Here is a 72,089-nt window from a genome sequence, read left to right on the forward strand (position 1 = left end):
GTTATGAAAGGGAGTAGGAGAGATACAGGATTTGGAAGAAAAGAGGCAGGGGGAGGAACTGACGTAAATACAATGCTCATGTGCTCATGTACAAAATTCTCAAAATAATGAATTAAAAAGTTAAAACTATTCTCCTGAACACACCTCCACACAGAACACAAAAGAGAGGACAGGGCCAAGGCAAAACAGAACAACATAATTTCGCTCAATTTGGGCCTTTAGTATAGAGAGGCTATACCAAAGATTTTGAAGAGGGGAAGGAAGGAAAGAAGAGAGGAAGGGAGAAAGGAAAAAAAGAAAGGAAATCTGGGTGAACAAGAATAAAGCTTTTCTTTAAAAAGCAAAGTGTGGAGCCAGTGGTGTGTCCCTCTGGCTTCTTGCTAAGCAGTCAGATCCCTATGGAGAGAGGTTGGAGTCACCTGTACTAGAACTCATCAATCCTCCACCACAGAAACTGTTTCTAGACACCTCAAAAAAGTCTATAACAAATGTTATGACATATTCACATACAAAATATGAGTAAAGGCAAATGCATCAGTAATGTGGGATTCCTCTCTGTATTCTGTGAATGCCATTGGTTAGTAAAGAAGCTGTTTGGGCTTATGACAGGGCAGAATAGAGCTAAGCAGGAAAACTAAACTGAATGCTGGGAAAAAGAAGGCAGAGTCAGGAAGATGCCATGTAGCCTCCACAGGAGACAAACGCCTCCACAGGAGCTTGCTGAAACTTTGCAGGTAGGCCATGACCTTATGGTGATGCACAGATTAATGAATATGGGTTAGTTTAGGATATAAGAGCTAGCTAGCACTTAAGCTATTGGCCAAACAGTATTGCAAATAACATAGTTTTTGTGTGAGGAAATAGAAGCTGGAATGTTGCCTGGTAAGCCATAACCTCGTGGCAATACACAGATTAATAGAAATGGGTTGATTTAAGATATAAGAGCTAGCTATCAATACTCTTAAATGATCAGCTAAGCAGTGATTTAATTAATATAGTTTCTGAGTGATTATTTCAGGTCTAGGTAGTTAGGATACAAACAAGCAGCCTCCGCCAACAAATCAGTCTTTTCCAAACCTCAGTTTCCAAAGGCTTTCTTCACAGGGCTGTTAATATTTCACTCCATGTTGCCAAACAAAACAAACTTTCAGCAATGGCACCAAAGAGGTTTGGTGTTGGGAAACACTCTCATCAGGGCTGAAGTCTGGTCTGGTAGGTAGCCTTTACTCTCCTGTTGTCTCCTTACCCTGTCACACCCCAGGACATGCAAATGGATAGATCACCACTTACTAACTAAAGTTGAAAGACATTGTAAATACACACTTGCTATTTCTAATAATGGCAAGAATATTCATCTGTAGCTATTTATTATTATTATTATTATTATTATTATTATTATTATTATTATTATTACTATTTGTATGGTTTTCCCATCAATTAGGGAAGTAAATCAAGAGGCTCTGAAGAAATTTCAAGTGTCTATTTCTGAGGGAAGTGTGACAGCGCTATTGATTGGCTGTCACATTGCACTGCAGTTGGACTGGGCTTCCTTAACTGGCTAAGCTCTTTTTCTAATCTTTTAAATTTTCTGTATTATTATTACTAATTATTTTTATTGTTATTACTGTGTGGGTACATACATGTATATGTGGAGATCAAATTTCCCTACACAATGTTGGTCCCCAGATCAAACTGAGGTCATCTGGCTTGAGTGAAGTCTTGAGTGAATGTGTATTTTGACATGGGCATGGACTGCCAGGGACTCCAAGACCTACTGGCATATGATGAATTGGCAAAGCCGTTACCCATATGGGCCAGGCTCATGAGTGATGTCAAAGCTTTCCTATGTAGTGTTTATGAACAAACTGGTCAATGTGTGCTAAGACTAACAACTGCAATTTCGTTCTCTTGGATGTTTACATCCTGAGACTGCTCACTTATGGAGACCCTGCTACAGAAACTAGCTAATCCGACCTCCGGTGCAGTATATAATAAACACACTGAGGTTCCACGTTGCAGTTGTACAAGTTAGAGAACCCCATCTGATCCCAGCCTCACTCTATGTCTCTGTTCTTTTTTCATCCTCAGACAGGGTTCCAGGACCCAAACAGAATTAGTGAAACTATTTGGTGTTGTTTTTCTTTCCCTTAGCTGGGACCTCCTTTGTGCTGATGTGGCCTCTGGGAAATCCTGGTGAAGAATTAGATTTACTTGGCCTTATAAATAAAGGACATTGAGCCTTTAATTCGTGATCCTAGAGAAGCTAAATAAGAAGGTGAACCCAAAGAAAAACATAAGCATCCTACTGAATATTAAACTTCATCAGGCAATGAAAGGAGACAGAGACAGAGACCCACATTGGAGCACCGGACTGAAATCTCAAGGTCCAAATCAGGAGCAGGAGAGAACACGAGCAAGGAACTCAGGACCGCAAGGGGTGCACCCACACACTGAGACAATGGGAATGTTCTATCGGGAACTCCCCAAGGCCAGCTGGCCCGGGTCTGAAAAAGCATGGGATAAAACTAGACTCACAGAACATAGCGAACAATGAGGACTACTGAGAACTCAAGAACAATGGCAATGGGTTTTTGATCCTACTGCACGTACTGGCTTTGTGGGAGCCTAGGCAGTTTGTATGCTCACCTTACTAGACCTGGATGGAGGTGGGTGGTCCTTGGTCTTCGCACAGGGCAGGGAACCCTGATTGATCTTTGGGCTGACGAGGGAGGTGGACTTGATCGGGGAAGGGGGAGGGAAATGGGAGGCGGTGGCGGGGAGGAGGCAGAAATCTTCAATAAGAAAGAAAGAAAGAAAGAAAGAAAGAAAGAAAGAAAGAAAGAAAGAAAGAAAGAAAGAAAGAAAGAGTAAAATATAACATGACAGTTTTCAAAGAAAAAAAAAAGATTTACTTGGCCTTGCATACCCTAGGCATCAATGACTAAGCCTATGTTTATTATTTGCTTTCCTGAACAGACACATTTCTTAGAGAGAGACCATACTAAAACTTAAATTTTGTGAAACACGAGAAAATAAGGATCAGAAATTTTGTGGATGAGATTGATAGGAATATATATGGAAGACACACTGAGACAAAGAGAAGATGAAAGGGTAAATGAGCCACTGTATCTGTCTACACAGAGGGAAAAAAATAGAAGGCAGGGAATAGTTTTAGAACTCTGGCCCCAAGCAGTTAACTCCATCTGAGCTTTCTGCTGGGCAAAACTTGCCTTCAAGTCATAGTCTTCAAAATTTTAGTGGGCCTGCCTCTTCGGGAACAGGTTCTACAGATACAAAACCCTCTCCAGCACTTGCTGCCTCTCTTTGGAATGTGAGATACATTGAAAATTTGGTCTAGGATTAGATAATGTGATATCTACATTAGATAATGTGTCTAAAGGTTTCAGCCAACTGATGACATACAATTAATAAATACTAAAACACAAGATGGGGGTGGGGCAAATGGTACTTTCAGAGGTTTGGCTGGACATTCTAAGCCAACAGCTTTGGTGTACACGTTAAAAATGAGGCTTCCTGGGGCTGGAAAGACGGCTCGGTGCTCTTTCAGAGGACCTGGGCTTAGTTACCAGATGGTAGCTCACAACCATCTAAGACTTCAGTTCCAGGGGACCTGACAACTCTTTTCTGACCTCTGAGGGTTCCTGCATATACATGGTGCCCATAAACTCTGGCACACACATATATGTAAAATAAATATTTTTCAGCAACCCTTAGCATCGCCACTGTGAAGTTTGAAAGTTGGTTTTTAAAAAAATCCAGATAAATCCAGAGCAGGATTTGATAAATCCAGAATGATTATTGACTTCATTTCTTATCCTTTTAAAAAATATATTCCTTCCCACTTCCCTCCTATCTGGGTCCACTCCCTTTCTGTGTCTCATTAGAAACAAACAGGCTTCTAAGGAATAATAAAATAAAAGATAAGATAAAACAAAAACTTCACTCTTAATGGTCAATTTTGTGTATACATTTTGGGAATCGAATTGGGAGCCTTGGGCATGCTAAGCAACTTTCCTAACTCTTATTTAAAAGGTTAAAACTATGAAGGCCAGGTTTTGGTTTCATTCAGGCCCTTGAATACAGTTAATCTTAGAACTTGCAGATAGATTACTAATAGCCATATTACAAATGGATAAGCGTTTTCAAGTGCTTTATATTAAGTACTCTATAAATTCATATCCAGTGAGGTGGGCATATTGCCATCCTGCAATCTAGGTGAGTTATAAACACTAATTTGCCACAGGCCACAGGACATTCTAGAGTATTTCAACTCACATCTTTGTTTCTGAAGTTCTTCCTTGGACTCTTGATCCTGTTTCTTTATGACCTCATTTATTTTTCAGTATTTCTTCCAACTTCTAGGCTAGTTTAATTGTGAGGTATAATCTCCATAAGACAAAAAAAAAAAACATTGTTTTTGACTAGTTTGCCAAGGAAAAATTTAAAAGGACAAATCTATATCCATTTATATGAATTAAGGGATATAAATACCATAAATTTGTTAAATCACTCTGGACATTTCCAAATACACCTTAGGAGTTAGAAATTAAATCAAATGAACATTCATTTTAGCATGTTAATATGTTTTGGAATCAGTTTTAGGGCAAGTATTTTCCAAAAGTCTGAGAAAAAGTATATATACATATATATATATATATATATATATATATATATATATACACACACACACATGTGCCTCTGTATATGTCTACATATATGCATATGTATACATCTATTTATATATATATGGATTATGTATGTATGTATGTGTGTATGTATGTATAACAGGTTGACCTCGAACTCACAGAGGTTCTGCCTGCGTCTGCCTTCCAAGTGCTGGAATTAAAGGTATGCACCACCACTGCCCAGTCATGTTTTGATTTTTGAGACAAGGTTTCTCAGTGTAGGTTTGGCTGTTCTGGAACTTGTTCTGTAGACCAGGCTGCTCTTGAACTCAGAGATCTGCCCGCCTCTGCCGCCAACAGCTGGAATCAAAGGCATGCATCACCACTGCTAGGCCTTACCTGTCTATTTGTTTTTAAACTTAGTAAGAATATTTAACATGGTCTCCAGACACCTTAACACAATTTTGAGTGTATAGTAGAGTCCCAGTTAAGGTCAACTTGTTTCCAGTCTTTCTACTGAGGTTAAAGGTGTGCACCACCAACACCCCGCTTTTTTTCTGTATTTTAGTTTATGAAATTTGGGCAAATTTTGATGGTTCCAAGAATTAAATCCAGAGCCTTGTGCAGGATATGTAAGCAGTATACCACTAGCAGCCCAAATTGAGCAATCTTTAAGGACCCTCTTAACTCTAATATGAAATAACTACAAAGGATTTCAGTCAACTTTTTAGTATGCCAGTCAGTTTACCAGCATCCAAGTAGATGCCCTTTTAAGTCAGTTGTCTAGAACTGCCATAGGCCATTGAAGAGTGTTGTCACTGCTTAGAAGATACTTGTTTAAATTGCTTTTGGGAACATTTTTATGAGCACCAATAAAGTAATCCTATTTAGCTGGTTCACATGCTACCCAAGAATTACTTTCATCTCAATAGATTTTTAACACTTAAGCAAAACAGTCTAAAGGCAAGTGCAAACAAATCATTTCCAAATAATAGGTCAAGCAGTGTTTGGACTAAGTAAATGACTGTTGAGGAGAGGACTTGAAGATCATCATGTCTCATTCAATGTGAAGCACCAAGATAAACAGCTCCCATTGTAAGCAATGAGGCTTTTCAGTAGGAGCTGCCTAAGTAGATACTAACAAACCTTAAACAGATGTGCTATAATTATCTCCATTCAAACACATAGCTGAGAGCTCACTTATTTGAGTGGAATAGAGAAGGATATGGGGTGATCAAGGGCTCATCTAAATTTCCAGTTTCCTCAGGAAGTAACCATCTCTATCTTAAGCAGTTTTTGAAGAGTGGGTCCTGAAGTCTCTGAAATCCTGGTGAAGTCTCATCGGATGGCCTGACTGCTACAGCTATAGTAGGTAGTGACTACTGTATTGCCCAGTAGAGTTCTAGATTGAGAAGTAATTAAAGTGGGTAGATGCAAATGGCACCAAGTTTTAAAAGTTGACCTATGGCTATGCAGGCATACCTTGTCTGTTGACCCATATTACATCAGAACTAAATGTCTTATTGAAAAGCGTGCTCGCGCACGTGTGTGTGTGTGTGTGTGTGTGTGTGTGTGTGTGTGTGTGTAGCTCACGATGAGTTTTGAATACCTGGTAATGTAGGTCTATAATCAAAGCGACTTACAGGCTGAGGTAAGAGTATCACCAATTCATGGCCAGCCTGGGGAAGTTTCAACATTAAAACAAAAATACAGAAAGGTCTGGGGAGTCAAATTTAGCACTAGGGCGCTTGCCTAGCATGCATTGAGGTCCTGGGCTCCAACACAGTTTCTAACAAATAGAATCACCACACTAAAAGCCCTAGATAAGTAGTGAGCCAAAAGACTTATTGAATCAAAACTACACCGAGGAAGTGAGTTTGATTATCAGTGGAGGGCTCTGCAGGTGCCACTGCCAGCTCAAGGTGTGTAACAGCTAAAGTCCACCCACCTATCAGTGATGTGCTCAGAAAGAGCCATCTGAATGAAGGACTTAACGTTTCAGAGACGTTAGACTGGATGGAGGACAGACACTCCACAAGCCCACATGCATACCCACTCTGAGGACAAGGGAAGTCAGCCAAGGCAGCAGACACATCTACTTCAAATGTTAATCACCTCTTTCCATTGAACAAGATAAAAAAACCTTGGCCAAATAATGAACCAGTTGTAGTAGAATCCTCCACTCGAAAAATTGCCTGTATGACTGGACTAAGGTACTAGAATATTAGCATCCACCTTTTAAAACCCCAAAGATGAAAAAGCACAAATGATCACTTCATGCATTTTATTGATAGTCTATATTTTAAGTCTGCAGTATGACATTGTACATAGGGAAAAAGCTTCTTCCTAAAAGATAGCTATTAATAATCAAACCAGATTTAATGAATGACCTTTCAAGGTCTTGTTCTGCATTAAACAAGTTAAATTTTAGCAGGTGTAAAGCACTGTACAAAAAAGGGTACATTCTCAAAATTTAATACAGGGCTTCCCAACCAGGAGTTTGTTGGATCAGATACCGGAGAAGGGTGTTTCATTCAGATTTAAATGGTAAGAAAATGAGAAACCAGACAAAGCAAGCCAAGTAAATTCACTTCCCTTTGTGCTCCTCTGTTGCTTTCTGAAAATGGATCCCGGGTCAGGAAGCCCTGCTATGGCCATCACTTTAGTCTTTACACAGCATGCACACATGTGCTTTGTGTTCAAAGATTTAAGGTCTGCCCTTTTCAAAACCTTTCAGGTTCTTATGGGCTTCAGAGCTTTCCAGGATTGCTGCCCAGTTCCTTACAGGCACTCAAGTAAACATCTGTACCAAAGCAGCTTTTCCTGGCAGAAGACAGACATAGGTCCAAAACCAGGCAAACTGCGTACCTACTCCCACCGGGACACTCACAGGGCCCTATACCTTTAAAAGCAGCACCAGGAACAAATGGAGCCATCAAGAGGTAAAATGCAAACGCTGGACAGTTTTAACATATAAAAACCAATCTGTTAAAAATGTTAGTAACAGGGCACTGAACAGAGTTAAGGCTGGGCAGCTGGCCTGACTACACATTGGAACTGGAAACAATCAAGATGAGAAACAAGGCACAGTGGCATGGCAGGCTCACTTTCACTGCGCGTCTCTAGACAGCCGCTCATTCAAATGGCTACAGAGCAGCTGTGGGACTTTAGCACACAAATCCCTTCTGGGTGGGCTGACACACCTATAATCCCAACAATCAGGAGGATCACAAATTCCAGGCCAACCTGGGCTACAAAACGAGACCCTCTCAAAATACCAAAACAAAAAAGTCCCAAGCATCTCACCATACCTCTGAGATTTGAATCCAGACATCTACATGGACATGAAAACAATCATAAAATTGATACTTAGAAAAAAATTCCCGGTAGCAATTCTATTCTACGCTGTAGGCTTTCAGATCTAAGGTATGGTGACTTACAGAGGCCACTCACTTCCTGGAGTGTTGGAGAGTATTTAAAAACGTTCCAGTGAAGGGAAAGAAACCCTTATTTCAAAGTGCTGAGCTAGGTTTGGTGACAAGTACCTGTATTCCCAACATCCAAGAGGCAGAGGCACAAGGACTGCCACAAATTTGAGGCCAGTCTGGTCCAGAGAGTTCCAGACCAGCTAAGAGTGCACAGCACAATACCCTACATCAAAACACGGTAATTCAGAATGCTCAAAAAAAAAAAAAAAAAGGTAAAGGGGAGATATTGAGGTCACAGCTGTTTTTATTTGCTTACACTGTGACTTAGAAATACTCTTTCCTCAGACCTTGCCACGTGAAGCATGATACAGCAATGTACATTGAAAAAGTTTTCTGAAAAGAAACATTTAGTAGGTAACTCAATTACAACACTGTTACTGAGCATAAACATACTGAACTGTACTGAAGGGGAAAAGCAGACACCCTCACATGTGTGCTCTCCACCTGTTACAAAGGTACAGAGAGAATACTTTGGAGAGCAACAATCAGAACTGTCTTAAGACCCTAAGTGCTCTGTAAGTGTGGCTCCCAGGTTCTGCACACTGATGGTAAGAGTGTGACAGGGAAGCCAGTCAGGAAAAACATTTTTAAAAAAGTCAACTAAGGCAGATTACAAATGATTTCCTTTCACAAAAAAATTAAAAAAAGTCTCCTCCATCTGTTTAAAAAACAAGGTCAACTACAAGGTGCTACTGCATTCTAGCAAACAGTTAGAAATGGCCTTTAATAGTCATTTGCAACATTGAACTCTTTATCACGAGTATTTGGAGAACCGACTTAAAGTCATAGAAGCAGGTGGTTAAATACAAAATGTGCTAAATGTTAACCCTTCATAAATATAAGACATTGACAAAAACAGAGAATACTGGGCACAGAAATAAAGTTTTTCCAGGAGAAAAAAAAATGCTTAAGGTAACAGAGCTAAGCCTTATCCTACCTTGGATGGATTCTGATAATCATGTCCCTAAAGACTGAGTATCTCCTGGCACATTTCCTTATTAAATGGACAATCATCTGTTTTAACACTAGCGTGTGAGCCTCCTCCCTCTCCCCAATGCCACCTCAATTAACATAGTGGTACGACTATCATGTTCTTTTCAGGGAAAATGTTCCAATTTCCCAACACAGCTCTCTTCAGTGTTACTGCAAATAGCCTGCCTTTTTTTTTTTTTAACTTGTTCAACTTGGTTTTCAGCACTAATAAATCTCAACATTGTAAGCTGCATGGAATAAAAACAAAACACTGCAAACCTTCACACTAGTAAGCGGATTAAAAAAACATTTGAAATCTTTAAGGAAAAATCAGGCTTTAGTACTTTCCCCTATGCTTTGAACAATGGAATCTCCAACATTATTACTGCATGAAGTTCAAAGTAGGCCTTAAAGACAGAACCTTTCTGTAATAAAGAAAAAGTGCAAAGATACAAAATGAAATGTAAAGTCTTTTGTAAGAATAGGTGTTTGGACACTGGTGAGTAAAAAGACTTTCACTCTTTACACCTGACACCTATATGAACAACCTTATCTTTAACGTCTGCAACACTAGTAATATATAATAGTCATGGACTTGGTAAAATGAAAAAGCAACTCCCACTAAAAATACTTGTATTCGTTCTACAGAACCCAAGAGATAGGAATCCTATTCGAAAGGGTCCACATGCACGTCAAACATGTGCATTCTACTGAAGTCTAGAAATGGGAAGATTGATTTCCAGTGTCTCTGAAGAGCTTCAACATCTGCATTCATAACTAGCATCCTGCTTAAGTTACCTCTGACTTCAGTACTTCGCAAACGAGTAATATGATTGGGGAGTTCAGGGAGGTGCCTGTTGTCAGTAACTTCATGTTTAGAATGTGCTGCAGCTGTTTTTGAGCTATAGAAAATGAACACCTCCAACATGGAACATTTTTATCAAGAGGAAAATGGATTTGTTTTTAGTTAATCAGAACTATTCTGCAGATCTGAAAACCATAGAAAGGTGACAAGGAGGCTCACAAATATAAAGGAATCCTGACTTTTACATGGACAGTTCTTTTAAAAAGATAAAAATGTATTACATAAGCGCCATAAACAGTGAAATCTGCTTATATTAAAAAAAATAAGTGAAGCTTTGTTTGGACATTATTTCCTTGCAAGAGCAGTACATATCCTTTGTAAACAACTACCATATTTACAATTTCATTTCCTTGACACTTAGGTAGGACTGAAAGCCAGAGGAAAACATGAAAGAATGAACTTTGAAATAATCTGTACTGCTAAGGTGGTATCAGTGAGGGTAAGCAGATTTGGGTAAAACAGTTTCTAGAATTCCGGACTAATCTGGGCAGTTAGCTCATTTGGTGAAAGGCCAGGGATGTGCCCGTTCAATCCAACTTCTCTTCTGGCCTGGCAGCTTTCTCCAGGGAACCAGCTAGGCTAATCTTAACCCCAATCAATCTCAAAAGAAAAACCAGGCAAGAGTACTGGGGGTTATCACAATCTAATCTTACCTCTAAAAAAGAACAGTAAAGTGCGTGTCCATAGATGTGAGCTGGACATCTTATCTTCAAATATGGGCAACACAACTAGAATTTGAATTTCAAATAACCCAACATGCCTCACTTTCAATAAAATATAATCTCTTAATTTATGAATGTCTTTTAAATGTGGCTTGTTAGATCTGCTAGATACAGCAATGAAGTATCGACAAGTGTGCACTAGTACCTTACATGAAATCTCGAAAACAAGCAAATCCGAGACTTTTCCAAAAGCACACTCATCTGTACCAACTGAAATCCCTACCTTAAAATTGGTTTAGAAATCTCTTTCCTCCACCTTTTGTTTTTTAGGAGCAGATTGTAAAAACATCAATTTAACTTATGCTAGGTGGTAGTGGTTTGTTTTTTAAAAAACCAAAGACAGCTCTGCCAAATTTGTTGATCTTCTGCTTCATCTATTCAAGAAGGATACTGGGTCAAGCTGCTGTGGCTATCACTGTAGGAAACCAGTTCAAGTCCTTATCACTGTCATGATGAAAATGTTCCATTCTCCAGAGCAGTGTTCTTACCCTCTATCACTTCCTGCCTAAATCCAAGTTAAAATTCATGATTTCCATTGGGTTTTAGTGCAGTTTGATTCTACATGGTCCTTTCCTTTCCATGTCACAGTAGCTGTTCTCAAATACATTAAATAGAGATATGTTCTGCTCTTGACATCTACACACTTACAAAAGCAGCTTCGTACTTTGTTTGGTGTGTTTGTTTTACTATGCTGGCTCACAAAAAGCAGTTCTCATTTCTAAGCATGGTACTTTACAATTTTGAATGCATTAATACAACAGTGCATTGGAAAAGTACTGAGCCTCTACAAAATAGCTTTACATTTTTAAACAAATGAATGTGATTTTTTTCACTTACACAAGCATAGGCTTTTTAATATTTCCACAAGATAAATATCTCAATTAAACTCTAAGTTCATTCTATTGTGTGCCACAGTGATGGGCTTAGGACAGTTAATACACGTAGAAGATCCTAACTGTTTAGTGTTATTTACACTGGTATGTCCATCATCACCTAATCTGGAAGGTGAACAAACAATATTCAGAATGTGACTGAATTTGTGTCAACAACTGGGAATGGTATAGTTTTAATTAATCACTTACAAAACATATAATGGAACTTAGTCTTGAGTGGGAATTTTCTTCATGCCCCTCTTATGGTCTGGGAAACCTAAAAAGAGGTCAAGATGATAAAGGAGCCACTGCTAAGGCAGACCTTATGGTAACAAAGGGAAAATGACAAGTGTACATGGGTAAATTATCAGTAACAGCTGAGCAATTATCTGGTATTGAAATCAAACACTGAAGTCCTAAAACGTTGCTTCTGTAATATTCTTTCTATCCTGAAAGAGAAACTAGAGAAAAGACATGACTCCCTCAGAAAGCAATGACTCAATTCAGGTTGACTTTATATTTAAGCACCACTTAAAAAGTGGACATAAAGCAGGTGATTTTCCGTTTGCCCATCACTATTCCAGCCACACAGCTTCCAGAGTTCTGTTCTCACTACACAACACTTTCTCTGTTCCCAGAAGATAAGACGGCCCTGCGACAAATAGGACAGGTGGAATTCTCCGATAACCAGCGGTCGATGCAGTGGACGTGGTACTCATGGGAGCAAGGTAGCTTACGAAGTTTGTTGCCTTCCGTATATTCCGTAATGCAAACACTACATGTCTTCAATGCATCATTTTCACCAAAACTTCTCATTGCCAAGTTATCAATCTGTTCTTTGGTGAGTCCTCTAGGTTGGTCATCATCATCCTCATTTAAGAGGAAAAACTGAGCCAGACTAAGGAATGGCAAAGTGCCACTCTCATCAAATATAACTGGGGCCCTATGTCGGCCCTCTCTCCTGGCACCTGGTGCGAGAATTCGGGTTCCTTCATTACTGCCTTCAAACATCTCTGAGCTACTTTCTGAACTTTCACCATTGGAACTGGAGCTGGAGCCGGAACCAGAGCTGTTACCACCAGAGCTCCCTCTTCCACTCCGTGTCTCTATTCTCTCCGTATTTCGAGTGGGAACTGAGATACTAGGCTCTGAGTCACTGTCACTGTACATAAAGTAACTCAGCTCACCAAAACCTGTCATTATCTGCCTTAACATGGTTTGAATTGCAACAGATGTAGTTTCACTCAATCCAGTATTTAAGATTCTACGAATGGGAATCCTGATAGTACTCACATAGGTTCTCACGCCTGCACGTTCAGAACGTGAGAAGGTGCGCCTAAAACCCCCACGTTCACTTTCATAAGTGACTGTGTTGTTTGGGGTCTGAGACCTTGACCGAGTTCTGCTAGCTATGCTATCTCTCTGCCGGTATTCTCCTGGACGAACTCTTCTGACTTGAAGATCAAGGACGATGGTTGGAGGTCTTTGACCAGATCCTGCACCTTCACCATTGGTACCCGTGTCTGAAGAACTTGCCCCTTGAGCGGCAGAATTTCTCGACCCAGAAGCTGCAAAAAGACCTCTACCTAGCAACTCGGGTCCACTTATCTGCTGTCTCAAAGTCACATGGTGACGGGTTCTAGAACTTCCTTCAAGCTCGTTTACTAAAGGGTGCTCAAAAGTCTGAGATGAGATGCTATGATGAGATCTTCGTGGAATTTCATTTGCTGGGTGCAGAGGAGACCTACTTCTTTCAGCTCTGGCTCTGGTTCTCCGGTGTTCTGGGCTCCGGCTTCTTGCCCTCCTCTGACCTCTGGTGGATGGCACTTCTGTTAATGCTACAGCAGAACTGCGTTCTGACCTAGATGGTCTGGCAGATGATGTCTCAGATGCTGAATTTTCCATTTGTCTTTGGCTGCTGCTGTCCATGTTTTCTACACTAAGACGTCTAGCAGATGGTTCATTTTCATTCTCTGAGGTTTGGCTTCCATTATTACGGTTAACATTTATCTCTAAACTAAATCTGAAATCACCACTGTTTGGATTAGTCCGGCTCACTGCCCTCCAGGACTGATTTCCTCTCTGACCACTTCTTGTTGTATTGCCAGTCTGTCTGACAGAGTTAAGCCAATCTATTATAGAGTCACCATTGGACATGTCATCTGAAGAGTCTCCACCTGTTTAAGACAAAGAAAGGGGAGGAGAGAAAGGAACTACAATAATTAGGACGATCATATAAATAACATTAAAGGACTTTGCAATTCTGAATGAATTTTACATTTATAGATCTTATATTGTATACAACACTGATTTCTAAGTGAAAAGCAAAAAAAAAAAGGTCACCACACCATGAGTCACAGCATTAGGAAGGTTGAGAAGTGCTGGTTTAGGAGAAGCTACGAGACTGTGAGAAGGCTACATGTTTTTTCTAGCCTACTGTCTAAACAAAATCAAACAACACAATTGCTAGCTGTGGGGGCTAGTGTTCATATTTTCGTTCCAATTATATTTCTACCAAATTCAGTCTCTATTACTTCATCTAGGGGCCTAGCTTAAGTGCCTTTGATAATATGAAGTTGCTTTAAAATACAAGAACTTTGTAGTCATAGTAAACCTATAAACAAGGCTAATGGTTTATAACTACTTGAATATTTGTCAATATCAAGATTTTAAAATACCACAAAAATGAAGATCATACGAAATGAATAGCCTGAACCTGGAGTAACAGTATACCTAGCAGTGTGTTTACGAACTAATATACCAGCACCAGCTCCTAGGTTACGGTCAATCTGTTTCCTGCGGAGAGGGAGGCACCAGTCCTGAGCTTAGAGCCAGCTTGCTTACTTAGCAGCAGCACTGACACTCTGAGCCAGTTAATGCTGGGAACTGTGGTGTGTTTTGTAGATCATCAGAATGGCTGGCAGTATAGCTGCCCTCTGCCTGCTAGATACTAAGAGCAAACCCTCACCAGTTGTGTCAATCAGTATCTGCAGTCATTGCTAATACCCCCATGTGGAACAAAATTACACCCAGTCGGAAGGCACTAGGGCAGGCAAAGCAGTTTCCTTTTTGCTGATGAAGCCATACATATAAACAAGGAACTAAGTAGTAGGAAATTTCAATGGATAAGGAAAGCCAAGGGGAGGAAATCTCATTTAAATAGACTACTTCTCACTGTGGCCCAATTAACACAAACAACCCAAAAGGTGAGGCAGAAAACAGCATGCTGACTTTCTCATTCATACATTAAGAAAATGCCACCTCTCTTTTTATGAACAGTTACTTATCACTAAATTAATTTGTGGCATTTCTGGATAACCTTTGGCTGACATTTACTATTATGAATCTCCTATCATTCCATCAACTGCCCACCTCCCAAAGCACAGTGTACCTCTATTTCCATCTGAGCTCTGTTGTGGCGGTGGGCCCTCTTTTATTTGCTGTAGTCTTCTGAGCAACTCCTCCTCAGTGCTTTCGCCTGAAAGTTAACAATGTTGGTCAAATTACAAATGGAGATCGATCTATAAGTCAGTTTCTGACTTTTTTCCACCCTCAGGACTTGTTTTGAAGGGTTTACCCAGGCTGTCTTCAAACTCAACAACCTCATGCCTCAGCGTCCTGTGCAGCTGGGATCACAGGCACATGCCACCAGGTCACCTCTGGCTTTGTTATCTGCACTTTCAATTGAGTGACTGACTTGCCAGTAACCACACCAGGTAACAGCAAAACCGTTCAGAATTGCAGTTAAGATTAATTCTAAAGTCTGGTACTGTTTGCTCAAAATGCTCCACGTAGTCTTGCTAATAAACCCATCCATAGGTTGGTGGAAATAGAAATAGGAAGGAAGACGTAGAGTGAGTTCTGACTAGGATCAAATGAGACCTTACCTGAGTGAAAGAGAGTGACTAAGGACAAAGTTGTCATTTTCCCCACGGCTAACTCTAGGGTTACAGTTGGGACACAGTCAGAGAATAAAGGATGACAAAATAAGATAAGTCTGTCCTAGAAACTAAAATCCTATTAGTTTATAACTGGATGCATGGCTTGCTAACTAAATTGTTCAGCTCAATTTTATTTAATCCATTTTACTAAAAATTTATATGATTGTTCCAATTATTAAAGAATGGAATCGGACAATAAATTGGACAGGCAGTAAATGCCATTCAGCATCTCTTTGTATTAATAATTTTTTTGTTAAAGAAACATATTATACAACAAGCTATTTCTTAAAAACCGAGCAACCTACATATATAACTTTCCTTAGATGTAGCTTACCTGGGGTGCCCAGCAAATTGTTGTCTCTCATAAGTCTATAGTCTTCTTCGCTCAGGTTATTTACAAATTGATAGAAAGCTTCTTCCCGATCCAATCGATCCATCTGACTTCTGCGCTGTGCTGCAGATTGGTCATTTCCTTTATCGTTAGAATCTGAGTTTTCCATCTTGATGAACAAGTGGAGAATTATCTGAAAGAGAAACTCTAACGTGAATGCCATGATGCATTCGACAGTCTTACTTACATGGAAATCTAAAATGCATATATAGAAGTGAGTTTTAAGAAAAACAAATGAAACATAATAGGAAATCTTGGAAAAGTACTAGGAAGACTAGGTCGGGAAGTCAGCAAACTACATGCTTGGGCCAAATTCAGCAATGTGGCCTTTTATCTTCTCTGTAATCTAAAACTGGTTTTTACATTGAAGTGCTAGGAACTAAACCCAGGACCTTGCCTGCATGCACTCCATCATGAGCATACAATTCCAATTCCTGGGTTTTAGTTATTTGAGTCAGGGAAAGCTCTGTGTGGTCCAGTTAACTCAAACATGGCTCTCCTGCCTGGGCCTCTTGAGTGCTGGACTTGCTTACAGAGGTGTGCCACAACGCATGGCCACATGCACAAGAATGTTTGTGATGTGTGAAAACTATGGAATACACACTTTGGGACTCATAGTCTTCCTGGAGCACAGCCACTCATCCACGCTTGTGTTGTAATGGCAGAACGGACAACTGTGACACACTGTAAGTGTTTTCCCCACTGCTGTGCACTGCTGCTCTGAGCGCTTTCAGTTACCTCAATGCAACTGTAACTGGATAGTATTTCAAATATGGCATGTGGATCATCCCATGACTTTTAAAAAATGTACAAGCACACTCACTGTGGCAACTGAAAAGTGTACTTTGAACACTGCACATAAAGGCACAGCAAAAGATACCTAATATTCACCAGATTAGATGACCAAGGCCACACTTAGGCAGATACTATGAATGCACTAAAGTAGTACAAAATTAGACTAAAATACGTGTCAAAATACTCCCAGTACAAGAAACCTATGCTCTACAAATTAGAAAACTCAAGTTGAAGGATTTCATCTAAAACATTTCTTCATAAAAAATTTACACACTGGAATATTAATCAGCTGTTAAAAATGAAATTATGGAATTTACAGGTCAATGGATGGATCTAGAAAAATTCATCCTGAGGTAACCCAGACTCCAAGAAAAATAGGGTTTTCTCTCATAGTCACATATTATTATCTTTTAAGCCATCAATAGACATGTTACAATCCATATAACCAGAGGCTAGGTGTCAAGTAAGGGACTTTGGGGGAGGGTTTTGCTTGCTGTTTGTTTTCTAAGGCGGGTAGAGTTGGGTGAGTGGACATCTAGGAGGAGTTGGGGGAGGGGAAACCATGGGTAATATACTGTATGAAAAAGTTTCAATAAAAAAATTTGAAAATGAGGATTTAAACCAAGTTTCCAAATGGCTTATTTTCTCCTGAGCAAAAAAAGCTATTTTATCAATGGTAATCTTGTTTAAGGGCAGAAATGTATACAAAGGAAATAAACTCGTTAGTATTAGCCTTTTGGTCAATTATAGTCCTATATAACGTTGAAGGTACTGGACATGCTGTCACTGACCACACAAGGAATAGAGTGGCTAGTGATGGGTTAACAAATACAACTGACAGCATACAAGTGTTCCTTTCCCTGGGCAAGTGTTGATTATTCAAGTATAAAGTAGCTGGACAACTAGTCCCATGAACAGTCTACATGAAACAACAAATGAGAACATAGCCCAGTAATTTAGCATAACTTAAAGCAGCCCTGCCAAGATGATTTATAAATGAAATAATAAAAATATATGTGGAGTAAGAAAAAACCTGGTAGAAGTATTTACAAAGTTAGGTAAAAATGCAAGATGTTTATACAGTTTTTGGGTACCCATTTTATTTTCTTCAAAAAGTACTCTGAAGAAAATATTAGAACCCATCATACTACTGAACCAATAGTGTCAATGTAAACCTCATTCTTGTGGCTTTAATCATTTTTAGTTGTATGAAGATTTTTTTGTCAAAAATCTTTTTTTGTTGTTGTTGAGACAGGGTTTCACTATGTAGCCTTGGCAGGCCTAGAACTCACTTTGTAGACCAATGTGGTCTCAAACTCAGAGATCTGTCTGCGTCTGCCTGAGTGCTATCATAAATTTCCCACTTTGTTTTAAAGATAGGGTCTTGCAGCCTAAGCCTTAAACTCATGGCAAACCTGTTTCATATGAGCCACAGGCCACATGCAGCATTTTAATGGCTTAACAATGGTTAGATTTTATTGTGATTTGTAGGACTTGGGTAAAAGATCAATTTTTTTCTTAACGAGAACCTCAAATACTACCTTCAAACCATAAATGGCTTGAGGAATTAAGTTTGGCTGGTAACTAGCAGAGAATGTGCCTTAATGAATAACAAGACAATGCTGAACTTAAAATCACTGCAATAGTAGGGAACACTGGCATCACAGGCTATCAAAGATATGAGAGTTCCATTATAACCTCTGAGTTCCAACTACAGTTCCAAAAGTGCAAAATGAACTTCCTCAGCTTAAACTTCGCACTAGGGCTGGAGCAACAGCTCAGCTGTTAAGAGCATTTGCTGCTTTAGCAGAGGACTCAGATTTGATTCTGAGCACCAACATGACAGCTCACAACCATCTGGAGCTCCATCTCTATGGGGATCTGACACTCTTTTCTTGGCCCTGCAGGTACTAATCACTTGGTACACATAATACATGCATGCAGGCAAAACCACCTATACACATAAAAAATAAAAATTCACACAGTGTATAGCTGAGGACCTTTTATCTACCCTTCAAGGGGAAATAGCCATCCTATGTAATAATATACTAAAAGGTACACTTGGGAACTGAATCTCTAAGAGCAGAATATGCAAATTAAAACCAAGCCTGTGGACTGGTAAAAAGACTGGTAAATGCAAGTGAAATGGCATTTTCAAAGATGAAACATGCACAACCCCTGCCCACAAATCCACAAATGACACACAAATGAAGACATGTAAAAATCTCATTTCAAGCTACCCACAGTGAACAAACATTTGTGAATGGTCAGTAAGGCATACTAACTTTTAAACTTCTGAAAAAAAATAATTGCTTCCTAAAAGGAATGCCATTTTTCTCTAGGTGAACTTGCATTAGGTGATAATGTGCTCAAGTATTATTATTACATGGTGAATTTATTAGCAAAACCTTCACTAGCCCAGTCATGGTGGTACAAGCTTTCAATCCAGATTTCAACTCAGGAGACTGAGGCCAAAGAATGTTTTGGAATTTTTTACACAGGGTTACATGTAGCATAGGCTGGCTTCAAACTCAATCTTTCTGACTCCATGATCCAAGCACTGTGGAAACAACTGTGTGTGCTACCATGCCTGACTCTGAGAACAAAGGGTTTTGAATTTCTAGCTAGCCTAGGAAATAGAGTAAGATCTCATTTAAAAAATAAGAACAACAACAACAAAAAAAAAACCAAAACCAAACAACAACAACAAAACAAATGGAATTTGGACTTCTCTCTTTCACCTAAGGTTCACATGCTGAAATCCTAACCCTCAAGGTTATAGCATTAGGAAGTAATGATTAGCACACCCTTCTAAGAAAACCTTAAAGAATACCTTGACTTTTTCATCAATATCAATAAGAATACAGTGAGAGTCATGAAGTCAACCCTTACCAGACACCAAGCTGCCCAGGCCTTGAGTCTAACTTAATTCTTCTGCCTCCTGAACTCTCTTAAGACTTCTGTTGTCTATAGAATATGCAGCTTAGGGCATTCTATTATAGTAGCCCAAACCAACAAAGACAATATGAAAATTGAAATTTATAATTTATCCCTCCCGAAAAATGCAACAATGTACCAGAATCTTCATAAATCAGTCCAAAGGAACAAAATCCAAATCCTATTCCAGATTTTGAAAAAAGCACGAAGAGACCTGCTCCTGTCAACTTTTGCCCACTTACTTACCTATAGCTTAAACATAGCCACACCCACATCTCCATTCTGTTTTTGAGACAGGGTTTCTCTATGTAATAATCCTGGCTGTCCTGGAATTAGCTAGACCAGGCTGGCCTTGAACTCAGCCTCCTCTGCCTGCCTCTGCCTCCCCGAGTGGGCGTGCCATTATACCCAGATTATACTACTGTTCTTAAAACTACTCTTATTTTTGCTAAAGTCAATAAGATGAGCATGACAAGGAAAAAGAGGGTAAGGGAAGACTAGAAGTCAGAGTGAACAGTTATGGAAGTCACATGGGCCAAGTATGAACAAATGTAAAAAAACAACACAAGCTACCATTTTTCCCTACAAGTTACCTATAAGTTGGTATTGGTAATGGTAGCAGTGACTACTTTTTTAAAACACAGAAAAGCACAAAGGGAAAGAAAACAAAACCCTCAAGCCATAAATAATTTCCAAAAGAAACCATCACCAATGTTTAATTAACATTCTTAAAGTAGTCAATGTTCTGGACACTATAACAAGTTAGGACAAAATCTACTTGTGAAAAATCAGTAAACAATTCCCCAAATAACTGCCAGTTGAATAGGTTTTGAAAGTATAAATCTTCCAAAGAAGGCAAAAACATCTGGTAAGTTCTGATATTTGAAGGACATAAACCTAAGGTAAAACTCACACGCCAACGAAAGAACAGTGTGCCACAGTGTTAAGAATAGCACCAAGGAGATTAAACCTGGAAGAAGCAGAAACCTTTGGAAAAATGGGGAAGATATAAAAACCAGTATCTGAGCTCAGCGTGTTGGCACACACCTGGAATCCAGTACCTAAGAGGCCTCAGAGGCACATGGATCTCTGAGTTTGAGGCCAGCCTAGTTTACATAGGCCAGCCAGGGTGGCACAGGTGTGTACGATAAACTCTCAGTGAACAATAAGGATGGGCTAAAATAAAAATGATAAATGTCAAATATCAAAGGCAATAAGTCAAAATAAAGCACAACAAAAATGGAATCCCAGCACCAAGGAAGCAGTGACAGAAGCAAATGGATCTTTGTGAATTCAAGGCCAGTCTGGTCTATGGATAGTGAGTTTCAGGGTAGCACTGAGACTCTACTTTTAAAGAAAAAAGAAAAGGAGGAAGAGGGAACAGAAAGATGCCTTCGAATAGAAAGGTGTAACACTGAAGAGAATACAACCATGGTGTCAAACTAGAGCCAAGAGTTGACAAAAATAACATTTTAACAAAACTGCCCCCAAATGGAGATGTAATTAGCAGCTAAAGCAAGTAAACCGCCTGAATGTGTAGTCGTATCATGTGGAAGTTAAACAGAAGTTAAAACAGACTGAATTCAAAAGACCCTCTGAAATAAAATGTCTCCCCGTTCTGGGGCTAGTGTCATATTGAGCTATATATTCCAATGATACAAAATTCTACCACTTTCTTGGCAAGGCCTATGGGAGTAATGAGACCCTGCCTCAAAACAGACCAAAAAGAGCAGCTCCAAACTCCTTTTACTTCCATAATGACATGCTGTTCTACAGTTCCCTACACTCATCAAAACATATTTGGGTGATCTCTCCACATATTTCTGCAACATGCTTTTACTCCAAAACTGCAAGCAAACTAGGAATACCTTGCTAAACAGAACACAGTGTTTGCAAAAGTAGAGACTTCCATCAAAGAAAGTCTGTTCTTTGCAGTTATTTTGGGGACAGGGAGAAAAATATCTGATTTGATTCAGTCCCTACTACTGCCCCAACTCTCAATCCTTTTGGCTTTAAAGTGTGCATTGGTTAAGAGTAGAATAAGTGAAGAGATTTAGGCACTGGGAAGGCAAATCCATCCTGCAGGGGCAGTCACATGGGGGTTTATGACTGCAAGAAGGTCCCAGAGCCTGAGGTGACTGCTTACAATTTGAAAGAAAAGGAAATTCTGAATGCAAGCAGTGATCTCAATGGCTGGTAAAGCAATCTTACTCTCAAATACTCAATTAACCTGGCCTCATTTTAAGGCAGGAGTCTCGCACTAGCTGTGGTCCAAGATGAAGAACAGTAATAAGCGTAACTCACAAGTTCTACTGTTTGATGAGTGAAAGAAGAATATTTTAAAGGTGAAGGTGTATCAAAAATGTTAGGGAACTCTGATCCAAATACAAACTTTTCTCTACCTTAGTATGAAAATATCAGGAAGAAATGTTAAAAAAATGTTTTCAGACATATATGATAAAAGGAATTGTGATCATGTCCTTGTAATTGAACTTGTAATGGAGAAAAAGGGCTGGGGCATATTGCTCAAGGACAGAGTGCTTGCCTAGTATGTATGAAGCCCTAATTTCCTAAGATCAGTAGAAGGGACAAAAAGGCCACCCTGCATTCCTTCCACATCAGAGAAGATCTTTAATTTACCACCTCATTCTCAAGGTTTAATATTTATGACACAGATAATATACTTGTACTTATGATTAGCTTCAGACATTTTCAAACAATAATTTCCTCAAACGATTGATTACCAATAAACCGAGCAGTGGTAGTACACACTTTTAATCTCAGTACTCAGGAGGCAGAGACAGGCAGATCTCTGAGTTTGAGGCCAGCCTGGTCTACATAGCAAGTTCAAGACAGCGAGGACTACACAGAGAAACTCTGTTTCAACACCCCCCAACCAAAAAGATTACCAATACAAGCCTACTGTAGAGAAAAATCCAGTTCTTGGGCCGGAGAGATGGCTCAGTGGTTAAGAGCATTGCCTGCTCTTCCAAAGGTCCTGAGTTCAATTCCCGGCAACCACATGGTGGCTCACAACCATCTGTAATGAGGTCTGGTGCCCTCTTGTGGCTGCAGACACACGGACAGACAGAATATTGTATAAATAATAAATAAATATTTTAAAAAAATCCAGTTCTTCTTAAAACACTTAGCTCTCTACCATGGTTATAAAACTATATCTATATCTATATATATCTATATCTAAAGATCTTTTTAACAGTTCTACACTTTTTAACAGTTCTAACAATCCCATAAAGTAGGAAACCCTTCTCAGTTTCACAAGTATGAATCCTGGTAATGGAAGGAGTGAACTGTCAAAGCCCTGTGGACAATAAATGGTCAGCAATTAAATGCAGGTCTACTGATTCCAAAGTCAATCAATTTTTCACTAAATGACTACTCCCAGTATATCCTGGATTGTGTGCTTTAAAATACATCCTTTAAATTCCAATAGGCATGGCCACTGAGTCCCATGGGCTTTTTATACCAGTCCTTGTAGAAACACTTTTGAACATGAAAAAAACTTTTTTGCCGTGCTGAGGATTGAACACATGCAAGGCAAGCACACTACCACACTGAACTATATCCTCATCACTCTTGGAGACATTTTTGCTATTAACTTCCCACCTTTAGCCTCCAAAGTAGCTGGGATTGCAGGCCCATGTCATAAAGCCCATTAACAAAACAGTTTTCAAATGGTAATAACTCTTCCACTGAGTTATACTCTTGGCCTGCAAAACACCTTGCACTGGCACAAATAGCCAAATTTTCTATTTTCTGAACTGCTTTTGGAGGGGCCCGGGCTCCCTATGTAGCCTAGTCCCATGTCACCATGCTGGTTCTGTAATTTTCTTCAACAGTGCTAGGAATGAACTGTGCATATTAGGCAAACACTCTACCACTGAGCCATATAGCTCAGTTTGTATCGTAGTCATTTTGTCAGCTTTATTTTTGTCAACAAAGTATTAGTTCAATAATACTAACACCAAAAGGAAAAAAATACCTGTTTGTTCAACCATAGTCAAATATGGTGATGGACACCTTAATCCCAGCACTCAGGGTAGGCAGATCTTTGTGGACAGCCAGAGTTACATAGTGAAACTGTCTCAAAATAGTTTAAACCAGCTGGGCAATGGTGGTGCAAACCTATAATCTCAGCAATCAGAGACAAAGGCAGGAATATCTCTGTCAGTTAAAGACAGCCTGGTCTATAAATGAAGTGCCAGGACAGCCAGGGCTCTATTATATAGACAACCCCTGTCTCAAAAAACCAAATCAAAAGGCTAAAGCATGAGATAGGCTGATGGCAAAGGTCTGTAATCCTAGCCAATAGAAAGACTAAGGTAGGAGGATCACAAGTTCAAGGCCTATCTGTGCTACAGGGGAGCCTAGGCAATTTTATGAGATGTGATCTCAAATCACAAAATAAAAAGCACTTGCCTGGAATGCATAAGACTCCAGGTTCAAATTCTAGTTCCACCAAAAATAATATAGAAAATTAAATCAAATGATCTACTAGATTTGAAGTCAGGATAAAAAGGACCATCATATATGTAGATACCAAAAGTGTTAAGAGTTTTTCTTTGTAGAATTTAAACAGTTTAAAGTTCATTAAATTTGTAATAGATAAACGGATGGAAGTTTAGCTGTGTTGTTCTGTCATCTCTCACTTTTAAAAATATAAAGCATTTACAAAAACAAAAAACAACAAACAAAAAAACAGGGCACTAGGCATGGTGAAACAAACTTTTAATTCCAGCACTCGAGAGGTAGCAGTCAGAACTCTCAAGTTCCAGGCTAGACAGGGCTACACAGTGAGACCCTGTCTCAAAAACAACAACAAAAAGAAGACAAGGACAGAGGGACTAGAGAGATAGCTATATGATGTAGAGTACTTGTTACTCTTACAGAAGACCTGATTTGATTCCCAACACTACGTGGAAGCTCACTACCATCAGTAACTTTGGTTCCAGGGAATTGGACATCCTCCCCGGTCTAAATGGGCAACAGGCACACACACGATGCATATACATACATACATACATACATACATACATACATACATACATACATACATATATACATACATACAGATAAAGTACTCATACAAATAAAATAACCTAATTTAGAAAGAAACAGGACAGGGTTGTTTTATTGCATTTATTTATGGGAAGATACTGCTTACCAACTATATGATTCGTTGAAATGTTTCCAGAAGTAGACTAGTAGAATATACAGTGTATTCAGAACTATTGAGACAGCATAGCAATGAGCTTACAGATGACCCAGATAGTAACCAACACTTAGCTTTGCTTATAATTTCCTATCTTTACCTCTTGTAAAGGGCAGATGAAAAATCCAGAACGGATTCAGGAATGTCCCTTATGTCTAACCTCTTCGCAGGAAGAGTACTGACTTGCAGTTCACAATTCCGACTACAACTCTCTAAAAACAATTCAATCGAAAGAATATTAAGAACTATAAAGTAAATGACAGAAAACTCTGCTATGCTATCAATTTATAGGGTCAAGTTAGTGGGAAGCCAATATGATGACATTTCATCCCACTCAAGTAATTCAGACAATGAATTTCATCTTCAACCACCATTCCATGTTCTTTTATTACTTTACCTCATTATATCAGAATTTGTTCTCTATAAACTCAATTTTGAATTGCTTCTTTTAAAATAAAAAATATAGCCGGGCAGTGGTGGCACACACCTTTAATCCCAGCACTTGGGAGGCAGAGGCAGGTGGATCTCTGTGAGTTCGAGGCCAGCCTGGTCTACAAGAACTAATTCCAGGACAGGAACCAAAGCTACAGAGAAACCCTGTCTCGAAAAACCAAATAAATAAATAAATACATAAAATAAAATGAAAAATATTTTCCCTAAAACACCTAGAGGATTAGACAGGAAGAGTTTCATGAGGTTGTTATATAATTAGCTCCAGAACAACTTGGACTTCTAGATCTTGCCTCAAAAAAATCAATAATAAAACACAACCAAAAAAGACTGGCATATCACCTATATCAATCACTTAATTTTAGTTGAGCAAAACAACTTTAAGATGAAACATGATGACAACTAACCAGTGTTCCTACCCAGAAATCACTGAGGGCAGCCCTTTAACCCTGGTCTGACCCATACACTAAGAACTTTTTATACCTGTACTTAGTCTATCATTACACACAAGTATCTCTCTCCACCCAGAAAGAATCATTCTCATCAAATTCCTTTAGACTGTCACAGTTGCAAGGACAGTATAATCTGCAGATGTGCAGTTATTACCTTTAACCTAAACACAAACACAATGTGTTGCTGTCTACTACAGATATTTGTCCAATACATACTGGTGCTGTTATGATTAATGAAATTAAAATCTTAAAGCATTGTAATATGAGAAAATCTAGAGCAAAAATTCTGGTGGGAAACCCTATGTTCAAAAACATATCCATAATTGAGGAATCCATCTTTGAAAAAAAAACCTCAGTTAATTAGAGGGGTAGGATAAGTGGCTTTACATCCCCATTCAAAGCTGAGAAAAAAATAATGAAGGAAAAAACAGACAGGGAACTATTACTATCTTAACCTTACTTATCAAAACTTCAGAGTACTATATAAAGTGGGACATGAGGATTTAGAAATCTCTGCTATCCAAAAATGTTAAAGAACTACACTCACAAAAGAAAATGTCCTCATTCTGGCACTAACCCAAAAATGCTGCACCTCATTGGTCTGGTTTTGATTATTATTTGCTACCCACTCAATGGTAACTCAAACGAACAGGATGCTAGTCACTGAGGTATTCTATTTCCCAGTCCTATAGGATTCTGGAAAAAGTACATGTAACACAATTCTGTAAATGTAAATGGTCCACCTGACTTGCTCTTACTGGAAGCCTTACTACAATGTTTACTGAAAGATAGTGGCCAACATTTCTAAAGACTTCATTGAGCTATTTCTTTAAAAAGAGTATAGATTATAATTTTTTTTGAGACAAGGTCTCTCCCTATGTAGAATTGGTAGGTCTAGAACTCACTGTTTAGACCATGCGGGTCTCAAATTGTAGTGACCCTATGTCTGCCCCTGCCAATGCTAGTATTCCAGATGTGGGTCACCGTGACATACACTGATTTTATAAAGGATCTCTATCAACTTACACCAAGACCAGAAAAGTTGAAACAGAAACTATAACAAACCACCCAAATAATATGTAGATTCTGGACAACTCTCACCTGTTCCACTGAGGCAAACTATTTTTACGAGTTAATGACAGTTTTGGATGCAGAATAAGTTACAGATTACCACTTTTAACTTCCACTAGCTTTCTGATGCAACTGGATAGCAAACAGGTATTAAAAGTTTGGTGCCTTGGTGTTGGACAGACCTGAGATAAAATGAAGGCTCCACACACACTAATTTTTAACAAATCACTCAACTTTCTCAGAGTAGTTTGTTTCCTCTTTAAACTAGAATATCCTCATGAAGGCCTGACTGAGGATTATGAAATAAGACATGCCAAAGCCAGATCCTAGCACACACTCCTTCAAGAGAAGTTTGTTATAAATGTAGCCCAGGTACTATCCAGTAGAGTTTGCTTAGGACAATCCAAGCTTGCACCTATTTCCTAGGAATACTTATTAATAATGTTCTACTTACTTTGAAGTGTCCTGGTTAGTGTAAGCAATTATGAGGTTATCTTACAATGTTGATAACAGTGACAGAATTAATTCCAACTAGAGTAATGTATACCAATATGGCTTCTTGAATCTTGAAGGGGAAGAAAAATAAAATGGCAGATAAAATAACTCACATTCTATTGAGATTTCATTTAGCTACTCACCAAACATTTAAAAGCATGTTTTTATACCCAGGTATTTCCAACAATATCTTAAAGCAGCTTAATTTTTTCTTTTAGTGCTATAAACGTTTGGCTAATTTTAGATTACTTAATAAAACCCATACCTAAAGCATAGGTGATTTTCAGGTACCCTTTGAATTCACAGTAAAAAAGCACCCACCCTCATCGTGAAGAACCCATTCAACCACAGGGACTATAGAACCCAACAACATATATTTGCAAATACATTCTACGTATACATCATCAGGAGACGAAACAAAAAAAATTACCTGTCTGTTATGACATAGTACTGAAATCCAATAAGCTGGATTTTCAGTTTTCTTCACTCCGCTCTAGAAGAAAAAGAATTCATTAGTCTTCCTGTTAGAAGATCCACATTTTCTTTTTAATAAAACAAATTCTCAAAAAACACATATCATATGTATTTTGGTTACATGCATCATAATCCAAATTAATTCAATGTTAGTATTAGGGTATTTGGGTAACTAAGGAGGTCAGAGGGAAGCAGGAGTTAGATAAAACATTTTCTTTTAAAGGCCAAGAGGCAACCTACCTTTTACTATTAGCTTCTTTAAAACAGGCCTTTCCTTATCAGACTAGTCATTATTTTCAGATTCTAAAAGTCACTTTCAAGGACTTCTTTGGTACACTACACCAGCCTAAGGCAGAAACTATAGGAATAAAACCATCCGGACATCTTAGGCTAAAGAATGTTAGCGACCTTTTTCAGTAAGAGGAACTGCCGAAAAATAGCCCTCTAAAGGGTTGCTGGGGTTGGTCTTTCTACATAGTTAACCTGTATTTCAGAAACTGATTTGAGGAAAAGGCCGACCTGTAATTGTGCCTGCCTCTGCAGACGACTCTGATCTAATGGGAAGATGAGTAACTTTGTAATTATGAAGAATCAAAGAAATGATTAGCACTACATTTGTTATTTTTGGTCTTCAAGCATCTAAACGCACTGTGGTTAATTATGATTCAAGAAATGTAAGCAACTGATTTCTAGCAAAAAAAAAAAAAATATATCGTGAAGCCCGCCAGTAGTGCGTGAAAATCTGATATAAATCCTTTTGCCCCCAAAAGAAAAAAAAATGACCTTAATAACTAGGCTGCTAGGCCTCAGACTGCTCGACTAACCTGTGGAATAAGTATGGTGAAACTGTCCAGGGAAAGAACGTGGCTGTCTCCTCCATCTTGAAATTAATCAGCATAAGGGGAAAAGGGACTGAGTATTCAGGAAGCAGAAGCCCAACCGGTTAATACTAGTTACTAAGCTATGGCGTACGTGGCAGGTACCGCCCGCAGAAGCCGAGACCCTTAGGGGTTTTTCTGAGTGGGGGAGGGGTATGACTGCTGGCAGATCACACGGATATTAACTTGAAAATAATTTGGCTCAGTTCCCACACTTACCCAGGGAAAACAACCCGCAACGTCTTTTCCCTCCGTTTTTTTTTTCTTTCTAGATGAGGGGGGAAATCCTAGTAATGATCTAGCCAAGGATACAGCAGGGCTAAAGGAGCAAGGAAGCAAATCACATTTGTCCCCGATCCTCAGGGAAGATTGTCAACGTAGCCCCAGAGGACAACAAATTGCTAATGCCCTACAGAAAGGTTCAAAATGGGGCTTTGCGAATCCCAGGAACATCTGACGGCCCAAGAGTTCCTAACATCTGACTTAGAGCCCCTCCACCCCACTTCCCCAAACCGTAGCCCGATCCGCAACGCGGGGCGACGAAGGGGGGGGGGGAACTCGAGGAAAGAGAAGGACTGGAGACGCTTAGCTTCTCACGCCCGAGGCCCAAAGTCCAGGATGGCCTCTCGGGCCGGCGTTCCCAGCTTGGGAGAGAGGGCCGGGCCGCGAGTCCAGGGCCCGGGGAGGAAGTCCTCCCCACCTCCTTCCCCTTCTTCCACGAGCCGGCCGCCACCCGCCACCCAGCTAAAATGGCAGCGGCGACTACGCCACAGAGCCCCCCGGAGCCAAAAGCCCGGGGCCGGGGGCCGCGCGCGGGGTGTCTCGGCCGCAGCCGACCACTCGGGCCATTTTGAAGAGCCGCGGCGCCACTGTCTCGCACCAGCCCGACAGCCCGTTTCTTGGGGTACCCCATGCCTTCACTTACTCGGTGGTCCGGCCAGGAGCCAACTCGCTGAGCTCCGCCGCCTTCGCCGCCGCCGCTGCCACTGCCACAGTCTCTGGAGCGTCGCCGCGTCGTCGCCGCCCGCTCTCAAGCCCGCCTCCGAATGCCTGAGGGAGACCCGCCTCTAGCCTCTCAGCGCCCGTTCGGAGACGTAGCTCAAGCAGCCATTATCTTCCCCATTGTTACCTAGCTGTGACAGGAAACGACTGCCCACAACAGGAAGTGATGATGTCGCGTCCCGGCTTCACAGGCCCAGTCCCAGACTGCTAGCCAGCCAATCCCAGTTGATTCCTCGAAAAGCCTTAGTGGGCAGAGGCGGGGACCGGTAGACTACGACGAGGCGGGCGGCGGGTCGGGGGGGGGGGAGAGGGGGGAGGGGGGGTGTGCTGCTGTGACGCCCACCATGTGACAGGCCCCACCCTCCTTCGCCATTTTGAATTGTGGCGAGAAATTCGCATTCTGAGAATTGTGGGAACCTTTGCGTTCCCATTTTGAAAGCTGAAGAACGTCACATTCGGGCCGGCTGAAGCCTGTTTTTCAGAGAACAAGAATATGGTATCAGTGTAACTGCCATTGATCCACACAGCCCAGACTCCTGTAAACGGCAGCCAACATTTTATTCAACATATATTTAATGAGTGCCAACTGTAGATCAAGCATAATTGTCGATGTTGAGAAAGTTGAACCAAGCCGGGCGGTGGTGGCGCACGTCTTTAATCCCAGCACTCGGAAGGTAGAGGCAGGCGGATCTCTGTGAGTTCTAAGCTGGTCTACAAGAGCTAGTTCCAGGACAGGCGCCAAAGCTACAGAGAAACCCTGTCTCGAAAAGAAAAAAAGAAAGTTGAACCAAAAATAAGGTTGATATAGGCTAGAAATAAAAATTCTCAGTTCCTAAGCGATTTGGTAATCTAGAGTGAACAAAAATTTTAAATATGTTACGTGTTGCCCAATACTGGAGTTTAAAAGTGGGGGAGGGGGCGCACCGTAGGGACAAAAGTAAATTTGCAATGTTAAAAAGTGGCGAGGAAGGACGCTAAGGGTCTCTAACTTGAGTACTTTAAAAGGGGGCGGTGATTGTAAATGGATGGGAAAATCTGATAGCAGGGGAATTCTAAAAGGGGGCGGTGAAGGAAACCTTTCTTAGATGCTAATAAGGAAAGGAAGGATCGAAGGCTGAATGCAGCCTACAGCTTCCAATTCCTATTGAACAGTTAAAGGGGAAAAGAATCTTAAGGCAGTGTTTTAAGGATGTCTCTATGCCCCCATCCCCATTTTTCTGTTTTCTGTTAAAGCATAGATAGAGTAGCTTGTTTATTATTTTTTCCAAGGGATCTAACTTAGCCCAACTCAGGTATTTAAACTAATCCGGAAGCGGGGGTGAGGTGGGGGGGGGGGTTGGGGTGGTGGCAGCAGCCGCTGTGCCCGTCTCTAGTACCAGCGCTTGGGAGGCAGAGGCAGGCAGATCTCCGAGTTCGAGGCCAGCCTGGTCTACACATCGAGTTCCAGGACAGCCAGGGCTACACAAACACACAAACCAGGCTGGAATATTTTTCTTTGATATTTTTGTATTAATCATCTAGCCTCATCTTATCTCTCAGAGAAACCTGTGATCATCCTATTTAATCTAACAACTTCTCTTAAACTCTTTTCCTCACCATTTAAGAATGCAATAAAAACCCCAGAACTGAGGAGGCTGAAGCAGGAGAATTGCTGAGAGTTGGAGGCCATCCTAGGCTACATAGTGAATTCCAGATCAGTCTGAGTTAAAATGTAAGACATTTTTTAAAATGGAGAATCTCTCTATGAGGCCCAGGCTGACCTTAAATCTACAATCCAGCTTTTTCTTCCCAAGTACTCCCTGCTCCAAATTCATGGACGTCTTAAAGGACAGTTTGGTAAGTGTGTCAAAAGCCTCAGTATATCCGGAAATGACAGTGTCTGTTCGGTAAAGTGTGTCAAAAGCCTCAGTGTATCTGGACATGACTGTGTTTGTCAGGTATGCCTGTACCTAAACGAATAAAGCAGGATTGCAACAAATTCAAGGTCAGTCTGGGGCTACATAGTGTGTTCCAGGTCACCGTAGGCTAAAGTGAGACCCTGGGTTTCTTTTTTAATGCTAGTCATAGTGGATTTTTTAATCTTTAAATTACATTGTGCGCACGCGCGCACACATGCTTTTGCCCCACCCCCACCCGGTGCTGGGAACAGGCCTTAGGCAAACATTCTTCCACTAAGCTAGCCCAACTCCTAGAAAGAAGTTGGACATACATGGAAGTGTGATCATTATTAGTCATTTAACCATCTTAATCTCTTCCTATATTGTCTTAAACATTTTACAATATACATGTGTTAATAGGTTTTAGAAGGGGGAGAGGCATGTTCATTCAGAAGAAGTATCTAAATGTAAAAAGAGAAAAAAGTTCCTATCCATTTGTCCCTTCCACAATCCAAATACACATTTTGTCTTTGTTTCCTTCTTCTTGTTTTTCCCGAGCTTTTTCATAAGCATGAAGCTGCTTCAAGTATTTAGGAAATTATTCACTTTATTGTCAAACTTTGAATGCAGCCCGTGATGCCATTGAGTACACTCTGGAACCATCCAAAACAAACACTGAATACGTCTGTGTCCGCCTACTTGTTTGTCACAAGCAACACTGAAATGTTTCCTAAAAACCTCTTCTTGATTACATGGTCTTTAGGAAAGAGAAAAACATTTCCTTGTGTTCCTCTCGATGGTCTGCCGATCTCTACTCTGATCTATCGGTAGCTCTCGGCACACGCCTGGATTCTTGTAGTAGGACAGACGTCGAGCTGGTATCAGTGTAAAGAACATTGCGAAGGAGATTGGTGTGCCAATGGAAGTACTAAGAGAAGCTGCTATTTGTGCCTGAGATCTGAAAAGAAGGTACTTCAGGGAAATAAAGGAGGAACCCTGAGAGAGGAAACGGCCTTATTTAAATATCCTGGGGTGAGAAAATGGAGCCTGCGGTCCTGAAAGGCTAGATGATTTTTTCCAGCAAAGATTCGATTTTATTTTCTTTACAGCGCTCACACATTAGAATTTATCTGGTCCATTTGCTTGCTTATTGGTTTTATTTATATGTTTATAGTCTGTCAGTCTTCCACCTGGCTGGCTCCCACCCTTCTGAGAGTAAACATCGTGGGAACTGAAGCTTGGCTCCACCCCCTCACAGCAGTATCTCCGGAGCCTAAAATACTAACAGGCACTCAATATTTTTTTTTTTTAAATGAATCAACAGGTTAGTGTGTAGTTCTTGTTGCAGATTTAGGATCTAGCCTAATAACAATGAAAAATGTTAGGTCTTTAAAGGGAAGAGCAATAGAACAATACTATCTGATTCAAATTGTTTTTAAGGTCTTTATGGATGCTATGTGTTTGATTCTTATTTTGCCTTTTTAAAAATAATATTCAAATAAAGGTCTAACAGTTACAGTTGTTGTGTGTTTGTGACTTCATTTTTCCCTTTAGAAACAGTCACACCGTTTTAAAATGTAATAAGTAAATACTGTCTTTAAGGCATTCCAAAGGTTGTGTGGAAAAGACGGCTACAGAATATTTACTTGGGTCAGGACTGCCTCTAATGTCTTTTAAAATTCTTTTTGAGTAAGAATCATGTGCATCTTTGATGGGCACAGTATATGCCACCTTGCCACTCCACACACAGAGCACTCTGTAGGCCTCCTTCAGTCTCTGTCTCTGCCAGTGCTCCTGGTCAGGTTTCAGCTCAGGTGAGATCCCAGCAGGGAGAGTCACTCTCCCTGGCACGCCATCTTCACTTGGCATGTCATGCACTTGTTTTGCATTTGTAGATGGCATGTCCTCAGCGAGAATGCCTATTTCATGAGAACCAACACTGCCTCTTTTGTCTGCTTCTAGATTCCAGGTGCCTTGAAGATCCCTGACCCATAATAAATACTCTGTAACTATTTGAATAAACGAGTGAAAAAAAATCCATTGGTCAAAATAGTTTAACCAAAACCCATTGCCTATTTCTCAGTGCTTCCAGTTACCAGTTTGCTCCTGTAGTGGTTCACGGTGAAAATTAAGATATGAGCAAACTCTAAATGCCTTTTTTTCAGTTGTTCTGAGGAAGTGGCTAAAGATACACAGGTAAATATTCAATAATGATTTATTTAAATAGATTATTTATTCATTTATTTTGGCATTAAAGATCAAACCAAAGGCGTCTAAAGTCTTAAGAACACTAAGCAAGAATTCCACCACTGAACTACGTCCCTAAATCGCTAATTTGTTCATTTATTCCCTTGATTAAGTCATTCGTTCAATAAATTCTGTGAGCCAGTGCTATATGTTAGGCCTTGGGGCTTTGCATACAAACGTTGCCAGCTCTGTCCTGCTCACAGAGGAGAACAGAGGATTTGTGATTTGTTTGAGGATACAGAAGACATTAATATGATCAAAGTAATTTACATGTATGTATGAAAATGTAACAGTGATAAAACAAGAAAAGGTCAAAATACAGCACATTATTTTATACAATTAATACACTCTAATAAAACAGAACAAAAGCAAGATTCAAAAGCGAAGCACACTTGAGCACACAAAGCCTGTGGAGGGCATTTCAAGCCCCTAAAGCTTTAAAAATAGTTAACTTGTATGTAAGCCTCTTCCGTGGCACAGATTACAATTCCTTTTACTCTAACAACACAAAGGCCCGTTTTAGCTGGGACTCTAGGCACGTGCCTGTCAAGCGTCCTGTTTATACTGGCATTGTTATTGAAAACTGTTAGATCCTTGAGAACTATTATCTCCGCACAGTTCATTGTGCTGCATATTGTTTCTCTGGCAGACCCCTGTAACTTAATTAACTGAAGTTGTTATCCCCAGGAAAATAAATTCTAGAATAGGAAGTATTACTGCAAATGTTTGGCATACTGGAAAGAAAATGAGTTCTGGCTAATTGCATTAATATTAAAGGGATTTAGAGTAGATTTGTAGTCAAACCCCTCCCCCCAGCTGTTTTTGCAGCGATCTCAGGTTTTTCTTGACACTCTGCTATCTGGGAATTAAAAGGCAACTTGCCCTAGCAAAGCAGTAGGATGCGCCTTCAGTATCGAAACAGAAAAGTTCAGAGCCCGGTCACAAAGCACAAGACACTTTTGTATTTCATGCCAAAGCAACTAGAATGAAGCCTTTCTAGAACAAATTAAGAACAGGGTCATAGAGAGAGCACAGAGCTGTGGATTTAGAGAAGATGCGTTCTTGTTATCTCTGATTAGCAGCTCATTTCAATAAATAAATCCTCTTTTGTTTAAATTATTCTAACTGTGAAGAAGAAAATGTTTAAAACTGGGTCAAGTTAATTGTGGGCTATCATCTCTGAAGTCAAACACACCAAGTGTCTCTTTGGAGACAAGATACCCAGGTCTTTGCTTCTTATCTTCAGTCTCCCCAGTTAGCAAAAAATTACTATCCACCAAACCCCGCTTTCCACAGAGGTCTGTTGTAGGGCTTTCTACCCTGGCGACCCACACTGCCCTTCGTGCAGGCTCTATGGACTTTCTCTGGTGAACCGCATTCAAAAAAGTCACTCCTCCGCCTTCCAAGTCTCTTCAGAGAAGAAAGGCTCCTCCTTCCAGCACTTTGACCGGAAACTGCCAGTTCCCAAGTCTTCCCCTCCCCCAAGAACTCTAGGGAAAATCCCAAGGCCACACCAGGAGCTTAGACTCCCTACCCTCCCAGGGAGAGACAGAAAGGAAGCTTGTTTAGAAAATAACAAGTTCCATCCCCTACCCTATGATTCTCATTCAAATGCTTCAGATAGGAACTTGAGAAGTGTCAGGTTTTAAATGGTATGTTTATCAATGTAAATTACTTTGAGGGTTTTGTTGTTCTGTTTTGTTTTCCTCGGTTAGGGTCTCTAAGCAGTCCTGTCTGGCCTGGATCTTGCTTTTGTGGACCAGGCCGGCTTCAAACCTGCAGCTATGGATTCTCTTGTCTCTGCTTTCTGGATGCTGGGATTTTAGGTGGTCACCACCACTGCATGTTAGAAAGTTTCATTTTAAATACTGCTCCTGCCCCCAGCAAAGATTCAGAGCCGGACTATTTGCAGAGAAGCACTAGGAAGGCCTCCTTTACTTGAAACAATAGGAGCTGTCATTTATTAAATTATGCTGTACTTCATGATAAAATATAATGCCATTAAATGCTCTTAGAAGAAAATTTAATAACAAAATATTTATAAATACCTTATCCATTAAAATGAGATAATCCTATTTAAAACAATGTTTTTATGTATGCTTGGAGATTTTTATACAATGTATTTTAATCATGTTCTTTGCACTCTCCCAATTCCTGCCTGCCAGACCCTCCCTTACTGCCCCACCTTTCAACCTTCAGGCTTTCTCTGTGTCTTTAAAAAACAACAGTCAGGCAGCGGTGGCACATTCCTTTAATTCCAACACTTGGGAAGAAGAGACCGGTGGATCTCTGAGTTCAAGGCCAGCCTGGTCATGAGTTCCAGGACAGCCAGGGTTGCGCAGAGAAACCCCCATCTCAAAAAACCTACCAATCAACCATCCAATCAAACAAGCAAGCGAATCCATGGAGTGCAGTTTGTTTTGCCAACTATTTCTAGCTGTGAACCTGCTCTGAACTGTGGTTCATATATCAAGTGTCACTCCGCTGAGGAAAACTTTGCTCTGCAGCAATCAGCTGCCAGTAGTTTCTCAGCTAAGGGAGGGGCGTCATACCTACCTCCCTTCCTCGAAGCCGGGATTTTGTCTGGCTCGAGCTTGCGCAGCTCTTAAGCTTGCAGTCATAGCCACTTCCTGCATATGCCCTACTGTGTCTGTAAAACATTGATTCCTTGAAGTCGGCCAGTATTTCTGACTCTTACAATTTTTCTACCCTATCTTCTGCATAAATCCCTGAGCCTTGAGGGGAGGGATGTGATATAAACATTGAAATGGATCTATACAAAATGCTGCGGATGGAAGCTGCCAGACTCAGGCTGCAAGCAGGAAGGAATATCTGCCTGCCTCAGCGGGGGCGGGGAGGGAGTGGGCGTGGGCTTGTCTCTTAAAGAAACAGAACAGATCATTACAAATACCTCGTTTAGGACCAAGCATTCTGCCATCTTTTATGCTCTGCGTGTTTACCAGTTGAGAGTCTTTGTGTTAATTAGTGTCTAGTGCAGGAAGATGCTTCTCTGATTAGGGTTGATCTACATGATGAAGAGTCATTTTAATTCGATGCCAATTCAGCAGAATAACAGTAGAATAATAGTAGTAGGGTTTCCCCTAAGGACCATGACCTGCTGAGGAATATAATAATTACTTCTATCCTTTTTCTTGAGTTTTACTTTTTTCTTCCAAGGCAAGGTTTCTCTGTGTAGCCCTGGCTGCCCTGGAACTCACCTGTAAGACCAGGCTGAACTTGAACTCTCAGAGAACCTCTTGCCTTTGCTTCCCAAGTGCTGGTGTGCGCCACCACCGCCGCCTGATCTTCATATCTCATTTTCAGCTGGGTTATTTCTTTTCCTTTTTAAATAAATATGACTTTTTAAAAATAATTTATTTAACTTTATATTTATATGCATTGATTTGAAGGTGTCAGATCCCCTGGAACTGAAGTTGCAGACAGTTGTGAGCTGCCATGTGGGTGCTAGGAATTGAACCTAGGACCTCTGGAAGAGCAGTCAGTGCTCTTAACTGCTGAGCCATCTCTCTAGCCTCGGGTTATTTGTTGTTTTTTTTTTAATATTCAGGTTTTTTTCAGCTCTTTGTATATTCTAGATACAAACCTCCTGTCAGATGTATAGTTTGTTATGATTTGTCCCCATTCTGTAGGTTACCACTTTGCTTGAATGGTGGTGTCCTTTGCTGTACAGAAGCTTCATTAGGTCCTGAATTTTTTTTTTATTATTTTATGTTCATTGTTGTTTGGCCCGCATGTATGTCTGTGTGAGCAAGTCAGATCCACTGGAACTCGAGTTACACTTGTGAGCTGTCATGTGGATGCTTGGTAATTGAACCCAGGTCCTCTGGAAAAGCTGCCAATGCTCTTAACCATTGAGCCATTTCTCCAGCCCCAAGGTCCTGTTTATTAAATGTTGGTCTTAGTGCTTATGCTAGCAATGTCTTGTTCAGAAAGTCCTTTCCTGTGACAGTGATTTCAAGTGTATCCTTTTCTTCCTTCCTTTCTTTCTTTCTTTCTTTCTTTCTTTCTTTCTTTCTTTCTTTCTTTCTTTCTTTCAAAATCAGATTAAGAGTATTTATCAGGAGTTATGTTGAGGTCCTTGATTCGTTTGGATTTGTAACCAGGTTGAAAGAACCTAGTTTCAGCTGGGTGGTGGTGGCGCATGCCTTTAATCCCAGCACTTTGGAGGCAGAAACAGGCAGTTCTCTGTGAACTGTGAGTTCTAGGCCAGACTGGTCTACAGAGCAAGTTCCAGGACAGCCGGGACTTTTACACAGAGAAACCCTGTCTCAAAATCAAAAGCCCAAAACCAAACAAAACATGTCTGTAAACCCCTGCAACAAAAAATAAAGTTTCATTCTTCTACATGCAGCTATCCAGTTTGACCTGCACCATTTGTTCAAGATGCTGTTTTCTCTACAGTGTGCATTTTTGGCTTCTCTGTCAAAAATTAGGAGTCTGTAGGAGTGTAGAATTATGTCTGTGTCTTCAGTTCTGTTTCATTGAACAATGTGTCTATTTTTATGACAATACCATGATGATTTTATTTGACTTGCATATATCGAACCGTCTCTGAATCTCTGGGATGAAATCAACTTAACCACATGATATATTCTTAAATTTGGTATGTAATGCATCTATGTTCATAAAACGTATTGGTCTTTAATTTTCTTTCTTTCTTTTTTTCTTTCTTTCTTTTTTTTCAATTTCTTTCTTTCTTTTTTTTCTTTCTTTTTTACTGAGTCTTTGTTTGTTCAAGGCCAGTCTGGTCTACAGAGCAAGTTCCAGGACAGCCAAGTCTACACAGAGAAGCCCTATCTTGAAATTAAAAACAGAAAAGAAGAAAGGAAGGAAGAAAGAACAGATGTTCTTCAAACAAGCTTGCATTTATATGTGATTTAGTATTTTTCACTTGCAGCTTTCAATACCCTTTGTTTGTTCTTTGCATTTAATATTTTGATTGTTTGTCAAATGATATACATCCTTTCTAGTAATGTCTATTTGCTGTTCTGTATGTCTCTTGTACCTTGATAGGCACCTCTTTTTAGACACAGGAAATTTTCTATGATTTTGTTGAAAATATTTTCTGTGCCTTTGACTGGGTCTCTTCTTCTCCTTCTCATATACCTATTTTTCATAAATTTGGTTTTTAGTGTCATAGATTTCCTGGAGGTTTTGTTACTGGGTCTTTTTTAATTCAACATTTTCTTTTACTGAGCAATTTGTTTTTACCTTGTCTTCAAGGTCTGATTTTTCTCTCTTCTACTTAGTCCAGCATGTTGCTGAGATTTTCTTTTGATCTTGTTGTTTGACTTCCCAAATTGTTCGTTCATTCATTCGTTTCTTTCTTCCTTCCTTCCTTCCTTCCTTCCTTCCTTCCTTCCTTCCTTCCTTCCTTCCTTCCTTCCTCCCTCCCTCCCTCTTTCTCTTCTCTTTTCTTCCACTCCCTCTCTCTTTTCTTGAGACAGGATCTCCTGGAACTCACTATGTAGACTAGGCTGGCCTAGAACTCACAGAGATCCTTCTGCCTTTGTCTCCCAAGTATTAAGATTGAAGGTATGCACCTCTAGGCCTGAAATGTCCCATGTTCTTTTTCACTTTTATTTCATTTTTCCTCCCCCTCCACAAAATCTCTTTTTTTTTTTTGCATTCAATTTTTATATCTGGAATTGCTCTTTACTTTTTTATTTATTATTTCATTTAACTGTGCTTTCACCATCTTCATTTAGATATTTATTCATACCCTCCTTTGAAAATGTTCATAGTTGCTATTTTGAAGTCTTTGTCTTTACATCAGTGAAGTCCTTCTATTTGTGGGATATTGCAATATGGGTGCTGATTTCTGGAGGAGCCATATTATCTTAGCTGTTCACTGTCTTAGTTTCTTTTTGATTTCTATTATAAGACATCATGACCAAGACAACTTATAAAAGAAATCTTTTAAATAGGGCTTGCTTAGAGTTTCGGTAGATTAGTCTATGACCATCATGTCAGGGAGCATGGCAGTAAACAAGCAGGCCTGACTATGGAGAAGTAGATGAGTGCTTATATCTAATCCACTTGCACAAGGCCGAGAGAAGAGAAGGGGGGAAGATGGGGGGAGAGGAAAGCTAATTGAGAATGACATAGGCTTTTTAAATCTCAAAGCCTGCCCTCATTGATGGATCTCTTCATGCCTCCTAATCCTTCCCAAACAGTTCCACCAATTAAAACCAAGCATTCAAATATATGAGTCTATGGGGGCCATTCTTATTCAAACCACCACATTCATGGTGTGTGTGTGTGTGTGTGTGTGTGTTTATAAGATCTATGCATTTGGAGTTAGGATCATCTGTCGTGTTTCTTTGTATGAATATCTACTTTGCCATTTGTTTAATTGGTGTTTACATGTTTGTTGTTACTCCAGCTTGTTAGATTGAAGACCAGATTAATGATACTTGGGCCTAAGTCTTGGGGCTACATTGAGTTCTGGGTTCAGTCTCCAAGTGGTCTCAGATCAGAGTAGTACATAGGGTGGCTGATAGCTCCACAGGTGGGTGAGGAGTATACTGCCTTTGGAAATTTCTAACTGGGGTTCTGAGTCAGCTGCGCACTGTCTTAGGACCCAGCAGTATGTTGGGTACCTGAGAGTTAGGCAGACTGGTGGGGTAACTCTGGGAGCTCTTTCCTGGAACTCAGATTCAGATGCAGATTTTGTATTCTAAAGTGTGAGGGGTGGGGTGATTGACATTGACAGGGAGGGAATGTATTGGCTCTGTGAGTTCCCACCTAAAGTCACAGTTTGGACTCCAAGCAGTCCCAGATATGTATGGCGGATGGGATGCCTATCAGATGGGGGGATGAGTAGGGCACAGGTTCTGGAAATTTCTAACTGGAGTTCTGAGTTCAACTGTCCAAAACTGGGGGTCCAACAGAAGATGGATGTTTGACAGTCTGATGTTAGTGAACTGACTCTGAGAATTCCTACATGAAGTTCTGGTTTGGATTCTAGGTTTAGACTCCAAGACTAGGGTGTTCAGGGTGATGGCTAATAGGTGAGCAAGTGGGGAGGAGCACATTGTCTCTGAGCATCTCTGTCAAGAGCTCTGCATCAGAATTCACCTGATCTGAGGCCTAAGGGTGGGAGGGGTGTCTGACAGCTCAGTGAATTGAATTTGAGAAAATAATTTTTTAAAAATTATACACACACACAGCTACAATTCACTTTGGTTTTGTGTGTTTTAAATGATCATTTTTTGCTTATTTTATATATACTGATATTTTGTTTCCACCTATGTCTTTATATGCCTTGCCAGAAGAAAGTCTAAGATTTTTGGAACTGGAGTTACAGATGGTTGTTAGCCACCATGAGGGCGCTAGGAATCGAACCTGTGTCCTCTGGAAGAACAGTCAGTGCTCTTATAACTGCTGAACCATCTCTCCAGCCCCTCTTTGTTTGATTTTGAGACAGAGTTTCCCTGTGTAACCCTGGCTGACCTAGAACTCACTCTGGAGACCTGACTGGCCTCCAGCTCATAAAGACTACATGCTCTGTCTCCTAAATGCTAGAATTAAACACATGTGCTACCTGCTTTATTTGCCTTGCGTTAAGATGTTATGTAGCCACTGCTGGCCTCAAACTCATTATGTAGCTGAGGATAGCCTTGAAATCCTAAATTTCTGCCTCCAGTGCCTGAGTGTTCAGATTACAGATGTGCACCACCCTGCTGGGTTCCACCTGTTTTAAGTACATTTTTATAAACATTAGAAAGATGTGTCTTCAGGATGTATCGTTAAATGCTAATACATATTTCTAGGCACTGGCATTACAGGTGATTATTTTCTAAAGTTTTTACAAGAAATATTCACTACTTTTGCACTTGATTGAAAAAAATGTTACACAAGAGAAGCTGTTCTCTCCAGAGTAATCAAGTTTTGCTCATCATTCTATGCATCACAAATTATCCATTAGACTGTAACTATCATGTGGGCAGAAATTAGTTTTTTTTTTAATTTCCCCTGGTACTTCCTGCCACACAGTGTTCTGCATTCAATAAATGTTGACTAAGTCCACTCGTGCATACGCATACATATAAGCCTATGTACCTATGCGGGCACGCATATTTAAATATGCTGCCCTCTTTCTCATCAGTAATGAGAAAAAAGTAAAAAGCAGCTTTCTAAAAAGAGCTAATGGGCCTTTTGCCATATGTTGGGAAAAGAACGGTGCTCTCTACCCACCAAGGCTGAGTACAGAGTGACCACTAATGATTTCTGGTCACCGCAATCAAATTTGTCCATTTCTGCCCACGCAATTATTTTCTTTCACTGCTTTTGGTGAGATTAGGTGCAGCTCTCCAACAATTCTCCTAACTAGCCTGTCTGGACACATTATTGAAAATGTTTAAATGAAAAGCTATGTACCAAGACAAGTGGTAAATGGACTGTCTGTACCCACTCTGCCCTACTTGTTGCAGCCCCTGTTTAATCAGCTGAGATGACAAGGACCTTGTCCCGTTGAGAGGCAGGCGAGCCAGACGGGTTCACAGGTCTTCAGGCGCATCTCATTTGCTGCGCCTTCAGAATTCCGTGCTCTGCATCAAAACCGAGAGAAAAGTACAAAGTTTATACTTTGGGTTATCAGCAGGTGCCCAAGGGAGAATGAGTGTTCAAATCCCTCAAACCACTAAATTATTAAAAAACCCTTGAACGGGCTCTTTAGAATCAGACAGCAGGGCTGAAGGATTTACACATTTGATATCAGAAATAGGAGGACAGGATAAAGAGCCAATCTGAGCTCTTGATGATTTGATTTTTAAAAAAATATTTCCTGCTGTGTAAAGGAAGACATAGAACGTGGAGGACATTTTAAAGACAGATTATGGCTTATCCTTAATTATGGCTGCTGCAGGGCTAAGGAGATGTGTTGGAGCCTGATCATGACTCTGGCCTTCCCTCAGAGACCCAGCAGGCAACAGGGTAGGGTTTCTTTTGCTTCCTCAAAGTCACTGATGGGGAATTATTGATTCTGAAATCTCCTACAGGAAATTTTTACGCTGGAAAGTGGGGCGTTTAGAAATCTGAGCAGATCGACCAACTGTGAATTTATACAGCCTCATTATGTTAACCCATTGGAAGCTCTATCTGGGGACACACTAGCGCCACTGTCTTCTTACATATTTATTGGGCTGTCAAGATATAAAATGCCACTGTTAAAGTCAGAAGCACCATGCAGCGGACCGTGGCTTAAAATTCCCTCTGCTAATCACAGCAGAGTCCTGGCAGCAGTATCCCTACATTCAGCAAATAGTGAGGAGTAGGAACACTGGTGCGGCCTTAGGAGATGCTGCTTTCCTCTTTATTCTCAAATTATCCGGAATTTCACATTTGTAAATAACTAAAATCCTAGCCAATCATGTAAGATCTTACCTTGGGAGTGTGGTCCAAAAAAAAAAAAAAAAAGCAAACAAACAAAAAAAAAAACCTGTTCTATTTTGTGTATTGGGGGAAGAAGGTGCAAGAGGTGCTCTTGGGAGGAAGAAAGGGGATTGGCAAAGAGTAACGGGAAAGTTTAGGATTTATAAGCAATGCATTCACTTTCAAACATTTTCTGATCGAGAAAAAGTCAACGCCATTGTATGCTTATTCTCCCTGTTCTGTAGGCAAAGTGTGTACTCATAAACTTGACTCACTGCTAAAATCCCACCAACTTCTTTCTCCATCTTTGCATTGCATAGCCAGCACTAAATATACATTTCTTTATTAGAGGAATGAAAAACTGGATCTCAAATGATGGCGCTTTCTACTGCCTGTATGGTGGTTTGAAGGAGAATGGTCCCCATAGGCTCATATATTTGAATGCTAGGTCCCTAGATGATGAAACTGGTTTGGGAAAGATTAGAAAGTGTGGCCTTCTAGGAGAAGGTGTGTCACTGGGTATGGGCTTTGAGGTTTCAAGAGCTCACTCTTCCCCTACTCTCCTGTCCGTCCCTCTCCCCCTCTTCTTGCCTCAGGGTTGTGAATCAGGAAGTGAACTCTTAGCTCCAGCACCACATCTGCCTGCCTGAGGCCATGCTCCCTGCCATGAATCTTAACCTTCTGGAACCGAAAGCAAATCAAACCCCCATTTAAATGCTTTCTTTTCTTTTATTTTTTTTGTTGTTTTTTTGGTTTTTTGGTTTTTCGAGACAGGGTTTTTCTGTGGTTTTGGAGCCTGTCATGGAATTAGCTCTTGTAGACCAGGCTGGTCTCGAACTCACAGAGATCCGCCTGCCTCTGCCTCCCAAGTGCTAAATGCTTTCTTTTATAAGTTGCCTTGGTCATGGTGTCTTTTCATAGTAATAGAACATCAACTAGGAGAGTCTGCTAGTGTTAAACTGAGTATCAGTGAGACTTGCAAATGTACTTCTTAAAATGTACAGTCCGCTGCAGAGGGTGGATCCTGAACTGACCACTGAGTAGCCAAGCATTTTATCATAGGTATTATTGCTTGTACCTGATAATAAAAGTGGTAAATTATGAAGGGAGAAATCATTTTACTCTCCTGATCTAAGTAAAGCCTCAGACTAGGGGCTGGGAAGATGACTCAGAAGTTAAAAGGTCCTGAATTCAATTCCTGGCAACCACATAGATGGCCCACAAGGATATATGATGGTATCTGGTGCCCTCTTCTGGTAGGTAGGGATACATGCAGGTAGAACACTAAACAAAAATCTATAAATCTTAAAAAATCCAAAACCTTGGACTAAAATATATTCTGTGTGTGTGTGTGTGTGTGTGTGTGTGTGTGTACACAGTTTTAAGGAATCTCTTCTTTTCCTTCATCCTTGGGTTAGGAATTGAACTCATGAACTCATGGATCTCAGGCTTGCGACAAAGTGCTTGTATCTGTCATTTTGACAGCCCAGAAATTATATTACTTCTTATTTTGAATAATGTACTTGGTAGACCACATTCAGGATAATCACCCAGGGATTAAGTTGAATTTAGACTTGGCAGAGAGATGGAGATGCGATTTGGACCACAGATAAGAGTTGGCCTGGAAAAGTCACAATATTTTCTGTCCTTCAAGAACACATTTCCTCAATTATTTTTGCCAGAATTAAATAAACTTTCTTATATAATAACTTCTCTTCCTTTTTTCTTTCCCCTTCTCTTTCCTCACTTTCCTTTTTTGAGACAGTGTCTTGTTCTGTAGTCCAGGCTTATCTAGACCTATGTAGCCTAGGGTGGTCTTAAACTCAACAATCCTTCTGCTTCAGCCTCCCCAGTGCTAGGGGAAAGTATTACAGGCATGCGCCACCATACTTGACTTCTCACCTTCCTTCCTCCACTGCCTCTTTTGCTTCCTTCCTTGCCTGCCTCTCTTCTTTCCTTTTATCTTTCCTTTTGGGAATTGAACCCAGGGCTTTGTGTGCACATCAGGCAAGTGCTCTACCAATAAGGTACATCCCCAGTCATTCTAAACATTGTTCTAACATCTGAATTACAAAATATACAGGCAGAAGACTTATGGATTGTAGTCCAAGATTTACTAGGATATTATTGCAGATTGCAAACAATGATAGTTCTTTTTCTTTAAGATAAGAGAAGGTGGACAAAAATCACTAAAAAGAAAGGCATGGAGGCCGAACAGATGGCTCACAAGTTAAGAGCACATACTGCTCTAGCAGAGGCCCAGAGTTCAGTTTCTAGTACCCACTTCACGTGACTTACAAAGGCTTGTAACTTCAGTTTCAGTGAGACCCACCACTCTCTTCTGGACTACGTGGTCATTGCACTCATATGTGCAAACCATACTCACATACAACACATATAATTTAAATATAAAATCTTGGGCTGCAGAGATGGTTCAGTGATTAAGAGCACTGACCGCTTTTACATAGGTTCTGGCTTTGATTGTCAGCACCGGCATGGCAGCTCACAACTGCCTGTAACTTCAATTCCAGAAATCTGACATCCATGAGCACCAGGTACACATGTGGTGCATAGACTTGCATCACTCAGACAAAATACCCAAATACATAAAAGAAAAGAAATACACCTCAAAATATTAGGAATAACATCTTAAAAAATAAAGACATGCTGTTATCAAGTTTGACAGTGCTAGCTTTTTTTTTAGGACAGAAATTCTAGATGTTTCTATTTTTCTTTCTTTTTAAAGACAGTGTTTCTCTGTATAACAGCCCTGGCTGTCCTGGAACTCACTCTGTAGACCAGGCTGGCCTTGAACTCACAGAGATCCACCTATCTCTGCCTCCTGAGTGTTGGAATTAAAGGCACGGGCCACCACTGCCCAGCTAGTTGTTTTTCTTGTAACAGTCCAGCTTCTAAGTGAAGCCAGCTACTTTACTTACTTTTATTGCTTATCTCAAAGATTTTAATTTTTCTGAGACACGGTCTCGCTATGGAGCCCTAGTGGACATCAAACCCAATTTTGACTTAGCCTCCAGGATATTGAAATTGCAAGTGAATGTTACTGTGCCCGATGCATCTTTTATTTTGTGTGTGTATGTGTTTCAGTACATAAAATGTCATCATATTACACTTTTCATTCTTCCATCAGTGCTCTGCTTGAAAGCTGTTTATAGCAGACACACTATTTCTTCTTTTATTATTATTATTATTTTTTTTGAGACAGGGTTTCTCTGTGTAAGCCTTCACTATCCTGGAACTCACTCTGTAGACCAGGCTGGCCTTGAATGCACAGAGATCTGCCTGCCTCCACCTCTCAAGTGCTGAGATTAAAGGCACGTGCCACCACTGCCCGGCCAGCTATTTCTTTCTGCAGTATGGTAGTCCACACTTTGCATCTAGTGTCTTACATCTAGCTCCTTACCACCAGAAACCACACTGCAGTGAACATGGCCATATTGAACCCAATAGGAAGATTTTTTTTCCTTTTTAAACATTTTAGGTGTCATTTTGTAGTTCAAGAGGGCCACAAACAAACTCAACAGCCCTGAATGTCCTTCTCAGTTGTCAACATCACAGTCATGTGCCACTGTGTCAGGACAAGAATTTCCTTAGGAAACCAACTCAGGAACAAAACTGCTGAAACAGGGAGCTATGTATCAATTGAACTGAATGCTTCTGGTTAGTTGTCTGGAAGCTCCCACAAAAATTGCTTGCTTGGGGCTGCTTCCACTGAGGTCGCTGCCTTGGACCTGCTCTGGTTCAGGCCTGCTCCCTCAGAGGTTTCTGACTTGTGCCTGAACCTGCAGAAAACTCTGGTTTGGGCCTGCTCCCTCAGTGGTGGCTACCTTGTACCTACTCCTGTGGAGGTAATTGCCTTGGCCCTGCTCTGGTGGAGGTCACTTGCTCAAGCCTGCTCCTGTGGAGGCAGCTGCCTTAGGCTTGCTCTGGCTGACGTAGCTGCCTCAGGCCTGCTCTGGCCGGAAGTAGCTGGTTCAGGCCTGCTTGGGTAGAGGTCACTGCCTCAGGCCTGTTTCCACAAGGGCCTCCTCCCTTGGAGGTCCCTGATGGCGTGAGGTCCCACAGAGGTCTCTGGCTCCAGCCCGCTCCCTCAGCAGTTGCTTCCTTGTACCTGCTCCTGTGGAGGTCACTGGCTCAGATCTATTGCTTCAGAGGTCTCTGGTTTGGGCCTACTCCTTCAGTGATGGCTCCCTTGTTCCTGCTCCTGTAGAGCCATTGCCTCCTGCCTACTTCAGCAGATGTCCCTGGGTCAAGCCTGCTCCTGTGGAGGCCATTGCCTCCTGCCTACTTCAGCAGATGTCCCTGGATCAAGCCTGCTCCTGTGGAGGCCATTGCCTCCTGCCTACTTCAGCAGATGTCCCTGGGTCAAGCCTGCTCCTGTGGAGGCCATTGCCTCCTGCCTACTTCAGCAGATGTCCCTGGATCAAGCCTGCTCCTGTGGAGGCCATTGCCTCCTGCCTACTTCAGCAGATGTCCCTGGGTCAAGCCTGTTCCTGTGGAGGTCACTGCCTAGGGCCTGCCCTTGCTGAGATAGCTGGCTCAGGCCTGCTGAAGCAAAGGTTATTGCTCAGGCCTTTTCCGGCAGATGTCCTTGGATCTGGCCTGCTTCTTAGGTAATAGGTCCCCTGTCAATATTTTTTAATTTTTTTATTGATTTTTATTGAGTTCTACATTTTTCTCTGCTTCTCTACCTTCTTCTCCTCTCCCCTTCAGCCCTTTTCCCAGGTCTCCATGCTCCTAATATACTCAGGAGGTCTTGTCTTTTATTTATTTATTTAATTATTAAAGATTTCTGCCTCTTCCCCGCCACCACCTCCCATTTCCCCCCTCCCCCAATCAAGTCTTCCTCCCTCCTCAGCCCAAAGAACAATCAGGTTTCCCTGCCCTGTGGGAGGTCCAAGGACCACCCACATCCATCCAGGTCTATTAAGGTGAGCATCCAAACTACCTAGGTTCCCACAAAGCCATTATGTGCATTAGGATCAAAAACCCATTGCCAAATCTGTAGAAGAATGAAAATAGATCCATATCTATCACCATGCACAAAACTAAAGTCCAAATGGATTAAAGACCTCAATATCAGTCCAAACACACTGAACCTGATAGAAGAGAAAGTGGGAAGTACTCTACATCACATGGGCACGGGAGAACACTTCCTACGTATAACCCCAGCAGCACAAACACTAAGGACATCATTGAATAAATGGGACCTCCTGAGACCGAGAAGCTTCTGTAAAGCAAAGGACACTGTCACTAAGACAGAAAGGCAACCCACTGACTGGGAGAAGGTCTTGTCTTTTTCTACTTCCCATGTAGATTAGATCTATGTATGTCTCTCTTAGGGTCCTCATTGTTGTCTAGGTTCTCTGGGATTGTGATTTGTGGGCTGGTTTTCTTTGCTTTATGTTTAAAAACCACTTATGAGTAAGTGCATATGATAATTGTCTTTCTGGGTCTGGGTTACCTCACTCAAAATGATGTTTTCTAGCTACATCCATTTGCCTGCAAAATTCAAGAAGTTGTTATTTTTTGATGTATAGTACTCCACTGTGTAAATGTACCACATTTTTCTTATTCATTCTTTGGTCAAGGGCATTTAGGTTGTTTCCAGGTTCTAGCTATGACAAACAATGCTGCTATGAACATAGTTGAGCACATGTCCTTGTGGCACAGTTGAGCATCCTTTGGGTATATACCCAAAAGTGGTATTGTTGGGTCTTGATGAAGGTTGTTTCCTAATTTTCTGAGAAATCACCACACTGACATCCAAAGGGATTGTACCAGCTTGCATTCCCACCAGCAACACAGAAGTGTTCCCTTTACCCCACATCTTCACCAGCATAAGTTGTCGTCAGTGTTTTTGATCTTGGCCATTCTTACAAGTGTAAGATGGAATCTCAGAGTTGTTTTGATTTGCATTTCTCTGATGACCAAGGATGTTGAACATTTCCTTAAGTGTCTTTCCGCCATTTTAGATTCCTCTGTTGAGAGTTCTCTGCTTAAGTCTGTACTCCATTTTTTTTTATTGGATTATTTGTTCTTTTGATGACTAATTTCTTGAATTCTTTGTATATTTTAGAGATCAGACCTCTGTCTGATGTGGGATTAGTGAAGATCTTTTCCCATTCTGTAGGCTGTCGTTTTGTCTTGTTGACTGTGTCCTTTGCTTTACAGAAGCTTTTCAGTTTCAGGAGGTCCCATTTATTAATTGCTTCTCTCAGTCTCTGTGCTACTGGGGTTATATTTAGGAAGTGGTCTCCTGTACCAATGCATTCCAGTGTACTTTCCACTTTCTCTTCTACAAAGTTCAGTGTGGCTGGCTTTATGTTGAGGTCTTTGATCCATTTGGACTTGAGTTTTGTGCATGGTGATAGATATGGATCTATTTTCATTCTTCTACATGTTGATATCCAGTTATGCCAGCACCATTTGTTAAATATGCTTTCTTTTTTCCATTTGATATTTTTTGCTTCTTTGTCAAAAATCAGGTGTTCAAAGGAGTGTGGATTAATATCCGGGTCTTCAATTTGGTTCCATTGGTCATCCTGTCTGTTTTTATGCCAATAACAGGCTGTTTTCAGTACTGTAGCTCTGTAGTAGAGTTTGAAGTCAGGGATTGTGATACCTCCAGAAGTTCTTTTATTATACAGGATTGTTTTGGCTATCCTGGGTTTTTGCTTTTCCATATGGAGTTGAGTACCATTCTTTCGAGGTCAGTGAAGAATTTTTCTGGGATTTTGATAGGCATTGCATTGAATCTGTAGATTGCTTTCAGTAAGATTGCATTTTTACTATGTACCACTTTACTTAAAATTTTCTGATTTGTAACCAGCCTTCCCTGATTTATTATCCTTGAATTTTCTTAATGCTAAGGAGAATGGAACAACGGCAGCAGAGAGACATTGGATAATAGAAAAAAACTTCTGAATTAGATCTGTTGGTATATTTCAAGGATGTATTGACCTCAGAAACCTAGGACCAGGAAATGTGCTACGTTGGGTAAGGGGTTTTGCTCTTGTTTCTACAGGAGAAGAAAACCTATGGATACTTTCAAAATTAATCGAGATTCAGTTGAAAAGGAAAAACCTCTTGATAAAGAGAAATGACAGCTAATTCACAGAGTTGGCAATCTTACAGGTTGTAAGAAAACCTCATAAGGGTTGGGGCATGGTTCTGTTCTTGTCTTTGCAGGAAAATACCCATATTTGAAAAGTCATGAGACTTTGTGCACCTAGATGCCTAAAGAAGAAAAGATACCTATCCAGAAAGAATCACCAAGGAAAGAGAAACATGACTTATGATACCAATATCCTAGGTAGGATAAAATCTCACTACCTAAACATAACTCCCTACTTGTCAGTAAAATGGTAGTCACAACTCACTTAAAACTCAAAGCTGGCTTTGGAGTTGGATGGTGGCTCTCCTTCTCTAAACCTAAGCATGTTGTTAAAATTCAGAGTTTCTGTCTCATATCAGGAACTATCTGTTGTGAGACAGAAGGAAGATAAAATCTAGGGGCTAAGGTTACCAAAACTCTCTTTTCAAAAATTTTACTTCTCCCCAAACCTATTTTCATTTCTATAGTACCTTTCTTTGAACAAAAATGTCTATTGAAATTCAAACTTTCTGGTCTTCAGATTGAACTCCAATATCTGTCTCTGAGTTTTTATTATTTGTACTTCAAATGTAGAAGACTTTCACAGTCCCATTTCAATTCTGAACAGTTAGAAGTTTTTAGTTGCAACAATGTTATTGAGTCCATCTTGAAGGGCCAAAGACGCTTGAGTTCTTACATTTTGGATAAAGTTGCTTATAAGATATAATATAGACTATCACAAATTGAATTTACAATTGTCTTGCCCTAGTCTTCTAAGGGCTGATATTACAAGTGTATGACCTCATTCTTAGAATTTTAGTTGTTTTTTTTTTTTTTTACACAAAATCAATTCAATGGACAATTGATAATCTTTTCAATAATTGGTGATGGAATAAATGGATATCTGTATAGGAAAAAGGCATTTTGATCAATACCATATATTGTTTTTTAAAATTTTTAAAATGAGTTTTAATTTGAAAGAGTAGAATTCTTTTAAGAATATGAGTTCTGGCTGGGCGGTGGTGGTGCACGCCTTCAATCCCAGCACTCGGGAGGCAGAGGTAGGTGGATCTCTGTGAGTTCGAGACCAGCCTGGTCTACAAGAGCTAGTTCCAGGACAGGCACCAAAGCCACAGAGAAACCCTGTCTCGAAAAACCAAAAAAAAAAAAAAAAAAAAAAAAGAAAAGAAAAAAGAATATGAGTTCTGTTAAATATTTGGAATCACCATAATATCATGTTTATCAGAAGCCCACATTGCTTGTAAAAATAAATAAGGAACCTCAAATTGACTTTTAAATTATCTTTTGGGTGACTTCCCTGGAGCAAAGTCTAAGTTTTGAAGATCACTATGGGCAAGCAGGAGAATCAATACCACATATTGTAAACTTACAAAAATGAATTACTCAGTAACATAAATTAATAAGTAGGAGGCTTGAAATATAGTTCAGTGGTAGAACATTACCTAGTATGCATAAGGCCTTGAGTTTTCTCCCCACACTGTAAGAACAAAAATAAAACAAAATGGGATCTATACTTTCAGGAATATGGAACAAAAACTCAAGTTCTCTCTCCTTCCAGTTTGTTCCAATAAACTGCTGTATAGTATTCTTTAGCACATACTTCAATTTACTTATTTCATGATGTGTAAATATTCTTCTGATAAAGATGAAGAAGGTTGTATTTGGGATTAAGCAAAGGGCCTTGTGAACAGATGTGTGCCAGTATAACAAGTTCCAGAGATTACCTGTTTTGCTTGCACAAATGGATCAGTCAAATGTATATCTTCTGAGTTATTTGCTCTATAGGAAATTCCACTCCCTTGCATCTGTGTGTATGTTATAGCACAGGTGTTCATATATAATGAAGAGTAGGGTAGGGCCCACCTAAATCTAGATTCTGAGCTTTCCCATATGCAGCAAGTCATTCCCAGTCTCATTCCCTTCTAGGTTAGGGTGGACATTGCAGGTTCATGTCTACTACCTCAGAGGTCTCTAGTTTGGGCCTACTCCCTCAGTGGTGGCTCCCTTGTTCCTGCTCCTGTGGAGGCCATTGCCTCCTGCCTACTTCAGCAGATGTCCCTGGGTCAAGCCTGCTCCTGTGGAGGTCACTGCCTCGGGCCTGCCCTTGCTGAGATAGCTGGCTCAGGCCTGCTGAAGCAAAGGTTATTGCTTAGGCTCCATCTTCTTTCTGGAAACTTCAAAGATTATTGTAGGAAAAGGATCTGTAGGAAAATCTATTGTTCATTGTGGAAAACATAAACATAATTCATAGAGACATACACTCAATAAAGATTATAATATAGTCAAAATAGACATGGAGAAAATAAAATTTTTCCTAAAGTCTTCCTTCTGTCCCATACCAGATGGTACCCGATATGAGATAGAAACTCTGAATGGTCCTTTTAACAACACACTTGGATTTAGATAAGTAGAGAGCCATTGACCAACTCCAAACTCAGCTCTATATATTCATAAATATATATCTATATTTATATCTATCTATTTAAATGTATATGTATAATTACCTGAACTCATCACTCATATTCCTTTTTCTAGGTGATCCTTAGTGGATAGTTATTTTTCCTTCTGTCAGCATTCAAACATCCAGGGTCTCTTGAATTTTTGAAGATGTGTATTTTCCTGTAAAGATAAGAGCAGAACCCTACCCCAACCCTATATGCTTTCCTTACCACCTGTATGCTTGTCACCTTTGTGGATGAGCTGTCATTTCTCTTTTTCAAGAGGTTTCTTCTTTTCACAGTGAATATTTTTTAATTTTAATAGTATCCATAGCTTTTCTTCTCCTGTGGAAACAAGAGTGAAACCCCTTCCCCAACATAACACATCTCCTGGTTTCCATTGTGAGGTCAACACATCCTTGAAACACAGTGGTTGATTCAGTTCAGAAGTTTTTTCCATTTTCCAATGCCTCTCTGCTGCTGTCATTCCTTTCTCATTAGTGTTAAGGAAATTCAAGGTTAATAAAGGATTATGCAATTTATTTCTGGGGGTATTTTCCATCCCTTTCTGTTTGTTCAGCATAGCATTTATAGTATGATTTGACTTTTCTATAACTGCCTGACCTGTAGGATTATTTGATACACATGTAATGTGCTTTATATTGTAATAGGCAAAAGACCTTTTCAGTTTTTTAGATACATATGCTGGACCATTGTCTGTCTTTATTTGTGCAGGAATGCCCAGATGACCATAACTTCTAATAAATGTGTGTTACCGAATCAGGCTTTTCTGAGCTCAAGGCCCATTGGAAACCTGAGTACGTGTCTATGGTGTGGTGTAAATATTTTAATTTACCAAATTCTGCAAAGTGAAACACATTCATCTACCAGATTTCATTCCTTTGAGTACCCTTAGGGTTCCTCCCTGCAGCCAATGGTGTTTGGTTATAGAACGAGCAAGTAGGACATGTGTTTATTATCTCTTTAGGTTGTTGCCATGTAATAGAAAACTATTTAAACCTTTGCTATTGACATGATTTTTTTTTAATGAAATTCAGATGCCTGCTACATACTTCAAATGAATAATGGATCAATTTCTGCATTATTTTGTGCTAGAGGACCTGGCAGACCCATATGGGATTGGATGTGTGTTATGTTTATAGGACAAAGTCTATTCCTGATTATGTCTCACACCTGGATGAATAATGAAGTCAATTACATATCATCTGGTATAAATTCAGTGGTTTCAATATGCAAGACAACTCTTTCTGCATATTGTGACTCAGTAACTATATTAAGAGGTTCTTTAAAATCCCTTAGTACCATAAGAATAACATATAATTCTGGGCAGAATTATAAGGGCTTTGTTCCACCTTACTTAATTCTTCTGATTTGTAACCCGTCTTCTCTGATTTACTTGCATCAGTATAAAATGTATGGGCTCCAGTTATTGGTGCATCATGTACAATTCAGGGGAGAATCCAAGAAGTATGCTTTATAAGGTTAAGTCTATTGCTTTTGGGATAATTGCTATTAATTTTTCCCAAAAAATTAGCACAAGCCCTTTACCAGGGTTCATTGTCTTCCCACAACTTTTTTATTTCATCAGCAGTAAAAGGCACTGCAATCTTTTCTGGATCTATACCTGCTAATCGTCGAAGTCTCAATTTTCCTTTTATAATTAATTCAGAGACCTTTCTACATAAGTTTTAAATTTTTTACTTGGTTTATGTGGTAAAAAGATCCTATCTAAGATAATATCATCCCTCTGCATTAAAATTCCTATAGGAGAAATTCTGGAAGGCACTATGACTAGATCAAGATTTGTATTTACCCTATCCACATATGCCTCCTATAATTTCTCCTCAACAATCATCAATTCCTTTTCTGCTTCAGCTATTAATTCTCTGGGACTATTTAAGTCTTTATGACCATCTAAAGTTTTATACAGATGAACTATTAGGTCAGATGTTATCCTAACAGCCAGTCATAGACTGGAGATGTCCCCCAGTAATCTTTGAAAGTCATTAAGAGTCTGCAAGCAGTCTCTCCTAATCTGTGCCTTTTGTGTTCTAATTTTCTGCAAACTTATTCTGTAACCAAGGTAATTAATATAATCTCCTCTCTGAATCTTTTCAGGAGCAATTTATAATCCCCATTTAGGCAAAATGTTCTTTACTTCTTCAAAGTAAAGTATCTGTATTTGAATTAGATAACAAAGTATCTGTATTTGAATTAGATAACAAAATGTCATCCATGTAATTATAGACTATAGATTTAGGAAATTTCTTACATATTATTTCCAATGACTGATTGACAAAGTATTGGCACAGGGTGGGGCTATTGAACATTCCCTGTGGGAGGATAGTTTATTGATATCTCCTAGTAGGATGAGAATTATTATAAGTAGGCACTGTGAAGGCAAACTTTTTTCTATCCTTTTCTTTTTTTTTTTTTTTTACTTATTTATTTATTTTTATTCTTTTTTAATTAAAATTTCCACCTGCTCCACATTTCCCATTTCCCTCCCCTCCTCCCAAATATTGCCCTCCCCCCACTTCCCTCCCCCTATCCCCACTCCTCTTCTCCTCCCCCCACTCCATTCCCCCTCCCTCTCGATACTGAAGAGCAGTCCAAATTCCCTGCCCTGCGGGAAGACCAAGGTCCTTCTATCTACGTCCAGAAAGGTGAGCGTCCAAACAGGCTAAGCTCCCACAAAGCCAGTTCATGTATTAGGATCGAAACCTAGTGCCATTGTCCTTGGCTTCTCATCAGTCTTCATTGACCGCCATGCTCAGAGAGTCCGGAATCAACCCATGCTTATTCAGTCCCAGACCAGCTGGCCTTGGTGGGCTCCCAATAAATCAGTTCCACTGTCACAGTGGGTGGGTGCATCCCTCGTGGTCCTGATTTTTTGCTCATGTTCTCCCTCCTTCTGCTCCTCATTTGGACCTTAAGAGCTCAGACCGTTGCTCCAAATTGAGACTCTGTCTCTACCTCGATCCATCGCCAGATGAAGGTTCTAAGGTGATATGCAAGATATTCATCAGTATAGGATAGGGTCATTTCAGGTTCCCTCTCCTTAGTTGCCCAAGGTACCAGCTGGGGACATATTCCTGGACACCTGCGAACCCCTCAAGAGTCAAGTCTCTTGCCAACCCTAAGATGGCTCCCTTAGATAGGATATATACTTCACTGCTCCCGTATCCATCCTTCCTATATCCCAACCATCCCAATCCTCCGAGCTCCTCCCATCCTCCCCTTCTCATATTTCTCATCCCATTTCCCCTTTGCCCCATGCCACCTCACCCGCAAGTTCCCATTTTTTGCCCTGGAATCTTGTCTACTTCCCCCTCTCCATGCGGATGACTATATGATTTTCTTTGGGTTCACTTTCTTATTTAGCTTCTATAGGATCACACATTATATGCTTAATGTCTTTTATTTTATGGCTAGAAACCGATTATGAGTGAGTACATCCCATGTTCCTCTTTTTGAGTCTGGGATACCTCACTCAGGATAGTGTTTTCTATTTCCATCCATTTGCACGCAAAATTCGAGAAGTCATTGTTTTTTACTGCTGAGTAGTACTCTAATATGTATATATTCCACACTTTCTTCATCCATTCCTCCATTGAAGGGCATCTAGGTTGTTTCCAGGTTTTGGCTATTACAAACAATGCTGCTATGAACATAGTTGAACAGATACTTTTGTCATTTGATGTGGCATCTCTTGGGTATATTCCCAATAGTGGTATTACTGGATCTTGGGGTAGGTTGATCCCAAATTTCCTGAGAAATCGCCACACTGATTTCCAAAGTGGTTGCACAAGTTTGCATTCCCACCAGCAATGAATGAGTGTGCCTCTTTCTCCACAACCTCTCCAGCAAAGGCTATTATTGGTGTTCTTGATTTTAGCCATTCTGACAGGTGTAAGATGGTATCTCAAAGTTGTTTTAATTTGCATTTCCCTTATCGCTAAGGAGGTTGAGCATGACCTTAGGTGTCTTTTGGCCATTTGAATTTCTTCTGTTGAGAATTCTCTGTTCAGATCAGTGCCCCATTTTTTTTATTGGGTTCATTAGCATTTTAAAGTTTAGTTTCTTGAGTTCTTTATATATTTTGGTGATCAGACCTTTGTCTGTTGCAGGGTTGGTGAAGATCTTCTCCCAGTCAGTGGGTTGCCTTTTTGTCTTAGTGACAGTGTCCTTTGCTTTACAGAAGCTACTCAGTTTCAGGAGGTCCCATTTATTCAATGTTGCCCTTAATGTCTGTGCTGCTGGGGATAAACGTAGGAAGTGATCTCCTGTACCCATATGTTGTAGAGTACTTCCAACTTTTTCTTCTATCAGGTTCAGTGTGTTCAGACTAATATTGAGGTCTTTAATCCATTTGGACTTGAGTTTTGTGCATGGTGATAGATATGGATCTATTTTCATTCTTCTACACGTTGACAACCAGTTCTGCCAGCACCATTTGTTGAAGATGCTCTCTTTTTTCCATTGAATACTTTTAGCTCCTTTATCAAAAATTAGGTGTTCATAAGTTTGTGGGTTAAAATCAGGGTCTTCTACTCGGTTCCATTGGTCGACTTCTCTGTTTTTATGCCAATACCAAACTGTTTTCAATACTGAGGCTCTGTAATAGAGTTTGAGGTCAGGGATGGTAATGCCTCCAGACGATCCTTTATTATATAAGATTGTTTTGGCTATCCTGGGTTTTTTGTTTCTCCATATAAAGTTGATTATTGTCCTCTCAAGATCTGTGAAGAATTTTGATGGGATTTTGATGGGGATTGCATTGAATCTATAAATTGCCCTTGGTAGAATTGCCATTTTTACTATGTTGATCCTCCCTATCCAAGAGCAAGGGAGATCCTTCCATTTTCTGGTATCCTCCTCAATTTCTTTCTTCATTGACTTAAAGTTCTTGTCAAATAGATCCTTTACTTCCTTGGTTAGGGTTACCCCAAGATATTTTATGCTATTTGTGGCTATCGTGAAGGGTGATGCTTCTCTGATTTCCATCTCTGCTTCCTTATCCTTTGTGTATAGGAGGGCAACTGATTTTTTGGAATTGATCTTGTATCCTGCAACGCTACTAAAGGTGTTTATCAGCTGAAGGAGTTCTTTGCTGGAGTTTTTGGGGTCGCTTATGTACACTATCATATCGTCTGCAAATAATGAAAGTTTAACTTCTTCCTTTCCGATTTGAATCCCTTTGATCCCCTTATGTTGTCTTATTGCTATTGCTAGAATTTCAAGCACTATATTAAAGAGGTATGGAGAGAGTGGACAACCTTGTCGTGTTCCTGATTTTAGTGGAATAGCTTTGAGTTTCTCTCCATTTAATTTGATGTTAGCTGACGGCTTGCTATAAATAGCTTTTATTATAGTTAGGAACGACCCTTGTATTCCTAATCTCTCTAAGACCTTTATCATAAAGGGATGTTGAATTTTGTCAAATGCTTTTTCAGCATCTAATGAAATGATCATATGGTTTTTTTCTTTCAGTTTATTTATATGATGGATTACATTGATAGATTTTCGTATGTTGAACCAGCCCTGCATCTCTGGGATGAAGCCTACTTGATCATAATGGATAATTTTTCTGATGTGTTCTTGGATTCGGTTTGCCAGTATTTTATTGAGTATTTTTGCGTCGATGTTCATGAGTGAGATTGGCCTGTAGTTCTCTTTCTTGGTTGTGTCTTTGTGTGGTTTTGGTATCAGAGTAACTTCAGCTTCATAAAAGGAATTTGGCAATGACTTCTCTGTTTCAATATTGTGAAATACATTAAGGAGTATAGGTATTAGGTCTTCTTGGAAGTTCTGGTAGAATTCTGCATTGAAGCCATCTGGACCTGGGCTTTTTTTGGTGGTGAGGTTTTTTATAACAACTTCTAATTCTTCGAGACTAACAGGTCTATTTAGATTGTTCACCTGGTCCTGGTTTAACTTTGGTATATGGTATTTATCTAAAAAAGTGTCCATTTCTATAACATTTTCCAATTTTGTGGCATACAGATTTTTGTAGTAAGATCTAATGATTCTCTGAATTTCCTCTGAGTCTGTGGTTATGTCTCCCTTTTCGTTTCTGATTTTGTTAATTTGCGTATTCTCTCTCCGCCGTTTGATTAGTTTGGATAGGGGTTTATCAATCTTATTGATTTTCTCCATGAACCAGCTTTTTGTTTCATTGATTCTTTGGATTGTTTTCTGTGTTTCTATTTTGTTGATTTCAGCCCTCAATTTGATTATTTCCAGTCTTCTACTTCTCCTAGGTGAGTCTGCTTCTTTTTTTCCTAAAGCTTTCAGGTGGGCTATTAAGTCTCCAATGTGTGCTTTCTCCGTTTTCTTTAAGTGGGCACTTAATGCTATGAATTTTCCTCTTAGCACCGCCTTCATAGTGTCCCATAGGTTTGAGTATGTTGAGTCTTCGTTTTCATTGAATTCAAGAAAGACTTTAATTTCTTTCTTTATTTCTTCCTTGATCCAGGTGAGGTTCAGTAGTTGACTGTCCAGTTTCCATGAGTTCATAGGCTTTCTGGGGATAGCATTGTTGTTGAATTCTAACTTTAATCCATGGTGATCTGATAAGACACAGGTGGTTACCGATATTTTTTTGTAACTGTGTAAGTTTGCTTTGTTACCGAGTATGTGGTCTATTTTTGAGAAGGTTCCATGAGCTGCAGAGAAGAAGGTATATTCTTTCCTATTTGGGTGGAATGTTCTATAGATGTCTGTTAAGTCCATTTGATTCATTACCTCCCTTAATCCTCTTATTTCTCTGTTAGGTTTCTGTTTGATTGACCTGTCCATTGGTGAGAGAGGAGTGTTGAAATCTCCTACTATTAGTGTGTGTGGTTTGATGACTGCCTTGAGTTTTAGTAACGTTTCTTTTACATAAGTGGGTGCTTTTATATTAGGGGCATTTATATTCAGGATTGAGATTTCATCCTGGTGAATTGTTCCTGTTATGAGTAAAAAATGTCCATCTCCATCTCTTTTGATTGATTTTAGTTTGAAGTCAACTTTCTTAGAAATTAGTATGGCCACACCTGCTTGTTTCTTAGGTCCATTTGCTTGATAAACCTTTTCCCAGCCCTTTACTCTGAGTAGATGTCTGTCTTTGTGGTTGAGGTGTGTTTCTTGTAAGCAGCAGAATGTTGGATCCTGTTTTCGTATCCAATCTCTTAGCCTGTGCCTCTTTATAGGTGAGTTGAGTCCATTGATATTAAGTGATATTAATGACCAGTGGTTGTTAACTCCGGTCATTTTTCCTTTCTTTCTTTCTTTTCTTTGGTAGTAGAGTTTGTGTGTTTCCCTTCTTCAAGTTGTGCTGGTGAAGGGTCTTTAGATGTCTGAGTTATTGTGGGCATTGTTGGACTCCTTGGTTTGTGATTTTCCTTCAATTACTTTCTGAAGGGCTGGATTTGTGGCTACGCATTGTTTAAATTTGTTTTTATCCTGGAAAACTTTGTTTTCTCCATTTATAGTTAACGAAAGCTTGGCTGGGTATAGTAGTCTGGGCTTGCATCCATGGTCTCGTAGCTTCTGCAGTATATCTATCGAGGACCTTCTGGCTTTCATGGTTTCCATAGAGAAATCAGGTGTAAGTCTGATAGGTTTACCTTTATAGGTAACTTGACCTTTTTCCTTTGCAGCTCTTAATATTCTTTCTTTATTCTGTATGTTTTGTGTTTTGATTATTATATGACGAGGAGATGTTTTTTTTTGATCCAGTCGATTTGGTGTTCTGTATGCTTCTTGGACCTTCAAAGGAATATCTTTCTTAAGGTTGGGAAAGTTTTCTTCTATAATTTTATTAAATATATTTTCTGGACCATTGAGCTGTAGATCTTCTCCTTCTTCTATCCCTATTATTCTTAGGTTTGGTCTTTTTATTGTGTCCCAGATTTCCTGAATGTTTTGTGATGAGAATTTGTTGGTTATGCTGTTTTCTTTGATGAGAGTGTTTATTTTCTCTATGGTATCTTCAGTGTCTGAGATTCTTTCTTCTATCTCTTGTAATCTGTTGGTGGTACTTGTCTCTGTAGTTCCTGTTCGTTTATTCAAATTTTCCATCTCCATCCTTCCCTCGGTATGTGTTTTCTTTATTACTTCCACTTCGTTCTTCAAGTCTTGAACCGTTTCCCTTACCTGTTTGATTACTTTTTCTTGTTTCTCTTGGTTTTCTTGGGTATCTTTGAGATATTTATTCATTTCCTCTACCTTTTTGTTTGTAATCTCTAATTGGTTGTGGCAGTTTTTCACCTCCTGTTTAAGGTCCTCTATTATTTTCATAAAATTCACTTTTGAGTCGAATTCTTCTAATTCTTCTGTATTAGGGTTTAGACTTCTCATTTCGGGATTCCTGGATCCTGGTGATGTCACGTTGCCTTTCAAGTTGTTGGGGGAATTCTTGCATTGGCGCCTGCCCATCTTTTCCTTCAAATGGAGCCAGGAGAGGCCTGATGTCTTGGACCAGTCTTTGCTGTGACTAACTCTCTAGGTGTATCTCCTCAGTGTAGGGGCAGGAACCGTTCCCTTCCAGGTGAACTCCTCAACACCAAAACATGGATGCGTGGTATTCCAATGACCCGCGTAAAGAAGGCCGAATGCAAGGGGTCGGGCGGGGTCCAGTAGAACACAGGCGACACTGCAGTACAAGCTGGGGGTGCCTGCGCTCCCTTTCGGGGGTTGCTGAGGCCTGCCCGCTGCTCTGGTTGGGTAGCCTTAGTGTAGGGGCGTTTGTGCTCTCTACCGGGACCGTCCGCCCCAGGATAGTACACACTCACCCGTCCCGATGAAACTTCTCGGCACCTACACAGGAACTCCTGGATGCCCCAATGAGCCAGGGACTAAGGGAAGTAGGGCGCAGGCAGAGCAGGTCCAGCAGATCACAGCAGAGACTGCAGCCCCAGCCGCAGGGGCCCGCTTTCCCTGGCGGGGACCTTGAGGCCTGTCCTCTAGTCAGGGACTCACTGCTCTGGGTTGGTAGCCTTAGTGAAATGGCAGGAAACTGTTCCACAGCTAAGGACCTTGCAGACAAGGCAGGTTTGGGGGTGGGGGTGGGGGCGGGTGTGTAGGAGAGCAAGCCCTGCAGCAGGAGCTGGGGGAGGGGTGTTTGTGCTCTCTACCTGGACAGTCCGCCCCAGGATAGCACACACTCACCCGTCCCGATGAAACTTCTCGGCACCTACACAGGAACTCCTGGATGCCCCAATGAGCCAGGGACTAAGGGAAGTAGGGCGCAGGCAGAGCAGGTCCAGCAGATCACAGCAGAGACTGCAGCCCCAGCAGCAAGGGCCCGCTTTCCCTGGCGGGGACCTTGAGGCCTGCCCTCTGGTCAGGGACTCACTGCTCTGGGTTGGTAGCCTTAGTGAAATGGCAGGAAACTGTTCCACAGCTAAGGACCTTGCAGACAAGGCAGGTTTGGGGGTGGGGGTGGGGGCGGGTGTGTAGGAGAGCAAGCCCTGCAGCAGGAGCTGGGGGAGGGGTGTTTGTGCTCTCTACCTGGACAGTCCGCCCCAGGATAGCACACACTCACCCGTCCCGATGAAGCTTCTGGGCACCTACACAGGAACTCCTGGATGCCCCAATGAGCCAGGGACTAAGGGAAGTAGGGCGCAGGCAGAGCAGGTCCAGCAGATCACAGCAGAGACTGCAGCCCCAGCAGCAAGGGCCCGCTTTCCCTGGCGGGGACCTTGAGGCCTGCCCTCTGGTCAGGGACTCACTGCTCTGGGTTGGTAGCCTTAGTGAAATGGCAGGAAACTGTTCCACAGCTAAGGACCTTGCAGACAAGGCAGGTTTGGGGGTGGGGGTGGGGGCGGGTGTGTAGGAGAGCAAGCCCTGCAGCAGGAGCTGGGGGAGGGGTGTTTGTGCTCTCTACCTGGACAGTCCGCCCCAGGATAGCACACACTCACCCGTCCCGATGAAACTTCTCGGCACCTACACAGGAACTCCTGGATGCCCCAATGAGCCAGGGACTAAGGGAAGTAGGGCGCAGGCAGAGCAGGTCCAGCAGATCACAGCAGAGACTGCAGCCCCAGCAGCAAGGGCCCGCTTGCTTTCCCTGGCGGGGACCTTGAGGCCTGCCCTCTGGTCAGGGACTCACTGCTCTGGGTTGGTAGCCTTAGTGAAATGGCAGGAAACTGTTCCACAGCTAAGGACCTTGCAGACAAGGCAGGTTTGGGGGTGGGGGTGGGGGCGGGTGTGTCTTCTATCCTTTTCTTGTAAAGGTGTAGTGAAGAGAAAATCCTTTAAATCAGTAACTATGAGAGGCCATCCCTTTGGTAACAGAGAAATCTGGAAAATGGAGAATGGTGACAGATATTAGAGCTATCAACAAGGTTATTTAACCTATGGGTCCTCTACAATCTGGAATTTCATTTTACAGATTTCTTTTTAACAACAAATACATGAGAATTCCAAGGGCTGGTAGATTTTTCAATATGTCGAACATTCAGTTGCTCTTGTACCAGCTATTCTAAAGCCTGCAACTTTTCCTTGGCTAAAGGCTACTGTTTAACCCATATTGGTTTCTCAGTTAACCATTTTAAAGTGGGACCGTTAGTATCTCTGAAGGTTTATCAGTTGCTTTGTGTTCTTGTACAGCCCAAATGGCTGGTGACTGTCATCTACAATACTTTCTAATATTTTCCCCAGAAAATAAGTTTTTGGGGCTTCAGGAATGTTAATCTGGGTATTCCATTGCTGCAATAGGTCATGACCCTACAAATTCACTGCAATATTAGTTACATATGGCCTCAGTCTTCCTCTCTGTCCTTCTGACCTTAGGCATTCAACCCATCTTGTGCTTTGTTTTACCTGAGATAGGTTCCAATTTCTAGGAACTGAACATCTACCTCTTGAAGAGGTGAATTAGGATGCCAAGATTCTGGAGTAATGATACTTACATCTGCATCCATGTCTAGTAAGCCTTCAATAAAAAACCATTTATACAATAAAAATGACATTTATACACACTCTTAACTTTGGTCTTTGATCATTTGTAGATGTCTGCCAGAATATACATTTTCTATGTCCTACTGGAATTTTTGACTCATTCTCCACATTTAACCCATCATTCAGGTCAGTATTGTTTTTTATAGCAGGCATTGGATTTTTTAATTTTCCAGGAGAGACACGTTCTCCACAGTAACTAGGAATGACTGGATCACATTTATCATGGGGGCCTGCGAGAGGCCCACCACAGCATTTCCTGATGGTATCAGGTTGCCTTGTCTGTCTTTCATTGACCTACATTCATTGGTCCAGTGTCAGTCTTTGCCACATCTCCTACATATACCTGAAGGCTGAGTCCTCCTATTTCTGCTATTCCCAGAGGAGACATTATTCCTAGGAATCTGTTGTCTACAATCCCTTCTCAGATGTCCCATTCTACCACAATTAAAACATTTGGTATTTTGATGCCTTCTCTTACCAGTGGGAATTGCTTCTCCTACCCAAGCTTCAGTACCATAGTCAAGTGTCTCGACATTCATTGTATGCAATACCCATTCATCCGTGGGTACTGATTTGATCTTTAAAGGACCAAGGATCTTTTGCACTCTATGTTGGCATTCTTATAATCCAAAGATTCAATTATTATACATCTAGCTTCTGGGTCTGTTACCCCTATTTGTACAGCACTAGTTAGTCTTTGTAAAAAGTCACTAAAAGGTTCTCTCTGACCCTGTTTAACCCTAAGGTATGATTCAACTCTCTTTTCTTGTTCCTGAATCCTGTCCCAAGCCTTTAAAGCTGTTGTGCCACATAAGGACAAGGTGTGGTCATCATAAAGAGCTTGATCCTGAGGATCAGAATAAAGTTCCTTACCTAGAATTTGATCTAGGGAAATCTCAAATCCTTTTGCTTTTTTCTGTTGTTCTAAAATTTTAGCTTCTTCCTTAAAATAGCACCTCAAAAGCAACTTCAGTCCATTTTCTGGGACTGCTGAGATTAACTAAGTCCATTCTTATGGTGTTGTTTTGTTACTTGAAGCCCACATTTTGACCATTTCCCTAACAAATGACAAATGTAGTCCATAAGTTACAATTGCTTATTTAATTTCCTTTAGATCAGTCATACATATTGACTCCTACGAATATTCTTTGACAACCTCAGGGTACTTGGGGCCAGATACTCTTTCTGATGTTATTACCAGAAAGGCAGGTAGAACTTTGGGAAAGCTATCCCAGAGGTTTTACATACCAATGAGGCTAAATTTTGTCTTTGTACCTTTTGTCCATGGTCATCAAATTTGATAAGTTCCTCAATCTTTTCAAATCTATTTACCACTGCCTTTTGTAAAGTCTGGATCTCCTGTCCAGTGTTCTATTCCAATGCCCTCATTGAGGATTCCAAGATCTTTCCAGTAGAGATAATGTCTCATCCTTGGACATAATCTTCATAGCATGCATATTGCCTTCTTGGAGAGACATTTTATCAGTCAATCTGTCATACCTCTTTGACAGAGTCTGAGTAATACATTCAACAGTATGAATTTTCTCAAATAATGTTTCAGCACCCACTGTCATTGATTGGGTTTTATGTGCCAAATTGGCTGTATCCTTCTCTAGAGTGTTGAATTTTCCTTTAAATAAATTACTATCAGTCTGTACCATTTCTAAAAGTACTCCAGTTAACTGAGTTTTGTTAGTTAAATTGTTCATATCCTTCAGAGTTCTGACTTCTTTTTTGAGAAGCTAGGTATCAGTCTATAAAGACTGTCCCATTTCTAAAAGCACCTCATTCTTAGCCCTATTGTCAAACTATATTTTTAAGAATAAAATATTGAGGACAAGACTAATCCCTAGAATTAAAAATAGTGATGTAGGAGGGAAATCATATAAGTCTTGTAAAACCTCATACATGGTTTAAGTAAAGGGGCTATTTAAACCTTGGATGATTAGGTTGTCTGACATATTACCCTTTTATATTATAAATTTATTGTCATGGGTTAGTTGTAATTGCCTATATTACCAGAAAAATATGGTCCTAGAAAACCCAGTGCTGCAGTGTTGAGATGGTGAGACTATTAAGATCTGGGGACTAGTAAGAATTGGTTAGGTCATTAGCTGTGTAATCTTGAAGAGGATTAATTTATCTCTTATGAGACTCTGACTAGTTCCTGAAGATTGAGACCTGTACCTTAAATTCTCTCTGGCTTCCTGCCTCAATATGTGATATCATCCATGAATGCTTTTTATCATTGTGATGCTATCCATAGGCTGAGCAGATAGAGGAGCCTATTATGAAATTTCAGTCTCCAAAAATGTGACTTAATAAATACCTCTCTTTACAAAGTAAAAATATTATAAATTTATAATTTATATTTCAAATTATAAATCTTACTTATGGTTGATTTTGAGCTGGAGTAGCTGCAATAACCATTACCTGCTAGTAGGTGCCACAGGCCAGCTACAAAACAAACCCAACGGGGCATAGTGGTGTACTTGGAGTCTCGTGGCTGGTTTGAATCTGGTTTTGGATTGAAATGCTGAAAGATATGCTCAGATTAAAAATATTTAATAGAAATCATGGACTGTGTACTCTGCGGTAGTTCCTGATTGGCCAGCAACTGCACAAGCACAGGAATAACAATATAACAGAGGTACCCCAGAAAGCCCATGTTCCATCTGAGTTTCCATGGTGCACGGCAGTGGGGCATAAGCACCCGGGAGAGAGCGTGGAGACTTGAAGCCACTCCAAGGTGTGTAATGAGAAAATATAAAGAATCGCAGCTGATCTGTAGCAAGAAAAGCTGCTGCTTGAGAATTATATATCCAAATGAACTGCCAACTCTGCGCACAGGCCTTGGCTGAGATGGGCTGACTGAGGACTCACACTGAGCTGGGCACCTAGGGGCGTGCAGTCAGAACGGAGGGTTCTAAATCCAAATGGTTGGGTGCCAGATGATGGTGGAAGTCACAAAATAATCCCATACCAGTTCAGAATTATGAATAATAAAGAGTTATTTATTTAAGGAAAGCTTACAGATCACTGTCCTAGATAACGGTCCTCTGCATGAATAGGAACAGAGTCTAGCAGTCGGAAGCGAGAGCCAGAAGCAAGAGAGCAAATGCACACTTTACAGCTGCATTTACAGTATAAGACACCACACCCAAGTGGGCTGGTATCTTAAATGCTATTGGCTAAAGGGTGGAATGTACTCCCACAGCAACAGAAGCAGGAAGCTGAGGGCTAACATCTCAAACTGTAAGCACAAAATAGAGACAGTAAACTTCAAATGGCATGTGTAACCTCAAAGCCCACCTTTGGTGACATACTTCTTCTAATATGACCTCACTTCTTTTTTTTTTTTTTTTTTTTTTGGTTTTTCGAGACAGGGTTTCTCTGTGGTTTTTTGGAGCCTGTCCTGGAACTAGCTCTTGTAGACCAGGCTGGTCTCGAACTCACAGAGATCCGCCTGCCTCTGCCTCCCAAGTGCTGGGATTAAAGGCGTGCGCCACCACTGCCCGGCATGACCTCACTTCTTGATCCTACCCAAATACCACCTCCTACTAGGAACCACCATTCACATGCCAGAGACTGTGGGGGGCATCCTCATTCAAATCAACACAGTCAATGAAGGTGGGGATGGTACGGTGGAGCAGTCCACAGCATTCTATTCAGGAAGCCGAGAATAAGGAATATAGACAGAGTAGTGAGAGGAAGAAATAGCCCAAAAAGCCAAGACTCCAGTGATCTCTTTCTTCCAATTCAGCTTTATTTCCTACCAATTACCACTTTCCACTAATGCCATCATATTATGTGTCCATCAAGGAATTCACCCATTCATTAGGCCAGAGCCCTCCTGATCTAATTGTCTTGGGAGATGAATTCACAGAGGTGTTCTTTACTAATCTCCTATGCATTTTGTAATCCAATTCATCTGACAATGAAGATTAGCCTCATGTAAGCTAATTTATTCTTTACCCACAACAGCAAGGATCTGTAATATTTCTGTGCAGTTCTAGGACTGAAACCCAGGCTTCTCACATGCAGTCAAAGCGTTCTGCCACTGATATATATGTAGGGGAATGTGTTACAGTTGGAGTGTTGCAGAGATATCCTGACTTATTGGGAAGCCAAGCTATACTTAGAGCTTCAAGAGGACAGCTCTGGAGGGGTAGAAAGCTGCAATAGGACAACCCTTGAGGCTAGAGCCCCGGTAGGATAGTTCTGGAGGGGTAGAGCCGCAATAGAACAGCTCTGGAGGCTGGAGCCACAGTAGGACTACTGGGAAGCCAGGCTACCTGAAGACGGGCTGTGGTGGGGCATGGTCTCCCCACAGGATATAGGGATCCTGCTCTTCCTCTGGAGAGTCACTACAGCTGAGTTCTGCTCTGCTCTCTTAATGGAATGTCCTAGCAGAGTCCTCTGCTTCTTCTCCAGCCCAAGATGTTTCTTCTTTTCTTCATTGGATAACACTAGCTAAAGGGGAAGCCCCTGCAGAAATGAGAGAAAAGTTGTTACTTTTTCTGCTTGGCCTTGCTCAGCCTCCCTTAAAGAGCATCCTAGCAAGGTTCTTCTTTCTGCTCCACCATGCTCAGGTCCCCTAGGGAGCTTCTCAGCAAGGTTTTTCAGCTCAGTCCCCTAAGAGATGTCCCAGCCAGGTTCTTCTATTCTGCACTGGTGAATGAAGATCATCACCCAAGACTCCTTTGAGAAAGAAGTTTATATGGGAAGGAGGAGTTCAAGAGAGTGGCTGCCTCTGCCAGGGAGGGATAACTGAACCAGCAAAGAGGCTTATACAGGGCTTCTTAGGGGTGGAGTTTTCCCAGGAAGAAGAGGGATTGGTTAGTTTTTCTCTGCTCAGGGATTGGTCAGTTTAGTTGGTCAGGGGCAGATATGGTTCTGCCTTCATGGCCAAACTGTGTTTCTTTCCCTGGTTCTTTTTAGCTTTTTGACTCTAACCTTAGGACCAGGGCACATTTCTCTCACTGGCTCTGATTCTAGGGACAAAGTGTGTTTCTTTGACACTAGTTTCAGAGCCAGGGCACACGTCCTTAGTTCTGAGTTCAGGAATAAAGATGCTTCTTCCCAGGCTCAGGCCTCAAATACAGGGTGTGTTTCTTTCACTGGCTCTGGGTTCAGAGTCAGGGTGCTCAGTGATTTGGTCAGCTTCCTGCTCCAGTTGTCCTTTTTACCCTACATTACACCTCTAGCCAGCCCTAAACTTCAAATTTGTCAACTCTGATATCAAGTGAAAGTCAAGTCATGCTCCTCAGAACAAATGACAGCAAATGCAGCTTTCTTATTCATAAGTATCAAAGTTCTCTTCTTTTGGGAGGGTGTGCAAGCTGACCTCAAACTTATGATCTTCCAGCTTCAGCTTTCTGAGTAGCTGGGATTATTACTTTATGCTCTGATCTTATCAGCACCCTGTATCCTACCAGAGTCTGGGCATCTTTTCACCAATTTCTTTAGGGCCATATTTTGTTCACAGAGCACATAGGTCACCAGAAAAGTCTGAGTGATGCTAAGATAGAATCAAATATCTAGTTTTACATTTTACAGAATTTTTAACATTTGAGATTGTAGCTGATTGTTTTAGAAGTAATAAATAAAAATTAGGGACATACTGAGATAAAATTTGAATTACAGATATTTTATAGCATGCATTTTTGTATTTATAAAAATACATGCTATATTGAGATGTAGTGGTACATACCTTTTATCTTAGCACTTAGATGGTGGATCTTTGTGAGTCCAAGGCTAATGTGGTCTACACAGCATGTTCCAGGCCAGGCAGGGCTGCATAATGAAATTCTATTTCAAAAACACAAATAAGCAAAATGTGTAATATATGCTGTATGTAAATACACCACATATAATGTGTCACTTGTTATGATGTACATCATTATTTATTGTGAAATTTCAATATTGATCATTGTTACCTGAGGGCTATGTCTTTGATATTTCTTCCTCTTCCTATCTTTCAACCTCTTTATTTTATTGTTTTTGTTTTTCAAAACAGGGTTTCACTGTGTAGTCCTGGCTGTTCTGGAACTCTGTAGACCAGGCTGGTCTCAAACTCAAGGAGATCTGTCTGCCTCTGCCTCCCAAGTGCTGGGATTAAAGGCATGTGCCACCATCACCTGGTCTTTTTTTTTTTTTAAGACAAGGTTTCATATATGCTATGCTATTAACAATGTAGCCAAAAATAACTTTGATCTTCCTACCTTCACTTCTTGAGTACTGGGTTTATAGGCATGTGACACTTTACCATTTTATGTGTTGCTGGAGATCGAACCTCAGATTTCTTGTATCAGTCCACCAACTGATCTATTTTACCAGCTCCTCTTTCTTGTTCTCTCTCGCTCTCTCTTTCTTTCTCTGCTGATATTACTGTGCACGAGAATGGATCACAAGATATACAACAAAACCCACTTTAAGGTGGCGCATGCCTTTAATCCCAGCACTCGGGAGGCAGAGGCAGGCGAATCTCTGTGAGTTCGAGGCCAGCCTGGTCTACAAAGGGAGTTCCAGGACAGGCTCCAAAGCTACAGAGAAACCCTGTCTCGAAAAAACAAAAAAAAAAGTTTTTATTAATAAAGAGGGGGTTGCACAGATCTGTCTGAAAGAAACGTGGTGAAATAGAGCATGGGTTACGCATGTCCACTTTTTATAGGTAGTTCAGCGCATGTGTAAAGGGGCTTAAGTAACTACGCCATGCATGCGTATAGATTACATGGCCATGCTGTGCTTGTGGATAGATTACAGGGAGCATAAAGCTCCATAAGGATGATTAGGCAATTTGCCTGAATGCTGATGGCACATGAGTGGCTGTGGGGACCTGGAAATGATAGCACCTAGGGTGACTAAACATTTTGCCTGAATGCCGATGGCCGTGGGACCCCAGAGGTGATGGAATGGACGACAGTTTCTCTCTCTCCTCCTACCTACCTACAATGGTCCTGGGATCGAACTTAGGACTTTATATATTCTGGTCAAAAGCTCTACCATTTAGCCACATCCCCAACTTCCACCTCTTCACTCTTTTCAACCCTTTCTCTCTTTTTCCTAATTTTCTGGTTTCCCTTTTTTTTTTTTTTTTGAGACTGTTTCACTATTAGGCTGATATAGAATTTGATATATAGGCAAAATGGGCCTCCAACATGTGAATCTTCTATCTCAGATTCGTGAGTGCTGGTATGATAAACATGTGGCACCTTGCCCTACCTATGACTTTTATTTTTAAGACAAGAGTGGAAGTGTAGAAAAAGAAAATTATCTCTCTTGCTAAATTTAATCTCTTATATTTATGATAGTTCTTTTTTGTTGTCTCTGCTTGTCAAAGAGACAAAGTATTGTTATCCTGTCAAAGGTACTATACAAAAATTGGCAAGTACAGGAAGGTGAACACACACACACACACATATATACATGCACGCAAACACATGCATTTTACCATTTCTCCCCCAAGTGGCCACAAGAAGCAATGACAACAGTGGTAAAGAAAGGCAACCCTATTTCCAGTTGTTGTAAAATTGTCTATTTGCCTCCCCATCTCACACTGCCTGATCAGATTGGTAATTAGAAGCAAATATAATCTCCATGTAGACTTCAGTCATGTGTGAGGGAGGTGCCAGGCCTCCTTAGCTTTATTCCCCAGAGAAAGGTGAGTGTGTTATCTTCCTATTCCACAGTCCCACATGCAGGACAATCAGACGTGATAGGGAGTCAAGTCAAAGCAGGAACTCGGTTTATTACTGTGAGCATCAGCTTATATAGATTAAGTGACATAAGGGCTGTACATACGGGAGTACCTCCAGCCAATGAGAGACAGCCAAGTCCTCCCTCTGGCTGGAGAGGCCTCTACCTAGATTTTGCTGTCTCATCCTCACTTTGAGACTATCCTTCAAACTCGAGCCAGGCTTTTTTCTGTCCTACAGGCCTCGAGATACAGGCCCTGAGATAATTTTGGCTTAACCTCTCCCCCTTTTTGTTTGATATCCCACCCCCTACCCAGGTCTCTAGGCCAGAATACCCCACTGGGGAGAGGGTATGGGGTCAGCGTATCCGGAGTTTTGGAGTTTTGGCCTGGAGACCCTCAAATGGAGAGTTCATCCATGGGGTGAGATGTATCAAGCCTATCATAATGTACTCGAAGGACCATGCTTGTTTCAGTCTTTGGAGATTGCTGGGCCAAAAAGACAGATCAATAAACAAATAGCTATCAGCCAAATTAGGGAAGAGATGAGTGTGGTAAGCCATGGGGACCAATTAAACCAGGTCTCACAGGGGGTCTTGACTTAAACGAATCAATATCTTTTCTAACTCATCTAGGATTCTTGTA

The 72,089-nt window shown here is 40.6% G+C and overlaps 1 protein-coding gene across 3 annotated transcripts; it reads right to left on the reverse strand.

Annotated features, from left to right (window-relative positions):
- Positions 1 to 6,915: 6,915 nt before the first annotated feature.
- Rlim (ring finger protein, LIM domain interacting) lies at positions 6,916 to 29,816 on the reverse strand. 3 transcript variants are annotated; one of them, XM_057759166.1, is made up of 7 exons: positions 29,608 to 29,816; positions 27,761 to 27,823; positions 27,290 to 27,400; positions 24,963 to 25,074; positions 15,841 to 16,030; positions 14,957 to 15,043; positions 6,916 to 13,742 (listed from the first exon to the last, which is right to left on the reverse strand). In XM_057759166.1, the coding sequence occupies exons 5-7, from the start codon at positions 16,004 to 16,006 to the stop codon at positions 12,178 to 12,180; spliced, it is 1,818 nt and encodes a 605-aa protein (XP_057615149.1). In that variant the 5' UTR covers positions 16,007 to 16,030; positions 24,963 to 25,074; positions 27,290 to 27,400; positions 27,761 to 27,823; positions 29,608 to 29,816; the 3' UTR covers positions 6,916 to 12,177. The 3 variants fall into 3 exon arrangements, with proteins under 3 accessions (XP_057615149.1, XP_057615150.1, XP_057615148.1); XM_057759167.1 differs by lacking the exons at positions 24,963 to 25,074; positions 27,290 to 27,400 and adding an exon at positions 22,553 to 22,698; XM_057759165.1 differs by lacking the exons at positions 24,963 to 25,074; positions 27,290 to 27,400.
- Between the last annotated feature and the right edge of the window lie 42,273 nt (positions 29,817 to 72,089).

This window comes from Chionomys nivalis, chromosome X (genome assembly GCF_950005125.1).
Source record: "Chionomys nivalis chromosome X, mChiNiv1.1, whole genome shotgun sequence".
Taxonomy (NCBI): Eukaryota; Metazoa; Chordata; class Mammalia; order Rodentia; family Cricetidae; genus Chionomys; species Chionomys nivalis.

Coding starts and splice junctions, on each gene's coding strand:
- Rlim (XM_057759165.1), bottom strand. CDS start 16,006: ATGGAAAACTCAGATTCTAACGATAAAGGAAATGACCAATCTGCAGCA. Junction 15,044..15,840: donor CAATTTGCTGGGCACCCCAG/GTAAGCTACATC, acceptor GTTAACTTTCAG/GCGAAAGCACTGAGGAGGAG. Junction 13,743..14,956: donor GAGCTCAGATGGAAATAGAG/GTACACTGTGCT, acceptor TGTCTTAAACAG/GTGGAGACTCTTCAGATGAC.